Source organism: Akebia trifoliata, chromosome 13 (assembly GCF_017979445.1).
Source record: "Akebia trifoliata isolate Shusen 1 chromosome 13, ASM1797944v1, whole genome shotgun sequence".
In the NCBI taxonomy this organism is placed as follows: Eukaryota; Viridiplantae; Streptophyta; class Magnoliopsida; order Ranunculales; family Lardizabalaceae; genus Akebia; species Akebia trifoliata.
Genome location: NC_141387.1, coordinates 28713830 through 28785918, shown reverse-complemented (window position 1 = coordinate 28785918; position 72089 = coordinate 28713830). Strand labels below are relative to the sequence as shown.

The window sequence follows — 72089 nt, the reverse complement described above, 5'->3', positions numbered from 1 at the left end:
AAAAAAAACATATATTTGGCAAATACAAATTGCAAACTCAAAATTTGTGACTTTGGGTTAGCAAGAGTTGCATTCAATAATACATGTACAATAATATTTTAGATGGTATCTTTTTGTAATTTTTGAAATATGCTCTTTTTCTGATTTTAGTTTCTATTTGGCATGTCATCATAGCCTGTTTAGAATCCAGAGGATCAGAGGCAACAAATGATGATACAAGAGATTCAGATGCAACATCAAGTTACACAAGGGAAGTGAACTAGAAATGATTTAAAAAAAGAGATCATGGTGTTGTTGAAAGTAACCTGAATTAATAACAATGTTGGAATTCCAATCTTGGAGATAGGAAAGTGGGCCTTTTAGAGAATTTTTAAGAGATAAAAGAGAGATAAATTGGAGAGGAAGACTTGTAGAGGAAATAAAAGTGATTTTGCAAAAGAAGATGCGAGAAGTGGTTTTCATGGTGTCTGGTTTGTTTGGGTGAGATGGGAATGAGGTTTAGATTTAAGGCATAAAAAGTTTTAATGGGTAGAAGTACTTTTAGGGAGTGCTGGGTGCAGAGGGTGTTTCATGATGATTGCTGCCTTTGACTTATGAAGTGTGAGAGAGAAAGAGAGAGAGAGAGAGAGAAGGAATGAAAAAGAAGGTAAAATTTTCATTGTTGATTCTATAAATACCACCCTGACAAGCTTGGTCGAAACCCATAACAACCCTTGCCAAAATCAGATATTGAAGCAACAACAACAGTAGCAACGACAACAACAACTTTAGTAGCTTGGCAGTAGGCAACATCATCCTCAACAACGGACTAAACTTGAGAAGGGAGGAATGGGCAGAGGAGGAGCGAACATGATGACGATGCATCCAAATAACAATTCACAAATCTGAAATGACCAATTTTTTTTATTGCAAATTTTAAAAATGACTATCATAGGCTGTCGTTAAAAAAAAGATCTCCAACTTAAATGATGGCTATGAACAATCGTTTTTTTTTAACAGACAAAAACCATCATTTTTGCCAATGAATTTTTGTCAGTCGTTTACTATGGACATCCTATTTTTTGCATCCGCCTAACTTGGCGATCCGTTACCCAGTTATTGTGGATTCCTAATGATGAATGTAAAGAACTCGAAAGCTTGTAAGAGACTTTCTTTCAATTATCTTTATTTTCTAATTCTGCTCTCTTATTTCTTGTAAAACCCCGAATTTTTAATTCGTATCTCGAGGAAAATAAATAATAAAATTTTGATAAAATCTTAAAAATGGAACTTAGGGCTAAAATTTTAGGAGGCTTCTGACCAATTTTAAGGAAATCTAAGCTCACCATTGGATTTAAAATGATCAAAAAATATATTTTAGCCTATAAGCACGTTCAAATGAAAGTTCGAACAGAAAAGTTACAAAATTCTCGATTACCGAGTCGGACTATGCTAAAATAATAATTTTTTACTAGAGTAAGAATTTTTAAGATTTGATCATACTATTGGGTTGGTAACAAAAAATTATTGAACATGGACTATTTACTTATCATTTTTTAGGCCTAAAAAGTCGAATTATCGTTAAAAATGAAAATGACGTCAATTTTAAAGTCACATTGGGCAAAAAATGTAAATTTTTGTTAAAGATAGAATTTGTAGAAATTGACCACACCATTAGATCCGAAATAAAAAATTAAACGAAAAAGAGTATTCATTCGTTACTTTTGAAGTTCGGATGATTAAGTTATTGTCAATCGAAACAATATGCAAAATACCGATTTCGTCTCAAAATTTATATAAATAATTTTTTTATTTTATTTTTTCACTATTTATCTTCTAAACGCATTAAAAAAAACCAGCAAAAGCGTTTTTATAAAAAAAAAAAATTTCTCCGATTTTCAAACTCAAATCCATCGTGATCGGGTCGCCGTCGACTTCCGACGCAGAATGGGAAAAGGTCCACAACCTCGTTCTCTACAAAATCCACCCAAGTTCCTTCCGTTTTCTTACCTTTTTCACCCCGTATCGTAAAAAATCAGTCATATATATATATATATTGGGGTTTTACAACTTCGACCTTGAATTTTATCTATTTCAGGATCAAACTGTTCTACGTCGTAGAAGGGAGAAAAGACGACGGCGTCGAGATCTTTGAAACGACCAGGTTAGATTCGAAAATCAACTGTCTTGAAGTTCAAATTATCTTGATTTTTTCACCGATTGCCTCGATTTTCATGCATGTATTTTAATTCCGTTGCCTAGAGATTGTAAGGAACTCTCAATTTCTATTAGTAATCGTAGATTGTGAAAATTTCATTTAAGATTTTATTAAAAATTTGTGGTGAGTTTCCAAAAATATAGAATTTAATTGATTATTTCGAATTCACGCCAGAACTTGCATGTTTGATTTGTTTAATTATATTTTATAACAAAATATACGTGGGTAGGATATTTCACCGGGTTATTTCTGTCAGTTGGGTCTTGTGCACCGCTCGGACCCCGTTTTGATATAAGTTTTGTATTTTTTTATTGTTATTAAAAAAAATTCGTAATTGAAAAAGAATGATTTAATATTCAATGAACTCAAATTGAGTTGATGAATATCAGAAAGTGGATATTTTGTTTGAAAGATTGAAAATGATAAAAATTGAAAAAAAAGAAAAAATGGTATGAAACGATAAAATGTCAAAGTCACACCCAATGGGTGATGTCTGCATTTTACATTGTTGTGTTGTGTGTAAGTTAATGAACATATATCCAGGGATAATATTACTAGTTACATGTTTATTTACTTTCTGTTAGCGCGATGCGCTGTTTACTTTTTTATTATATTATTTATTTTAGGTCAGGTGGTCACACTTGCATGGTAGGAAACTGAATATCTATTCTCAACCTTATATTATTAATTTCTCTTTTCTTTTCAAATGAAAATTATATATATATAGCTATTTTGTGAGTTGTTAAAAGAGTCTGTAAATGCCTGAAGGAATAGTGTGTCATATCATCCGGAGTGGTATACTATCTTAGGATGTACGGTAGGGATTACCAAGCTTATACGTGGTATGGGACGCGTATGAGAGTGGAGTCACAATTAAAATCTAGGTTATTCTTCTCTATCTTTACCAGTGAACTTATAATGTAAATGTGGTTGTATACGAATAATTTGTATATTTGGAAATCACATGCACGCCTGATAAGCATAGATGAAAATGATTAGTTAGTGATCACTAACAATTTATAGTAGTCGAACGTTCTGACACATTGAAAAGAAACCCATTGCTTATGGTCACGTCAAACGGCCAGTCTGAACCGGGTAAATGGTCCCCACAAGTGTGGTAAATAGTGACCAGCCACAAAATCAGGAACTAATACTTATTATGCAATATCATGCCCTGACTGGGAGCGATCTAGTTGTGAATCCCAATTCTCTAATTCCACTACTCCACCATTGTGTGTTATGTATCTGTTGCCTTATTTTGATATATAAAATGAAATACATGTTTAATGTTTCCATTTGATTAATTAAATTTTATAAAAAGATAATGTTATAGTGAGTACTGCTGATCGATATAATGAGAGTTTTAAAATATTTAGTTGCTCATCCCTGGTTATATGTACTAGTTAATCGTAGTTTCTTTTGTAAAAATTTGCATATGTTAAAAATGATTTAATATGTTTAGTCTTTCATGTTAGGAAAGATTATTGATAGAAATTGTTTGCTTCCCTATTGGGTAATCTTTGTTACTCACCATTTCCTTCTTCATTTTTTAGTTTCAGATTCAGAGATTGGCGAGACAGATATAAAGCACAAGTGATGATCATCTGGTGTATCAGATAAATGACCAGAGTCCGTTACTTGATGAGTATTGGGGCTATACCCTCCTAATGGTGTCAGATTCGTCTAGAAGTATTATGGGTTTTTTAATCTAGCGTTAGGACTTTTGTTAGAGTGAGGAATAGTTGTATAATTCTGTATTTTGTTATCCTTCTGCATTCTAATCTATCGTACGTTATTAGATGTATGTAGGCTTCCGCTATTGTGATATTTTGTATGTATATATGCAGGATTGTATGTCGTTTATCAGGTGCAGGTTGAACGCTTTGGAATGCTAACATAAACAGAGGGGAGCATGCCAAAATTTTGAGGCACCACATTATGCCTCGAGATCTGACATGGGGCTTTGGCAGGGCGCTACATTTCTCCTTACCACACGACATAGAATAAAGCTCACTTAAAATCACTACATTATACACTCGATTTAGTAAGCGCCTACGCTTAAGTTCACTACACATTTCGATAACTTAGAGATCTCACTATACTAGGAAATTTGACCTTGAGACTTAGAAATAATCACGTTGGGACTGAAAGAAATCTCACGCCAAAATTCGTAAAAATTTACAAAATTCAATAAAATGACGAAAATATCCTTCATAAATTTTGGACTTTCGAAAAATCTTGAAAGTTCCTTCATAATATAATTTCGAGTCTAACGGGACTTAAATTGATGAAAACAGAGAAATTTATAAAAATTATAAAAATGACCGAAATGCCCCTCGATGTCCAACTTGTACATAGAGACCTTGATTCTTAGGAAAATCGAAATAAAAAATTCTAACTTCAATGGAACGATCAACTTTAAAATTTTAAATTAAGTCGAATTTGAAATCCAATCAATCAACCAACCAAAAATGCAATCGACCAATTGACATTTAAATTAAAATTCAATCAACTAATCAAAAAATAAAAAATGCAATCAACTAATTAACATTCAAATTAAAATTCGATCGATCAATCAAATTAAAAATAAAATCCAATTGATCAATCAACATTCAAATTAAAATTGATGGAAATTAACCAACAAATCAACCCAACCCATAGATGTAATTGATAACCGATCAGTTATCCAAAATTAAAATTCACAAATCATGAGCTAAGCAATTAATAAACTGTTCATAAAAATTGAATATTGTTGAATATCGAGCTAATCATCAAATCCAATTTAAAGATCATTAATCCATAAAAAATCATCTTTTAATCCAACAATAAACTTAAACTGAAAACCCATGTGATGTATGGGATCACTTTCCTTTAAAACTCCAAATAATTAGAAACACAATCTCTACCTCCCTAGGTTCGGTCAACAAAGTGAGAAAGAAAAATAAAAGTAGAAAAGAATAGAAAAAGAAAAAGAAAAAGAAAGTAGAAACTTTCTTTGATAAAAGGGGAACTTGACATTCTCTCAAGAGAAGAAAAAAAGAGGCTATAAAAGGGAGATACCCTCTCTGAGGAAAAGGGGGAGGGTCACATTTGAAACAACAAAAGGGAAGAACACAACAAAATCGTCAAAAAAAAAAAGATTTAATAGAAAAAGAAAAAAAAAAGAGATGAAGAAGAAGGAAATGGAAAATTGAACTCACCTCTATGCTCCTACGTTTTCTTTTCCTTCATCAATAGTTTCACCTCTTCTTGACATCAACTTCCCATTTCATCTTCTACCTCTTTCCCACATCATCTTATTCTTCTTCTTCATCCACTAAAATATCAATTACGTCTCTTTCCCTCTCCACCACCTTTCACATTCCCGTCCCTTTCAGCCTATCTCAGCCCATTCTTCTTGGCCTCCATCTCTTTCTCAACTCTTTTCTTTTGGTTCGTCCCACATAACAGAAACTTACATTCTTCTCCTTCTCAATGCCCCACAAACCAACAACACTTCCATCTCTCTTTTCTTTTCTTCATCTTCCCTAAAACCAGTACTATCGTCTTTTTTCTTCTTTCTTCTCAACGTTCCGAAATAACATCCCTCGCTTACCTATTTTTTCTCTCTACTTCTTAACATCCAAAACAATCCTCTGTTTCTCACCCTTTTATATTCACAGGCCTAGCAACTCATTCATTCTCCCAAGTTCTCGATGAACTAAACTTGAAGGAATACCCATAGCAACGATAACCTCCCTAAGGTGAATTTTTTATCATTATTTCTAATGAGTTTGTTTTATGTGTAGGTTGCTTGGAGTCATATTCTCATGATTTTTGTGTGAAATATTGGACTCGACGCTTGATGGACGTATATTTTTTGTTATTACATGAGTCAAATTGAATACATGATCTAATGACTTACATAGACAATTTCATCTTATTATATTATGATTAATGTCTTCTTCGTTTAAGTCATTAATTCATTGATAGGTTGGGGGTCGATTTGATTGTTAATAGTGTGTCACCTTGTAGTTTTTATGCGTACACATAGCGATGTATAAAATACTTTTTTAGATCATTACTGATTTTGTAGGTTATGAATGAATATCTTTCATTAAACTTGGCATGTGAGTCAACTCATTGATTTTTGTGTACATAGGAAGTTTAAAATCGATTTTTTTTCTTTATAAAATGGGCACGTGAGTCAACTCACTAATTGTTATGTACATAGGAAGTTTAAAATCGATTTTGGCATGTGAGTCAACTCATTGATTTTTGTGTACATAGGAAGTTTAAAATCGATTTTTTTCTTTATAAAATGGGCACGTGAGTCAACTCACTAATTGTTATGTACATAGGAAGTTTAAAATCGATTTTGGCATGTGAGTCTACTCATTGATTTTTGTGTACATAGGAAGTTTAAAATCGATTTTTTCTTTATAAAATTTGCACGTGAGTTGACTCATTTATTTTTGTGCACATGGAGGGATTAAAATTAATTTTATTTCTTATTAAAATAAACCCTAATCAACTCACTGATTTTTATGCACATAGTCCTTAAATTGATTTTCTTTTGGTAAAATATGTCTGAGTTGTTTCTTGATTTGTGTATATATGGATGTGTTAAAAGCAATTTTCTTTTTTTAAAAACACATGTGAGTTGACTCATTAATTTTTGTACGCATGAAAGAGTTAAAAGGATTTTTCTACTCATAAAACTTGGACAATGAATCAGCTGGTTGAGTTTTGCGTATTGGATTTCAAATTAACTCACAAATTGATTTGTTGATGTGTACCATATAGGCATAACTAAGTTAATAAAAAATCATGATTTTCCTAAATTCCTAATGTGATTTAATATTTTTTTTATATCTAAGCCATAAGATTTGTTGGCCGACTCGATATAAGTTGATGATGGTGATCTTTTGTTGACCTGGAATAAATGGATGATGATTAGATCTTTGACCCTAGGATGATTTAGCCAATTAACTCGACCTTAGTCTTTTCTCATTAACCATATGATAATTTTGGATCGTAGTAGAGACCAATCGTCTTAATTGGACGGGTTCGGTGCCTAACACCTTCCAAAACTCATAATCTGACCCTTACCCATTTCTCTTGCTCGTGGATTAACCCGATCCATTTTTGAGTTATCTATGGTTCTTAGACCTAAATTAGGTGGTGACTCCTAGTTTTCAAAAAATCCTCCATTTACCAATCGGATCCCTATGCACTATTTAGTGAAAAAAGGTCGAGGCAATTTCATTTGCCAAAAACAATTATGTCTTTAACGACGACATTTGTGACGTCAGTAGAAGTCATTTTTGTGGAAAATGATTGCCTAGAGTCGTCGTTTTGCACACATTTTGACATAGTATTTGGGATGGATCTTGGACTAGGTTGGACAAGAGGATTTGGCTAGATGTGTCAAGTATCGCTATTAAAAAGTTGGGCTTTGAGTTATTGGGTTTGGGTATTTCAGATTCTTTGGAGTACATTGTGGGCCAAAATACGTTGTGTTTTGGGGAGATGTTAGGCCCATTGATTTTCTTTGAAGAACCATAACTAAAGAAGGTTCAGTGGGTTTATCTGTAGTTTCTTTTGTTGGTGCAAAATGTGGGTTTTGTTTGGAGAGAAGAGCCTAGAAACATGACCCAAACAGGAAAGTCTCATTTTTTGTTTTCCATGGTGTTCAAAGAATTGGAGATTGAGTTGTCAAGCTCATTTGGCTTTCCACCTTTGCTTAGGCTCTTGAGGCGAGGTTTGTGTTGGTTAGGAGAGTTGGGGGAGCCTTTTCCATTAGATACATACGTTGTTCCCAGGATTGGTACTGGATTGTTTGAAGGTTTGGTTTCTACGGGTTGTGTTTCAGAGGTCAGAGATGTTGAATCTGTGGCTGAACTCTTGGAAGGTCCTCATGTCATTGAGGAGAAAGTGGATCAAGTCATCGAGGAAGCTATGGTGTGGTGGTTAATTAAGAATATCCTAAATATAATGTTAACTGTGGGTTTACTGTTAAATTAATATATGATGCATGGCGAAGAACAATCTTTCAATTAGTTCATTGATTTTCAAAACAATATCAAACAATTGGGTATAAAAAACTTGTTGATTCACATAGAATAACTAACAATTGAAAATAAAGAGAAAATTCTCTAAGAACATTTTATTAATCATAACTTTTTTTTATTGCAATTACAACACTATTTATAGAAAAAAAGTCTTATTCCTAGAAAAACACAAAAAAATGGCCAAAAAATGGAAAAAATAATAAAAACAACCTAAGCATGAAAATAAATATTACTTAACACTAGAAATAAGAGAGAATTGACGATGCATAATTCTGACCTCTATAACTTAAGTTATTAACAAAACAAAACATTCCTAAAAAATAATATCGTCTAAAAAGTAGAGTAAACAAAGGAATCAAGCCTACAATTAGAAAGATCATAGATTTCTATGGATCTTGAAGATCTTGACGTTTCCATTCAAGAATGGGTCTCCTCGAATGATTCTAACTCCAAGGCTCGTTTACGTCTGTAGGTCTACTTAGGCTTGTTGTACTGTATCATCCTCCCTAGGTTGAAAGGAACTTTTCATCGAGTTCAAAATGTCATTGTTTGAAGAATATGGTCCAATTTCCTTTAAGATCGCCTTGTTGTACTCAACAACTAGACAACTATCTGGAAGTCATATGGATAGTAGTTCTTCAGGGTACACATCGATGAACTCATCTAATAGGGTTTCAACCATAGTTGGGACATAATTGATATCTATCTCCTTTTAGTATACTAAAGTCAAATCAAGACAATGTAACAAGAAAATTGATGAACTTCGCAAGTGTAGGAAGATTGGACCCTTGCCAAATTTAAGCCCAAGGTCACCATTACCTTTCTCGAACTGAGAGAGTGTGGAAAGATGTGGATGAATTTAAGATCTTATTTATAATTTGAAAAATGTTTTATTTGACAAAACGTTCCTTAAGTTTCCATTGTCTATCACCATATCACAAACTAATTTTCTACCTATTGTGCACATTGTGATAAACATTGTTGCAAAGCCAATTATCATTAGATTTTCATTTGAATGTAAAAAAGCTTATCGTGGTGCTAGAGCCTCCTCCATATATTTGTAAACAACTTCTTCTTCCTCAATCTCATCATCGTACTCATCATAGATAAGATCGGAGTGAAAACACTCTCTGCATTGCATGATTTATTATATTAGAAGTCAGTTTTGATTGTAAAGAGCGAACCAATGGACTTCTTCGCGGTCAAACTTCTATACCATTCTTGGAGATCAACTCTAATTTCAATATCCTACTTTCATAAATCCCCCCCCCCCCCCCCAAAGACGCATTCCTTTGCTTCTTTAGTGCAATATCTTGAAAATGATTTCGAAAATAAAGTTCAATCTTGCTTACATCACTTTACTAGTATGAATCTTCTAGGGCCGTAAACCTTTGGGCCAATGCTGCAACTCCATCTTTCCTTCTTGTTTGAAAAGCTATAAGAAAATTTAAATGCCTCAAAATCAGAACTCTTGCTCTAATACCAACTGATGCAAGGCGAAAAACAATCTATCAATTAGTTCATTGATTCTCAAAAGAAGATCAAATAAAATTAGGCATAAAAAACTTGTTGATTCAAATAGAATACCAAGAAATTGGAAATAAAGATAAAATTCTCCAAGAAAATAAATTTTATTAATCAAAAGTTATTTTTGTCCGAGTTACAATATTATTTATAGAAAAAAGTCTTATTCTTAGAAAAACATGAATATAAATAAAAATAGTAAAAATAACCTAAGCATAGAACTGTATACTACTTAACCCTATAAATAAGAGATAATCAATGGTGCTTGATTTTGACTTGTATAACTTAAGTTATTAACAAAACAAAACTTTTTTAAAATAACAAAATCTTCTAAAAATAAGGTAAAACAAGGAGTCATGCTCAAAAATGGAAACTCTATAGATTTCTATGGATCTTAAAGATCTCGACGTTTCCATTCAAGAGTGGGTGTCCTCAGATGATTCGAACTTCATCAATCATCCAAGTCTGTGGGTTCACTTGAGCTTGTTCCACTGCATCAATATATATGTAGGGCTCCAACTTGGATGGGCTGGTCCAAGCTCAACCTGGTTGATGGGAGAGTCTAGCTTGAATCATGTAGAACATGAGATGAGCTTGGGTTAGAATAACTCAACCCAACCATCGGGTTGAGGGTTTTGGCAACCTAGTTAAATCTACACCCAAAACACACACTCTGTAATAATATACATATTTTTATATTAGTTATATATTTTTGCTTTATTTTTAAAGTGTTTTTAATTATTTCTTGTTTAAGTTATCAAATTTTAATTTATATTAACTGTTTTTCTTCTTTAAGATACTAAATTTCTTTTCCTAAACAGAAAAAATGAAAAATATACAATAAAATAATAGTCTTGTTCAACAAGGTTGTCACCCAACCTGCCCAAAACTACGTAACTTGGCCAGCTAACTCGGGCTCAACCCGTGTCTAGAAGCTCAAGATCGGATTGAGTTGAGCTAGGGTTTAGGGGTATTGTTAGAATTGTTAGTTTGTTAAATCTGTTAGTAGTTAGTTTGTTAATCTGCTAGTAAGTAGTTAGTTTGTTAAGTGAGTTAGTTTGTTAAGTTTGTAACTGTGTCTACTAATGACACCATGCTAGAAATATGTACTGGAGGTTATAAATAAGAGGTTATGTTGGCTCTCATTGTATTGAGGGGTCTTCTTCTTCGTCTCTCAATCGTAAACGACTATGTCACTTAACTTGAGCTTGGGTCTACCCTCCAACCAGCCCAGGTTGTAATCCTAATGAGAAATGATAATTATAAGAGGACTGACTACACATTATTAAAACAAGAGGAATTCATTCAGTATGAGGAAGCCACCCATAATTTTCGTATTGTTTTTTTCTTTTCTAATATGGAAAGGGTAAAAGAAACAGACTAAAGAATTGATCAAAGTGGTAAAATTCTATTTTCTTATTTTGATTGTTAATATTCTAAAAGTATTATATTGGGTTATGTCTTCTATTATTGTACATGGAGAGTTATTGTGAATTCAATCTGGATCTTTTGATGATCGGCTAACGACCCGCATGACCCGTTTAACCTCTTTGTAGCCCTAAGTATATAAAAGGTAAGAGATGAAACCCTAAAGGGTAGACAGAGATATATATGTGAGAAATTGAGAGAAATTGTAACCTAATTCTTCTTTAGTTAATATAGTAAAATCAACGTTTTTCGCCTATGGACGTAAGTCGATACGTTTACTGAACCACGTATATCTTGTGTCGTGTGAGATTCTTGTAATCTTATTTGATTTATACTTTGGATCATAGGGTTTAGTCTAACATATTCATTGCTTTATTTTGATAGTCGTGATAATCTAAGTTAGGTATGTGGCATACTCAATCGACTTATCTGACATAATAGGCTCGAAAATCATAGATATGCTCTCCTCGGCCTTCAAAACTGCAATTTTTTATGGGGATCCGTAATTCTGTATCTTGAGGAGAGCACATCTATAGTTCCCGAGCTTGTCATTTCAGGTAAGTTGATTGAGTTGCCACCTGCTGCCTAAGTCAGATTATCAGCATTCTTTTTTTAAAATATATTTATATATTTGTCCAATTTCTTTCTTTTAAAATTGTTGATTTTAAATCAATTTATTTATCAATATAAGTAGTAATTATATCTAAGATTGTTATGCATTTAACTTTATTTCATCATTAAGCTTTTATTTTATTTTGTTTTGTAATTGAAATGTAATTCTTTGCTAATAATACAGTATAAGATCTTCAGAGCATTTTTGTCCACCATAATCGAGTTTGCTCTTCAGAATAAGGGAAAAACTACTGTTTCTTTATTGGGTCCCGTTCAGCACCCTAAACTTTACCACACACTTTAACAAACGTATTTTGTCTTACATGGGTTAAAAGTTTTGGAATGGGCTGATTTTTTGTGAGGATGATCTCTATGGTGAGGAGATCATCCTCACCAAAAATCAGCTCATTCCAAAACTTCTAACCCCATAAAAAATGGTTTACAAAAAATGGACGGTCCACAATTTTTCAACGTGTAAACATGGGGCTAAAAATTTCGGAATGGACTGATTTTTGGGGAGGATGATCTTCTAATCATAGAGATCATCCTCACCAAAAATCAGCCCATTCAAAAATTTCTAACCCATGTAGGACAAAAAACGTTTGTTAAAGTGTGTGGTAAAACTTAGGGTGCTGAACATTTCCCTTCTTTATTTGTTCTCCTTCTCATTTTACTTTTTCCCTCCCTTTGTATCTCTATTTATGTTCTGTTTTTTATCTTCAAAAAGTTAATGCTAATCATTTTTTGTACTTCCTTTATTAATGACTAGTTTTCTATTTTAAGGGTTTTTATAAAACTTTGAAACCCAATCGTGATTACATGTAACTTACTAAATGAGTGAAAACCCAAATAATAATAAATAAATAAAAATTGAAATTTTGTTATTTAGATTTTAATTCTTGTGCTGCCACATTATCGGCAGATTTGATTTAATGAATGAGTTACCAATAGATAAACGATGGAATGATATTTTCTACACCACAACTTTTATGATTTACAACGGTGGATTTTTATGTCACTTTGGGCACTTTTTCTGCTGTTATAAGAAACATCGGCAAATAAACGACGAAAATAACATGACTCCGATGATAAACCTACTGACTAATAATGTTTTCTGTTAGAAGATATATATAGATATAGGGAAATGCTCAACACCCTACGCTTTACCATACACTTTACCTAACATGTTTTGTTTTACATGGGTTAGAAGTTTTGGAATGGGCTGATTTTTGGTGAGGATGATCTCTAGGTTAGAAAATCCTCCTCACCAAAATTGAGCCCTTTCCGAAATTTCTAGCCCCATATTTACTAGTTGAAAATTTGTAGACTATTCATTTTTTGTAAACTATTTTTGATGGGATTAGAAGTTTTGGACTGAGCTGATTTTTGGTGAGGATGATCTCCTTACCATAGAGATCATCCTCACCAAAAATCAGCCTATTCCGAAACTTCTAACCCATGTAGGACAAAACACGTAGGGTAAAGCGTAGGGTAAAGTGTAGGGTGTCGAACGGGACCCATATATATATATATATAGGAGCGGTTCAGTGGCCCTAAAGTTTGCCAAACATTTTTCAAAAATGGGTTAAAAGCGTTGGAATGAGCTGAATTGTGAGGATGATCTCTACGGTGAAGAGATCATCCTCTCCAAAAATCAGTTCATTTTGAAATTACTAACCCTAGTTTACAAATAGAAGAATCGTGGACTATCCAATTTTTGTAAATAACTTTTGATGGGGTTAGAAGTTTTGGAATAGGCTGATTTTTGGTGAGGATGATCTCCTCATCATAGAGATCATCCTCACAAAAAATCAGCCCATTCCAAAACTTCTAACCCATGTTTTAAAAAATGTTTGGCATAATATTTAGCAAACTTTAGGGCCGTTGAATCGTTCCCTATATATATATTGTGCTAACCATTTTTCAAAACATGGGTTATAAGTTTTGGAATGAACTGATTTTTTGTGAGGGTGATCTGTATGATGAAGAGATCATCCTCACCAAAAATCAGCTCATTTCGAAACTTCTAACCCCAGTTTACAAGTTGAAGAATTGTATACAATCCGATTTTTGTAAACCACTTTTGATGGATTTAAAAATTTTAAAATGGGCTAATTTTTGGTGAGGATGATCTCCTCATCATATAGATCATCCTCACTAAAAATCAGCCCATTCCGAAACTTCTAACTCATACATTGAAAAAATGTTTGGCTCTCTTTAGGGCCTTCGAACGCCACCCTATTTGTGTATGTGTATATATATAATATAATATAATATAATATAATGATAGATAATAAATTCCACCATTATAAGTAATTCTTTTCGAAAAAGAAAATAATATCTTTGGAAGGGGAAATATGCGCCTTTATATCTTTTTAAAAGATTACGTATTACTTATAAGCGTCGTGATAATAATATGACTTGTTAGGTGGCATACTCAATCGACTCCTTGACGTGACAAGTTTGGAATTGTAGATTTGTATGCCACAGGATACATGATTGCACTTCCCCATAAAAATTGTATCCTGAGGGAGTCGTGTATCCCGAGGCTTACATATATACGGTTCCCGAACTTGTCCATGTTAGGGAGTCAATTGAGTATGCCACCTGGCGAGTCATATTATCAAGACTTTGCTTATAGAGGGCAGGATCTCTGTGGTACTACTTTCCTGTAATTCCATGTAGTGATTTCTCTATAGTCTTGATTGACCAATTTTGAAAATCAATAACACCCAAATCCTCTTATTTTACTAAAATAGATCAGATGTGAAAAAAAATCTTTTCAAAACTATTATCAATCCCCAATCTTAACCACCTAAAACTACTACATGGAACTTTAGGGAAGAAATACTAGAGAGGATCCACTCCCGTACTTATAATGGCGGAATTTATTATCCACAACTCCATATTATTTTTTGTTTCCTAAATACACATATGATATTAAATTCACCTTTTTAACATATATTTGACGAAGTAAGAGGCATCTTGTTAAATATTTGAGTTGCGTTGGGGTGACACAAACGGAGACACAAAGGTGATAAAATAATGTGGTGTCGTGCACATTACCGTAGATACTTTTCCGCAAGATACGAGTAAAAAGTATCTATGGTTTTGTGCACTCCACCACATCATTTTTGTCACCATTGTATCTCCATTTGTGTCATTCCAGTATTTTTCTAAATTTATAGCCAAACTTGACTAGGGCTGCAACTTGGGCTTAGTGGGGTAAATCCAATCTCAACCCAAGTAGCAAAACCCTCAACCCGGCCATCAGGCCGAAGCTCACTAATCTGAGCTTGATCTTCTAAAATAAGATTAGCTCAAGTTGGGTAATTTTGGGTGATTTGGTCGGGTTGGGCTTGTTGAATAATTCTAATTTCATTTTTATTAGCAAATAAATTTTATTTTATTTAAAAAAATATATACAAAATCAAAACAAAACTATTAGTAAATAAAATTGCATACACCCTTCAAATCAATCTTTAAAAAAATATTTAGACAAATCATAGTATTCAAAAGTTCACATTAATATTAACAAATTGTCCACAAGTTGTATATATATAATTAACTCGTCTTCTTACATAACTTAGCCCAAACCCCATCGATTGGGTTGACAATCAACAATTGCCTACACACACACACACACACACATATATATATATATATGGATGGCGTTATTACGATCCCTATTACGACTCACATTGCGACACACTGTTTGTCTTATATGGGCAAAAATGTTTGGAATGGGCTGATTTTTTGTGAGGATGATCTCTGTGATGAGGGGATCATCCTAGCAAAAAATCATCCCATTCCAAAACTTCTAACTCCATCAAAATTGATTTACAAAAATTGGATGGTCTAAAATTTTTCTAACTTGTAAACATGGGGCTAGAAGTTTCATAATGAGTTGATTTTTGGCAAGGATGATCTCCTCACCATAGAGATCATCCTCACAAAAAATCAGCCAATTCCAAACATTTTTACCCATATAAGACAAAACGGTGTGTCACAATGTGAGTCGTAATGTGACCCGACCCTATATATATATATATAATTAACTCATCTTCTTACATAACTTAGCCCAAACTCGCCCATCGGTTGGGTTGACAATCAACAATTGCCCACGTACCTTACCAAATAGGATATATGTATCGCCAATGGAGAGGAAAAAACAAAACTCTTCCAGTAAATCTAGTATAGCCCACCAATGTTTTCAAAGCATAAAATCAGACATATCCCCGAACACGTACACCACAAATATGCAACTCATTCATTTCGAAATACCCAACAATGTGCTCTGCCATGTAGCCTTATGAAACGTTAATGGAATTAATAGGTAAGTTCTAGTATTAGTAACCGTAAGCTATCCAAAATGCCCTTTAAGGAAATAATTAACAGGAAGAACGAATGTCAGTGAGGGATTGTTGTATATATAACAGTAATGTTCTCGTCGTCATGGATGATTATGGACTTGAGTTCTAATAGAGCTGAAAAAAGAACATTATGCTTCACCCACAAAAACATGACTAGATTAATCTCAGAGTTTTGCTTAAAAATAATAGCTTATGTCATCAAAAGCTTGTTTTAATTTTTTATTTGTTAGTCTTTATTAAATCAAACTTAACCGATCACATGGCATTGTTGGTTTTTAACTTGGAACAAAAAAATTAGTAAATGAGTTTGTCCAAAATCTAAGTACACTCCAAAAAATTACAAATATCAGGAATCTAGATCATTCTAGTAATATGGTACATGACATACCAATCAATTAAGATAGTTGTCCTCTTTAGAAATAGCTCTAACCATGAAACAGATTTGATGAAACATTTAATTGTAGTTCATGAATAACAAAAGAAGGCAGCATTTCAGATAAGGTTTTACCACATCATACTTCATTTGGTGGAAGAAAGTTCAAAGTTGAAGACAACAAGTGCTAAAGCAGCTTGTTAGTTCCACCATTTTCGGATGACTCATCTTATAGTGACTGCACAGGACACTGCATTAAACACTGACGTGGAGGTATAGTTGGAACCATAGATACTTTTAATTGAATCTCTAGGAAAAGCAACTATGGTTCCATACACACCTCCATGTCAGATTAGTGTCCTGCACTGTCACTTTAGCATTTTCCTTTTTGGATAACACCGTATAGTTTTTAGGGACAATGAATGTAAAGATCTGTTTTTTGAAAATATGTACTAAAAAGTCCCTTCTAAAAAAATATGGACTCTTTAATACTCACTTTATCAAATATTAGTCCATAAAGGATTTTCGAGATTTAAAGAAACGTGTTTATTTGAGAATATTTGAGGTGCTCCTATATTTTAAAATTTTGTGATATGCATCTTGTCCATGGTCATCTCTTATATCTGAATGGAAAAATAAAGATTTAAATGAAAAAAAAAAAAAAAAAATCCTTGTTTTCTCTTCCTAAAATTAGATTTGAATGTTTGTCGAATTGATTCAAGTCTAGTCAAATAAAATTATACTAAATTTATGACTATCTTTTAATAAAGGGTTGGGATCCGTTGACTCCTAAGAATGATTCATTAAAAAAGCACATGATCCGAACCTTTTAAACACCATATCCAATGGTTGAGATTTATGAGTATCTTGGTAACACAAATCTCGGAGATACTTATCCCGAGGATAAATCTCAATCATTGGATTTTGTGTTTAAAGGGTTCGGTTCATGTGTTTTTTTATGAGTCATACTTAGGAGTCAAGGGATCTTGACCCTTAAATAAATTTTTTTTTTTCACATAAATATTAATAACCAAATAAATTGATCAAGTTTTTTATTTGAGTCGGTATATTTTTAAATAAAAACTACTTCGTAAAGTTGTTAAAAGGGTATTTCAGGTGTTTTTTCTTAAAAAAATCTGCTAAAGACCCATAATAGATTAATACTTTATTAAGTGGAACTTAAATGGTCCAAATTATTTACTAGAGGACTATTCGGTATATATTCTCTGTAAAGACTTCTTTACTGTCATTGTCCCTAGTTTTAAAATCGGTAGAGTTGACTCAAAACTCAGTCAAGTTGAGTTGAATTGGTCAAATTTTTTGTTGACTCATCTTCAACAACTCATTGATGCAACTCGAAATTGCATCAAGTCAAGTTCGAAACTAAGTCAAGTATATATACTTACTGGGGAAATATTAAAAAAAATCAATCTAAATATTTAAGACTTAAACATTCAAGTTTTCGGTACTTTTAACAATTCCATTAGAATCAATTCTCTTCCAAAGATCCATCTGAAGCCCTCTCTTCAAATATTAGAAGAAAATGAATGTTTACAAAATACCTTTTCCTTGGTGCATAGAATGGATCACATATTATTTGAAATCTGAGTGATCCAAAATCAAATTTTAACTGGTTTGGACCCTTAGAGTAAATCCAGATAAAAGAATGTGTATAATATTAATATGGCTTGATGTCCCTTGATCCAAGTCAGATTCGGGTCAGACACTGATCCATCACTTTATCCGATCTGTAGAGCCAAATAATATATTGTTTTGAAAATTATATTTTTAGGTTTTAAAAATATCCTTTTCTCTCACTTTAATACAACATGAATTCTTATAAATAAATAAAAATATAATTTGTTAAAATAGGATATTATAACAATTAGCAAAGAAGTATAGTAGAAAAAATGCTAAACAGTACGGGTCGAGTTTGATTTGATTTAAGTGCAAATGAAATGATTCAGATATGATTTTATCAAGTAGGATATGAGTGGGATTCCGATCCTATACTCAGATCTGGCCAAGGTTTTGACCCATTTTAAGCCATACATTTCCCCGTGTAGTCATGCCAAATATTGCTCTGCCCCTCTATTTTGACCCACTGACCCAGGAGCTGTTGGCTCAAGTTTTGTGGATCTTCACTCGCACACGGTCATCTATTTGTTAGATTCAAATGGTTAACATAATCCAATCTCCAATGGGTAGTTTATTAGATGGATGATAAGCCTCCGGATGACATGAGAAAATTGCACCAATTACGTTGAGAAATGACAATGACATGAGGACACATGCTTATAACATTTAAAGTCAATCTCGTATGAGCAAGACACCCACAATTTTTGTATTTTTTTTCTTTTATAAATATGCAAAGGAGAATAGTAACATACCAAAAGAATTGAAGTATTTTCTATTTTTTATTTATTATAGTTTCAGTCTTAAATATTCATTACTTTACTTTAAATATTTTGTTAAAAGAAAAAAGTTGAGATATTGGAGGAAATTGAAAATCTACGAAAGTTCTGATAGCCTGTGAAGTAAACAAAGAATGAAGAATTAAATTTTAGTTATTATTTATGATAACCCAATTTTTCTAAATGATAAATACCTCTTTGACTATGTTGGCATTTACACATCTCTTTCAATTTTTTTTTGTCTCCTTCTCAATCTTTTGGCCGATTTAGAAACACCTCTAAACATTCAAATATGTTTCATATACCTTTACTCCCGAACCCCTAAATTTTTTTCCTCTTCTCAATCTCAATCTTTTGACTGATTTAGAAACCCCTCAAACATTTCAATCATGTTTCTCGTACACACCCGTAGATTTTTTTTCCTCTTCTTGGGAACATCAACAAGAACTCATGAGTTCTTGGGAACATGAACAAGAACTCATGAAAAACACAAGCAAGAACTCATGAAGAACTGATATGAACCCCTTTAGTTGATCTTCATGGATATGAATCCCTCTAGACAACCTTCATTAGGAACCCTTGAATTCGTTGGCTTCGGAATGTTCTAGATTGCTTAGGAACAAATTAATATTGATCGGCTTAGAACCTTAAGGAAGTTAAGTCCTTAAAATCCCAATCTTGAGATGTCACAAAGGTTAATCACTCCTTTGATAAGTCGAAGATTTATGCACTCAAACAAGAACACATGAAAACAAAACAAACTTCTTGAATAAACTTAAAAAATACTTAGAATATCAATTGTGTTTAAAATATAACATGTGGCCTGTTTTTATAGCAAATTAGATGAGGTTTGAGCCTAATTAGTCCTTAGAAAATAAAAGACTAAAACTAAAGACAATTAGAGCATAAAATTTCCAACTAACCCTTGCATCCAACTTGATCTTCCAAATCAATCCCTCGCATAAAAAGATAGTTGACTATCCTAGGTGAAGCTTTAATATCTTCAAATTTAGGCTTAGATCTTCTAGAGCAACCTCTTTGTATTGTACTTCCACAATCAAGCCTTGTAATGTCTCTTTCATCAGCTTTGTCCTTGTTCTAGTCATTGGACTGCCAATTCTTTGCAATGATTCTTGAGAAGACTTGGGAACATCAACCTGAGTTATGCGGTCAGCAACTCAATCTCCATTATTCTCCCCTTCTTCGAAAAGATTCGTCCTCGAATCACCTACATCAAACAAAGATAAATCAGCAACATTAAAAGTTGCACTAACATTACCATAGTCGCTTGGCAAATCTAGTTTGTAGGCATTATCATTGATTCGCTTTAAGACTTCAAATGAGTCATCTCCTTTAGACTGCAATTTTGATTTTCTTTATGTAGAAAACCTCTCCTTACACAAGTGAACCCAAACCCAAACCCAATCTCCGGATTGGAAGATAACTTTCAAACCCCCCTTATTGGCTTGCTTAGCATATTGCTTATTCTTCCTGTCAATGTTAGCCCGAACTCTGGTATGTAAATCTTTCACAAAATCTGCCTTTTTCTTACCATCAATATTAGCATGCTCATTAGTAGGCAAAGGTAAAATATGTGCAGGTGTTAAAGGATTAAAATCATAAACAATTTCAAAGGGAGAAAATGAAGTAGTAGAATAAACAATCATATTATATGCAAACTCAATATGTGGCAAACACTTATCCCACTGTTTAAGTTATTTTAAATGACAGCATGTAGCAAAGTAGTGAGTGTCCGATTAACTACTTCAGTTTGACTATCTATTTGAGGATGCGAAACAATAGAAAATAGAAGTTTAGTTCCTAATTTATTCCATAAAGTGCGCCAAAAGTAACTTAGGAACTTAACATCTCTGTCACTAACAATTGACTTAGGCAACCCATGCAATCGAATTACTTCTTTAAAGAACAAATCAGTAATATGTGTTGTGTCATTGGTTTTAGTACATGTAATAAAATGGGTCATTTTACTAAACCTATCAACAACAACAAATATACTATCCTTACCACTTTGAGTCCTTGGTAATCCTAAAATAAAATCTAGGCACAAGCAAAGGGGTATACAAGCCATGCGGTCTAACTTTAGACTTTGCTTTCCTACATGTAATACATTTGTTACAGACAGATTGCACATCATGCTTTATATGAGGTCAATAAAAATGTTCACGTAATATATCTAAAGTTTTTAGGACACCAAAGTGACCCATTAAACCTCCCCTCATGACTTTCCTTAACAAGCAACTCATGAATAGAAAAAATAGGTACACATAATTTATCTTTCTTGAATAGAAACCCTTCATGCCTATAAAAGTCAGCAAACGCACACTTATCACATGCATTCCATACTTGGCTGAAATCAGAATCATTTGCATACAAATCCTTAAGCAGTTCAAAACCGAGTAGTTTAGTTTGCAATGAAGTAAGTAATATATACCTCCTAGAAAATGTATCGGTCACAACGTTTTCCTTCCCAAGCTTGTATTTGATTACATAAGGAAACATTTCTATGAACTCCAACTACTTAGCAGTCTTTTATTTAGCTTACCTTGGGTCTTCAGGAACTTCAAGCTCTCATGATCAGAATGAATGATAAATTCTCTCGGTCATAAATAATGTTGTCATGTTCGAAGAGTCCTCACTAATACATAAAGCTCTTTGTCGTAAGTTGGATAGTTCAATGCTACCCCACTTAGTATTTCACTAAAATAAGCTATTTGTTTGGAATCCTACATCAAAGCAGCTCCTATTCCAATCCCTGATGCATCACATTCTATCTCAAAAGCTTATCAAAGTTAGGCAAACATAACAAAGGTGCATTGGTTAGCTTATCTTTCAAAATTTGGAAAGCTCGGTCATGCACATCAACCCAATTAAAAATAACATTCTTTTTAACAAGTTTATTCAAAGGTGCAACAATAGAATTAAAATCCTTAACAAACCTTCAATAAAAACTTGCTAAACCATGAAAACTTCTTACCTCATTTGCATTCTTAGGTGTAGGCCTATCCCTTATTACCTTTACCTTTTTCTTATTAACACTAATACTCTGCGACTAACAACAAACCCAAGAAACACAATAGATTCCATATAAAACGTGCATTTCTTAAGATTAACATATAGTTTGTGCTCTCTCAACACACTAAACACAGCAAGCAAATGCTTCACATGTTCATCAACTTTTTTGCTATAAACTAAAATATCATCAAAGTAAACTACCACGAATTTTCCCATACAAGAATGCAAGACATGGTTCATTAACCTCATGAATTTATTAGGTGCATTAGTTAAACCGAAAGGCATTACTAACCATTCATACAATCCATATTTAGTTTTAAATGTAGTTTTTCATTCATCTCTCTCTTTCATGCGAATCTGATAATGCCCATTTTTTAAATCAATTTTAGAAAACAAATGAGAGCCATGCAATTCATCAAACATATCATCTAACCAGGGAATAAGATGTCGATACTTTACCGTTATCTTGTTAATAGCTTGACAATCCACACACATGTACCATGTTTCATCTTTCTTTGGTACTAAGAAGACAGGAATCGAATATGGATTGAGACCCTCCCTTACAATCCCTTTTGCAACAGCTCGTCTACTTGTCTTTGTATCTTCTTCGTTTCCTCGGGATTAGCTCTATAAGCTGATTGATTTGGTAGAACCAGGTATGAAGTCTATTTGGTGCTCAATTCCTCTTAAAGGAGGTAATCCAAGAGGGATCTCTTCGGGAAATAGATCCTCAAAGTCCTGCAATAAAGACACAACAACACTAGGTAAAGAGGAGTTAAGGTCATTAGTAGAAAAATAAACATCATTATACATAAGTACTAATACTTGTTGCCTTGCCATCATTACACTCTTAACCTCATGTTTTTCAGCAAGTACACTCATTATTTTATTCTCCTCTTCATGTGGCTCACTTTTCTCTCCTTTTTGCTCACACCTTTGTTTCGCTCTCATTTTGCACTCTCTTGCTATTCTAACCTGGTCCTCATAAGCTTGCAAAGGTTTGAGAGGGACCAATGCAACTTTTCGGTTGTTCATTACAAAATAATATTGATTTTTGTACCCATCATGCGAAATTCTCCTGTCAAACTGCCACGGTCGACCAAGCAATATATGACCAGTATGCATCGATACCACATCACAAAAAATCTCATCTTCATACTTTCCAATTGAAAAGGGCACCTGAACTTGTTTGTTTACTTTCACTTCTCCACAGTCATTCAACCATTGTAACTTGTATGGTTTAGGATGTTTTTTCCACTTCAAATTCAACTTCTCCACCAACAAAGTACTAGCAACATTAGTACAACTCCTACTACCAATGATCAACATACATCCTTCACGTGGCACCTTGTGTGAAATATATGCTCACGTTGCTCCTCATCTCCTTCATCCTTAGGCTATATACTAAGGGCTCTCCTGGTAACAAGTAAATCACCATGCACAGGTTCTTCCACTTCATCATCAGAACAATTTTCTAATGGTGGCATCTCATTGTCACTTGAGCTAGCACTTTCAATTTCTCCATTTGCAAGTACAACCATAACCCTTTTGATTGGGCATTTAGAAGCAATATGTCCGAATCCTTGGCACCGAAAATACTTAATTTCACGTGACTTAGTAAAAGACTTGGTCTTGGATTTTCTTTAGGAACAAAAATCGAATTCTTCGACTTTGCTTCTTCTTTTGTTTTGAAAGTAGATTTGTTATCCTTCCAATTTGGTCTCCACGGATTACTAGAAGACGAATCATATCTGAACCTTTTAGACTTAATTTGTTTTTCCACTTTAATGGCCTTATGCAGCAATTCTTCCATCTCTACGTAATGTTGCAAGTCAACCATATTAGCAGTCTCCTTGTTCAATCCGGCAATAAATCTAGCCATGGTTGCTTCTCTATCTTCCTCTATGTTTTCTCTAATCATGATGATTTCCATCTTCTTATAATAATCCTCTACACTTATGAAATCTTGAACCAGCCCTTACAATTTAATATACAAATCTCGATAGTAATGGCTAGGCATAAATCTCTTGCGTATCACCAACTTCATATCTTCCCATGACCGTATAGGCCTCTTAGCATTCCTGCACCTATTGATCACCAATTGATCCCAACATATACTTGCATAATTTGTAAATTCCACGGCAGCTAGCTTTACTTTCTTATCCTCGGAATAATTATGACAATCAAAGACGTGCTCAACTTTTCTTTCCCGTTCTAAATATATTTCAGGATCATTATTTCCTTGAAAAGTCGGAACCGTCATCTTTATGCTATCTAAATTTTTATCTCCTTTGAAGTCAACCTTCTTGTCCCGTCTATAACTTGTTCTCTCCACTTCAGAATTAGCTTCTTCTTCTTCGTTGAACTCATGTCTTTTATATGATTTAGATTCATAAGAGGATTCCATATTATCCAACCTTGAATTCAGCAATTTGAGTTTATCATGAACGGCCTTGATGAATAATCTCATATCAACCTCTTGTGGGTCTCCTCCTTCCTTACTCATGTTTTCAAAGCTATGCTGTTTTTTTTTTGTTGATGATGATCTCTCTTCCCTTCTACCTCTCAAAGCTAATAATCTGACCCCCTTTATGGTACTTAACAGAAACTAGATTTCATTAATCTCAAAATTTATCATTATTTTATTATTATTTAAAGAAAAAAAATAAAGATAAAAACAAAAGAACAACTTGTTAAAAAGATTTTGTTTTAAAATCAGAAATAACTTGTCTTTTTTTTTTTTTTTCCAGACAAGAATATACGGGGTGGCTGAAATTTCAGCAAAAGAAAACATACATTCAGCAAAAAGAAAAAAATTGATTTTGAGAACTCAGCAACAAATCGTTTGTGGACCAACTTGGTTTGTTCTTGAGTTATTTATTATTATTATTATTATTTTCCTGTTGTTGGTATTTGTTTATATGATATCCAAACAACCTCAATATACAATAAATTCATATGGTTTGCTCTTGAATCCCATCAGATGGTTTGGTCTTGACATGTAAGATCGAAAATTCAGAAAATTCAAGAAAATGGATTTGAAAGGGACCATTAAAGAACATTAAAGATCATGAAAGAACAACAAATTCAAAATGTTCAATAAATGTATTGTTGTTGAAAATTCAAAATATTCAATGGAAGACTATTAAAGAACGCTAAAAATCATTAAAGAACAGTAATAAACGTTTGTTTTTTGAAAGGTGTTTTTTTATTGAAAACATGTAGATTTTGAACAACACAACAAAACTCAAATATCAACACAAAAAGAATAGCAACAAGGAATGTTTTGAGATCTATAACTTGATTTTTTTTTCCAACAACACTTGATTTTTGAATGGGTGTGAATTTATGTTGGGGAGCAAGAACCTACCCGTTTGACTTCAATTTGAATGTCACGCTATCCAAATCTTCGATGAATTCTCTCAAAGATGATATGTTTTCCAGCAACCTTTTAGCTCTGATACCAAATGATATGAACCCCTTTAGTTGATCTTCATGGATATGAATCCCTCTAGACAACCTCCATTAGGAACCCTTGAATTCGTTGGTTTCGGAATGTTCTAGATTGCTTATGAACAAATTGATGTTGATCGGATTAGAACCTTAATGAAGCTAAGTCCTTAAAATCCCAATCTTGGGACGCCACAAAGGTTGATCACTCCTTTAATAAGTCAAAGATTCATGCACTCAAATAAGAACTCATGAAGAAACAATCAAGAACTCAAATAAGAACACATGAAAACAAAACAAACTTCTTGAATAAACTTAAAAAATGCTTAGAATATCAATTGTGTCTAAAATATAACATGTGGGCTATTTTTATGGGCAAATTAGATGAAGCTTGGGCCTAATTAGTCCTTAGAAAATAAAAGACTAAAACTAAGGATAATTAGAACATAAATTTTTTAATTAACCCTTGCATCCAACTTGATCTTCCAAATCGATCCCTCGCATAAAAAGATAGTTGACCATCCTAGGTGAAGCTTTGCTATCTTCAAATTTAATTTAGATTTTCTTGAGCAACCTATTTGTATTGTACTTCCATGATCAAACCCTGTAATGCCTCTTTTATTCGCTTTGTTCTTGTCCTAGTCATTGGACCGCCAATTCCTTGCAATGGTTCTTGAGAAGACTTGGGAACATTAACTTGAGTTATGTGGTCAGCTTCTTTGTGACAGAGATGTTAAGTTCCTAAGTTATTTTTGACGCACTTTATGGAATAAATTAGGAACTAAACTTCTATTTTCTACTGTTACACATCTTCAAAAGGATGGTCAAACTGAAGTAGTTAATAGAACACTCACTACTTTGTTGCGTGCTATCATTCAAAAAAATTTAAAACAATGGGAGAAGTGTTTACCACATATCGAGTTTGCATATAATCGGACTGTTCATTCTACTACTTCATTTTTGTTCCTTTTAAAATTGTTTGTGGTTTTGAACAATAACTCATGATCTTTTGACTGATTTAGAAACCCCTCAAACATTTCAATCATGTTTCTTATACCCTTACTCCTGAATTCGTAAATGAAGCATAATGAAATTGGTAAATATCTAAGATACCCTATGTTTTCAAATGGGTATCATGGCTAGTCTAAATTTGTTATTGTTTTCTAAATTAATAACAAATAATAAAAAAACTAAGTAACTTAATTATTTTAAATTAAAACAAAAACATTTTTCTATCCATAAATTATATCATCTTCTACTTTAAATGAAGGCTAGAGTAGATTAATCGGAAGGTTCAAAACTAGAGTAAATTTTATTCATTAAAGATTACTTGTTATAAGAAGAAGAATCAAATAGGTTCTTGTTTCAAGATGAAGACGAGGGTAATGAGGTCATTTACATTAGTCTATTAGTCTATTGGAGAAGACTGAGGTCAAGGGGCTTGTGAACCTTATTAAGGTTTTTTCTTTTACACTAATATGAAATGAAAAAAATGACCATTTTTAATCTACTAACCATATCAAGGTTTTTTCTTGTACACTAATATGAAATGACAAAAATGCCCATTTTATCTACTAACCATACCAACCTTAAGCCATGTTCCGCCCTTCTTGATACTCGATTTGAACCTCTCAACTGTATTCCCTAAATCCATAAAAAAATAATGCATCTTGACGAATTTGCTCAAAGTACTTGTTGTGTAACCAACTTGAAGCACTTCTAGGAGTCTAGGAAAATAGTATAGAAAAAATCTCACATGTAATTCGCCAACCCCTTATTAATGTGTGTTCTATACAAGGTCAAACCAACTTCAAGCCCCCCTAGAAACCATAGGAAACCTCAACTTACTAGTGATGATGATGTATGCTAGGTATCATAAAATCAGACAATTGCTTATCAAAACGGGAATTCGGTTGAATGTAAATCAAATCAGAGTTTGTTATCGATGTTAGCTACAACGAGCTTGAGTTGGTACTCGAGAGTCTCTACTTTGTTAAAAATCTTGTGAAGATGAGCATAAGCTATATCCTTGATAGTCAGAAGAGTTGTATATGTCTAATAATCAGATATGGTTCTCTTCCACTCTTTTCGAAGGCTATAATATTTACATGTGCTTTGTGCAGAAGAAAATCATCCGGAATATCAAGAATACGAACAGGATGCACAAGTAAATAAATTTTCTTCTTGAAGTTAATTCCATTTCTTTGATGAGATCGATCATTCTTAATAGTGTTATTGATCTGTTATTCAGTAAATGACTAAATACATAGTTACCATGAGGGAAGATAGCCACAATCAAGTAGGAGATGTAATGACTTATTGAAGAATAATTAAACAAAGAGGCAATCACATACACCAACATAGAGGCTTACGTGGACACTCAAGATTGAGATACGTTCACGGATCCACATTGATTCCACTATGGGTCGGGTTCTATTCACTCAAGAAATAACACAAGATTTTGGCCATGTAAACACAAAATTCTATAGTTGAGAACCATCAAATCTCTTACGCCTACCTAGATTTACTTATAATAGTGAATTCAAAGGTTCTGTATCTTGTTTAATTAGTAGTAGAGATGATTGCATCCTAACATCTTTTTTCTACATGAAAACAATCTCAGAAACCCAAAATATGTTCTAAATAAATAGTTAAAAGGATCAAAAATCAAATAGTTCTTGTGACTAGTTAAAAGGATCAATTTCGGGAATTAACAAGTTTGTCCTACAATTTTTGGACTCTTACAGGTAGTAATTTCCATGACACCATGGGGACACAACTTATCTTGTAGGAGTTAGAACTTGCTCCGGACCCAATAGTAACAATAGGAACACTAACTGTGATGTTGAAGCTATAGTTGAGATATTTTAGAGGGAAATGTTCAGCACCCTAAGTTTTACCACACACTTTAACAAACGTTTTTTGTCCTACATGGGTTAGAAGTTTTGGAATGGGCTGATTTTTGGTGAGGATGATCTCTATGATTAGAAGATCATCCTCCCCCAAAAATCAGCCCATTCGGAAATGTTTAGCCCCATGTTTACAAGTTGAAAAATCGTGGACCGTCCATTTTTTGTAAATCATTTTTGATGGGGTTAGAAGTTTTGGAATGAGCTGATTTTTGGTGAGGATGATCTCCTCACCATAGAGATCATCCTCATCAAAAATAAGCCCATTCCGAAACTTCTAACCCATGTAGGACAAAACGCGTTTGTTAAAGTGTGTGGTAAAAGTTAGGGTGCCGAACGGGACCCTATTTTAGAATGTGTCAGATCGGGCTCGATCTTAGTATATCCATATTCAAATCGGGATTTTTTATTTGGATCCAAATCCAATGCAGATCCTACTAAATAAAACAATACCCAAATCATTTTGATTTCACTTAATCTGGATTCGACCTAAATTGTTTGATTCAGGTTGGGTTGGGTTGGATCGGATTATTCTGAACCGTTTTAATTTCTTCAATACTTCTTCGTTAATTGTTATATTATTCTATTTTATTATTATAATCCTTTTATTTTATAAAAATTCATGTTGTATTAAAGTACAGCTATTGGCACCCGAACTTTTACTTGTTACATCCAATTAAAATAAAAGTAAACAAATTAATAGTTGAGTCTTACTAAAACTTGAGCTGCCAATACAAATTCTCTTTTTTTTTTCTCTTTAGATTTTTTATATTTACTTGATTTAGAATTTTATGAGCCTAATACTTTTTGTAAACAACTGCTTAAGTTGTTTGAATGTGTTATAATTGTTTGTAATGTTGAGGTAATAACTTCAACCAAATTTTTGTAGTGATTGAATGGTTCGATTTAATCTTTATTTAGGTGTGACAAATAATTTAAGAAAATGAGGTGTAATAAGTAAAAGTTGGGGGTGCCAATAGCAACTCTCATAAAGTAGTAAAAGATGATATTTTGAAAAATCTAGAAATATAATTTTAAATTAATTTATCATTCAGATTTAGGCTTATTCCATATCCATCCTAAAGCCAACTCAGACACATTCAACCCATTTTTATTTTATTTTATTTAGATCACTCAAATTTCAGATAATATCCGGCCCATTCTAAACCCTAACAAAAAGGTTCAAATAGAACGTCCAAACAACAAATACCCACTTTGGTAAAGAAAGAGAAACCAAAACAGGTATACAACTCTTTTGATAAATAATTCAAAAGCATTGCGTCTGTTGTATACCTGGACGGATACCCTTTTGATTAAAAAAACACATCATTTATGTAGAATATTAAATATCACATGAAGTAGTCTAAAACGCAAGGATCAAGATCAAAATGATAGCCCAATAGCCCATTCTCCGTTTAAAAAAAACAAAAAGAATAAAGAATAAAAAAAATTTGTTTTTAGTATACGAATGCTCATCGCCATTTTATCGATGTCCCATTTGTCTCCCAAGCTTATAAGGCGAAGCCATCCATTCAAACCACCATGACGGTTATTCCGACATAAAGAGAATGACCAGACCACACGATGATATCCACAAATGATTTCTCTCTGGTAATTTTTTTTTTTTCTGGAAATTTCAATCACCATCTTTATGAAAACCAACCAACATTGAAAATCCCCAACAATTGTTGATCAAGGGATTCAAATCTAGTATGGGTTTTGCTTACTTGAGGGCCAATTGAAGATCTCACAACCTGAACAGGAATGGTTCTTAGGAGCATTTATTCAAAAAGAAAAATGCTTAAGTGACCTCAGGCTGGTGGAACCTCATATTGCACTTCTTGACGTGAAAGTGTATGGGAACCATTGATGCTTTTTATCGAGATACAAGTGAAAAAGCATCTATGGTTCTTATCCACTTTCACGTCAAGAAGTGCAATATGAGGTTCCAGCTTTAAAATTTTTACCTCTAACAACACTACACTCCAAGAATGGTAATCTATTCTTATAGCTAGATTTTGCACTTCAATACAAATTGTCACATCTTGGCTTGTGATATATGCATTCAGAGTCACAAGGACTTACAAAATAAAGGAAAATAGATAAACAAGCCATATTTATAGATAATATTAACATATATTATTTCATACAATTTAGATAGCTTTTATCTTCAAGTGGTCAATACTTATTCAAATCCCATTTGCATCCCCATAACATGAGCTCGCCATTCAAACAAAATCCATGAAATAAAAACATGGAGGGGATATGATATTAAGATCTAAATAGATAGAAACACGCCTTAGAGAGCGGGATCAAGAGCGAGAACTCCAGGTAATGGCTTTCCCTCTAGCAGCTCCAAGCTGGCACCACCTCCAGTCGAGATGTGGCTCATTTTGTCGGCAAGCCCTACTTTCTCCACAGCTGCAACCGAGTCACCACCTCCTATGATTGTTGTCACCCCCTTTCCACTAAGATCTGCCAACTTCTTAGCAATTGCCTGCAATAGAAAAACAAAAAGCGAATTAACATACACAAACAAATCATTTTAAGCTCTAGGGTAAACCATCTGACAACACAATTGATTTGTGAGCCTATTGATATAAAACATTCATATCAGTCAGTCCAAAAGTGGACTAATTGGTCGATCCTTTATTGTAAGCTCAATAAAAAGTTTGGATGATCAAAATACCATTATTGACCTGTGGAATTGATCTGGATCACCATTCTTTTTTTCAAAGAATGGCGATTAAATCACCATTTTTATCATTGTAGATTCAATCACCATGGTTTTTACAAAAACTGCGATTTTTTGAAAATAAAATCCGACTTTTCAAAAAATCACTATTAATCTTGATTTAATCAATGCTTTTTGGAAAAAATAACAGAATTGTTTTTTTAGCATTTTAAGTGTAATTTTAACATTTAATATATGAAATACATATTTTTTTATACTCCAAAAAATTATTTTATTTTTTAATTTATCCTATGTTTTCCCGACATAATCACTTTTTGTCGTAGGTCCCACAAGTGGGAGTACAGATAGTAGTAAGTCTAGAGCAACTCTCATTGCTGCACAAAATCACAAGAAAATTCTCTCAAAGAGAAAAATTTCCCTGAAAAAAATTCAAATCCCTTCACAAAAAGCAATGAATCATTGACAATTCATCTATCAAAACACGGAGACAAATAAGTTATGTATGACTCAAGAAATAGCACAAGATCTTGACCGTGTAAATACAAAATCCGATGGTTGAAATTTATTGTGGAGAAAAGTATCCTGGGGATGTGTATTATCGAGATCTTAAAAAACACAACCATTGGATGTGCTTGCATGGTTGGGATAGTGTTATTTCTCCAGTCAACGGATCATCCTCAAAAAAATCAGCTCATCCTAAGACTTTTTGCCCCATCAAAATTAATTTACAAACGGTAAAAATTGACGGTCCATGATTCTCCAATTTACATTTGATTGGGTTGGAAGGTTCAAAATGGGCTACTTTTTTTGTTTGGATAATCTCCTTGCCATATATTTAAGTTAATTTTGCAAATATGTAGAGAACACCTAAAATTGATTTTATATGTCAAGTCTGGCACCAAAGCATTGCCAGGCAACCACGTTAGTATTACTGCCTGCCTAGATCTTGGTTTAGGCACAAAAGTATGGAAAAGTGAAGCACTAGGCCTAGCATAGACATGTGGAATTCTCACAATTTGTTCAATTCTAAGTTACATACCTCTGTTCCAGCCGCAAACTTCTCAAACTCAAACACCCCCATAGGTCCATTCCAAATGACAGTCTTGGTAGTATCCAAAGATTCACTGAAAGTCTTGATGGAATCAGGTCCAATGTCCAATCCCATCCAACCATCTGGGATACTAGATGCTGGCACAATCTGCAATAATATCAAACCATAATTTTAACCTCATTGCAGAAATTCCCACAGTACTGATCATTGAAAAGGATAGTTTATTGTTTATTATCCATATTTTGAAGCAGAGCTAAACTGTCATTTTTTTAGTCCACAAGTAGTTCTTTCTGTATCTCCATGAATTAGGGCTTAAAATATGTTGAGATCTGAGTAAATCCTTATCCAGATCCGAAATTTGTATCCGGATCCATATCCAAATCCGACTTGGATCATATTATAGCTAAAACCATATCTGAACCATTTTGCTTTCACTAAATTCGGATCTGACCCGACCAACCGGACCGAATTACTTAATTCGTGTTGGTCAAGTCGGATAATTTTGGGCCGTGCATTTTTTGCAATGTTTATTTTCTAATTGCTATATTATTCTGTCTTACTATTATAATTCTTTTATTTGATAAGAATTCATCTTATATTAAAGTAGTAGCAAAAAGATATTTTGAAAAACATAAAAAATATAATTTTTAAAGTTATATATCATTTGGATCTAGGTGGATATAGGGATGGATCTAGATCCAACCCGCATCCGACTCGGATTAAGGGACATCAACCCAAATTCGTCCCTTTTTTTTCGGGTCTACCCCAAGGTTCATACCTGTTAAATTCAGATTCGGGTCACTTAGATTTTGGATAAAATCTGGCCCATTTTATGCCCTACCATGCATGCATCTGTAAAAACAGACGCACATGCAGAGACATACTTTCGTACATGTCAACATACATATACATAGTAAAAAAAAATCATTCCATTCAAGTAGTTCTGCTGAATTGAAAGCTCAAATAGTTATCCATAGATCGATTCAATTAGAAAAATTCTTTCAATCTGTTTTCTTAATTTTCAGGGTATAGAATTATAAAGCAAAAGAATGCACCTTGCAGTTAGCATCAGCAGCAAATTTGTCAGCGATGACTACATCGGTAGGCAACAAAAGAGACACCCCTTTGGACTTGGCTTTCTCCATAAGAGATGTAGCAAGATCGAGCTTGTCTTCCTCCACAAGGGAAGATCCAACTGAGAAACCTTGGGCCTTGTAAAATGTGAAGATCATTCCTCCCCCCAACAGAAGAATGTCAACCTTCTCCAACAATGACTCTATTACCCCGATCTTTGATGAGACCTTTGCGCCACCTACAATGGCAGCAAATGGCTTCTTGGGATTTGATACAGCTCCCTCAAGATAGTCAAGTTCCTAAATGTAGAACATAAGACAAAAAATGGCCTTAAATTCATGAAGAAATGATATACACTACAAACTAAGTTACAAAGTTGACATATAATATGATCCTCAACCGTCCATGACAGAATAAAATTACATGGAATAGAAAATCAATGTAAAGAAAATTGCAGATGTATAAAATTGTAAGGACTTTTCTAGCCTCAATCCACACTTGACGATGGTTAGGATAAATCGTAAAGCACGGGCTTTGAAGAGATACGCGAACGCCTTCACATAACTCATCCCATAATGATGAGGTTTTGCAGAAATGAAAAAACAATTTACATGGAGATAACCATATGAACAATACAAACATTGTTTTAAACTGAAGTGCACAAACTAAATATTATTTCTAATAAACAAAATCATGAAAGTTGATATGGGAAATTATCCATTTCCTTGGCCGCATATCATAGTCAAGCTAAGCAACTTTTTATCTCTCATCAGTGACCACAATTATTAACTTCAAACTGCCTGGATTCGACATGCGTTTTTTGCAATTCAGTTAGGTATGTCATAGTAAAACCTACCAATTTTCTTCTCTGTAGTGCCTTTGGTTCAGAAAAATATAAGAACAAACATACGGGTTATCATTTTCAAAACGTAAGCCTTTTTTATTCAAATCGTAAAAATTTAAGCTTTAAATTGTGAAGCATACTCAAATCATAAGATACACAAATAAGATTCAAAATATTTGGGTCAGAATTTGATTTGGTAATAAGATTCAAATTGTGAATTGTAGGATTTTAATAACATTGGAGCAAGTCCAGGCACGTTGGGTTGCTTTCACATCGCGCAAGTCTTTTACAACCAAAACTATATGCATAACTATGCATGGAGTTGTGGCTTTAAGTAAGTGATAAATCTACCTTGTTAAACATGTTACTCAGTTAATATTTCGTTCACACATTCTAGATATCAAATTTTGATGAATAACGTGTAGATAAACCCAGTCCAGTCCTGCTCTTTCAGTTAAAATTTAGTTTTCAGAAAGAGATTGGTACCAAAGTCAGGTATATACATCTTGATTTTGTAACGAGTATTGGTAAACTTCATTTAAAATGAAGGAGGGTTTTAGGCCTTTTAGTAGTCCTAACTAAGGCTTCTTGATGTAGAACGATGAGGGGAGATAAGAAAATGTGAGGTTTATGGAATTTGGTTTAGGATTTGGGCAACAATAGCAAAACGTTTCCAGTTAAAACATTTCGAAATTACAAGGTTGAGGGTATTAGGATTAGGGGAAGGTTTAAGGTCTTTGGGTATAGGGTAGATTAAGGATTTGAGATCGGGATTAAGATTAGGGTTAGGATAAGGTAAACGCAAAAGGTAACCCAAATCGTAGGATAGAGAAAAGGGTAAAGATTTGGAAAAGAGATTAATGAAATAAGGATTAATGAAAATGATAAAAGATTAAAGGTAGAAAAAATGGGTTAAAGAATGGTTAATGGTTAAGAGAAAGGATTAAAGGTTAAAAATTTATAGGGTAATGATTAAGGGTTGAGGTTTTTAGATTTCAAGAATCAAGAATTAAAAAAATCAAGAACGAGGAACTAAAAGAAAATCAAGAAAACAAAAAATATAAAAGAAAAATAATGATTAGAAGAATAAAGAACGAGTTTTCTTTCATGGAGTGAAGTGAGTTCTCCACCATTCTTCGTATAATTCCAAGAAACCCTTGGTGTGATTCCAAGATTCTATCTTTCTATCCCTTCCTCTCTTTTTTCTTCTAATATTTATTTTTCTTTTATACTCTTTTGTTTATTTGATTTTCTTTTAGTTCCTTGTTCTTGATTTTCGTGATTCTTGATTCTTGAAACCTAGAAATCTCAACCCTTAATCATTACCCAATAAATCTTTAACCCTTAATTATTTATCTAACCTTTAACCCATGTTATTCTACCCTTAGTCTTTTCCCATTTTCTTTAATCATTTTTTCATTAATCTCTTTTCCAAATCGTAACCCTTTTCTCTATCCTACAATAATTAAAATAAAATTTTCATTTTACCTTTTGTGTTTACCCTATCCTAATCCAAATACCCTCAATTTCAAAATGTTTTAATTGGAAACGTTTTGCAATTATCGCCCAAATCCTAAACCAAATTCCCTAAACCCCACATTTTCTTATCTCCCCTCATCGTCTTGCATTAGATTTTGGTATCAGAACTAAACCTATAATAGATAGAGATGGTATTGGAAGTCAAAACCAGATAAGTTTTACTTTCCAAGAAGTCATTTAGGGTATTGTATAATGATGAATATGAGAAAAACTTGATTTCCACCAATATTATTAAGAAGATTTTACAGAATGTTGAAAATAAGACTTATTGTGGTTATCATGATTATGGCTATGTTGTTCAGTTTCGTTAGGAAAATTTTATCCATGATGTTGAGTGAAAGGTGATTCCTCTAAAAGATTGTGATATTGTATTGGATCGATGTTGGATCTCACACATACAAGCTACGTTTGATGCAGAGTGAAATATTTTAAGTGTTAGTTTAGATAAACAACATTTACTCAAGGTACGTCCATAAAAATCAATTCCTATGATACCATCAGTCCAAGAGCAGATTGAAGCAAAGATAGATCAAACATCAGTTTTAGAAGATAGTGTGCCTAAAACTCTAAAATCAACACGAGAACAAGATCATGAAGTGGAAAATACGTCAAAAGAGCCTAAGGAAGATCTTTTGGAGATATCTACAGTTTTGTTCATGATACAGTTGTTCCATCACTACCTAAAACTGACCTAATCATTTCAAACGGGTACAATGGAGACTTTGCCAAGATAAAAGATTGTAATTTAAAGTTAATGGTTCAACACAACATCAAGAAATGAAGACTAATCTTCACCAAAAAGAATGAACCACAAATTGTCATGATCATTCTCAAGTACATTAAAACTCGAGGACGAGTTTCTCCAACCAAAAAAGAATAATGCATGTTAGATGCACCTATAATGATATTCAATTTTTTGAAACAGAATTGCCAAAAAATTGGTTAATTGACGGTATTCAGATAAAGATCCTATTTCCTTTCTGTCGCAGAACGCAACCGATAATGAGAATTACTACAATTTTATTTCTCCAATGGTGAAATCTTCTCAGTTAAAGAGAATTGATGGAGACATCAAAACTTAAAGAGTAGATTTTAATTTTTATTTAGATTTTTGTTTTAAGACTTTATTTTAATATTTTTTGGACTTATTTTGATGTTTTATTTGTCCATGATCTTAATATAATATTTAGGGGCAGTTTAGTAACTTTACTTTGTCTTTTATTTAAGTTTATTAGAATTTGAAAATTAGGAGAGAGAAATATATGAAAATTAGGTTTCTTCATTTGGTATTTTAGTTTAACTGGAATTCTTGATTTATTTTCTTTATATAGATTGTATTAGGGTTTTTTTTTTTTTAAATGAAGGAAGATTTGATGAATAAAGAACGAGTTTTCTTTCATGGAGTGAAGTGAGTTTTCCACCATTCTTTGTGTGATTTCAAGGTTCTATCTTTCTATCCCTTTCTCTTTTTTTTTTTTTTTAGCTCAAGTTTTTTTTTATTCATCATTGTTTAATAAAGAAAATAAATCAAAAATCCTAGTCAAACTAAAATACCAAATAAATAAACTTAATTTTCGTAACTTTCTCTCTTAATTTTCAAATCCTAATAAACTTAAATAAAAGACAAAGTAAAGTTAATAAACTGTTCGTAAATATTATACTAATATCATAGACCAATAAAACTTCAAAATAAACCCAAAAAATATGAAAATAAAGCCCTAAAACAAAAAATCTAAATAAAAACTAAAATCTATTTTTTAAGATTTAATGTCCCCATCACTTCTCCTATGTCATAATCAATCAAATGGCCCATTTTGACCAAGGAGATCTATTGGGTGTGCCTCGAGCAGTGGTTTCAACCATATACGTGCACTACACATGTATGGACAGTGGTCTCCCTCGGTCCTAATATCACGCGAGCACTACACTACTCATCAACCCAGTCGCACAAACAAACTGAAGTTTTGATCGCCAACTCTACCAAGGGCTGCATCCCAAGAATCACATTATGCAACAACACAAATAATGAACTTTGTGGAGATCATTGTGCGCTGGTTATTGAGCCTCTAAAGCGACCAAAAAGTTGTTCATGATCATCCGTTTGACGTGATTTTTGGGCTAAGACTAGCCCATATGAATTCTAATAGATGCTCCATTCTAAGGATTATATATAGGGTCAGGTTCCAATAACTCGTGAAGAATGGCTAATGGAAAGAACACATAATATTAAGTATCAACCATGTAAATACAAAATCCAATGATCAAGATTATCTTCGGGATGAGTATCTCTGAGATGTGTGGTATAATGATATGCATAAATCCTAGCTGTTGGATTTTGTGTTTGTACAGTCATTCTTCATGCGTTTTCACATGAATCATTCTTCATATATATATATATATATATATATATATGGGTCTCGTGCGGCACCCTACGCTTTACCTTACGTGTTTTGTCCTACATCGGCTGGAAGTTTTGGAATAGGCTCATTTTTGGTGAGGATGATCTCTATGGTGAGGAGATCATCCTCACCAAAAATCAGCCCATTCCAAAACTTCTAACCCCATCAAAAATGATTTTCAAAAAATGGACGATCCACGATTTTTCAACTTGTAAAATGGGGCTCGAAATTTCAGAATGGGCTGATTTTTGGTGAGGAGAATCTTCTAATCATAGAGATCATCCCCACCAAAAATCAGCCCATTCCAAAACTTCTAACCCATGTAGGACAAAACACGTAGGGTAAAGTGTAGGGTAAAGCGTAGGGTGCCGAACATTTCCCTATATATATATATATATATATATATATATATATATATAAAATAAAACACAACTAAGTTGCGACAGTTTTGTGTTTTTAAAGTTGGGGATTAATGTCCCATCAAAACTATAGTTTTGTGGTTGGATGAATGTCACATCGACCTACACCACACTTTTTTTTCTTTCTTTTTTACTCCCTCTAACTTTATTATATATCCTCTTTAACCCATTTTATTGTTTTTTTATTTTTTACCTCCTAACCTCAATTTGTTTTTGATAAGTAGATCGATTGTATTAATAAAGAAACTAACCAACCAAAGTACAACAAGAGCATACATTGCAAAATTAAAGTAAGCACTAAAGTTAACAACTAATTACTAACTATAATTTTTTTTAATAACAGTAGGGCCCACAAGCTATAGTTTTGTGAGGCCCACTTTATTTCCTTTACTCTTCACTCCTAATTTTACTATATTTCCTCTTTTACCCCTTTAACCTACTATATTGTTTTTCATCTTTTACACACTTTAACCTCAAAATTCTTTTAACAATATCCTTCCAACTTTATTTTTTCACGTTTACCCCTTTAACCCTCCTATCAACTATAATTTTGTGGGACACACTTTATTTCCTTTACATTTCACCCCTTATAATTTTTCTATATTTCCTCTTTCACTCATTTAACCCACTTTATTGTTTTCCATCCTTTACCCCTAAATTTTTTCAATAATACCCCCCCCCCCAACTTTATTTTTTACACTTTTACTCCCTTAACCCGAGAGAGGATCATATGCCTTAATGTTGATGTATGTGGCTCATATTGAGTGGAACACGTATATAAAGAATACAGGCAGATGCCGGCGTGAAGCCGAGGTGGAGAGTGGAGAGTGGAGAGTTTTGCGTTCTGAGCTTCGAACCCTCCCCTTGACTCCTAAGAATGACTCATGAAAAAAACACATGATCCCAACCCTTTAAAAGCAAAACCAATGGCTGAGATTTATCCACGGGATAAGTATCTCTAAGATTTGCGTTATCAAGGTACTAATAAATCTCAATACTTGGATTTTGTGTTTAAGGGTTCGGATCATGTGTTTTTTTCATGAATATATATATATATATATATATATGAGTTTGAAGTTTAAATTTTCGAAATGGGTTGATTTTTGTGAGGGTGATCTCCTCAACATAGAGATCATCCTCACAAAAAATCAGCCCATTCTGAAACTTCTAGCCCCATAAAATTAGTTACGGGTTAACGGTAAAAATTGACGACCCATAATTCTTTAATTTGTAAACCACTTTTGATGGTGTTAGAAGTTATAGAATGGGTTGATGTTTTGTGCGGATGATCTTTATGATATAAAGATCATACTCACAAAAAATCAGTCCATTCTAAATTTCCAACCCCTATAGAACAAAGTGATGCAGGACAGTGAGGGAAAAATAAGAAAATGAGGTTTAGGAAATTTGGCTTAGGATTGGATAAACCCAAAAGGTAAAATATATTTTTTATTTCAATGATTGTAGGTATGACCACAATCTAAATGAAAATGGCTAAAGGTTTGTAAGGTAAGGAAAGGATTAAGGGTTAAAGATTTGAAAAAGAGATTAATGAAATAAGGGTTAAAAGGGTTGAGGTTTGAAGGTTTCAAGATTCAAAAATCAAGAATCAAGAAAGGGGTTTCAAGAATAAAAAAAAACAAAAGAATAAAAAATGAAAAATAAATATTAGAAGAAAAGAATGTTACATTGGACTTACTTCAAAATGGCCTCACACCACAGCATTAATGGGAATATCAAATTCAAACTTTCTTTTTATTCATCATTCTTCATTTTAAAAAAAGAAACCCTAATACAATCTATACAAAGAAAATAAATCAAGAATCCTACTTAAACTAAAATACCAAATAAATAACCTTATTTTCGTAACTTACTCTCCTAATTTTCAAATCCTAATAAACTTAAATATAAGACAAACTAAAGTTACTAAATTGTCCATAAATATTATACTAAGACCATGAGCCAATAAAACATTAAAATAAATCCAAACAATATAAAATTAAAACCCTAAAATAGAAATATAAATAAAAACTAAAATCTACTCTACAATATTTGATGTCCCAATCAAAAAAGTCGTCCCCTGATCCCAACCCATCTATATAATGAAACACAATTGTAGGGCCCACTTTTGTGAGGAACAAACTTCCATCAAACTAGGATAAGCATCCCATCCAACTACAATTTTTGTGGGGCCCACTTTTTTGCCTTTCCTCTTCACCCCTCTAACTTTACTATATTTCCCCTTTTGCTCATTTAACCCACTTATTGTTTTTCATCTTTTACCTCTTAACCTCAATTTTTTTAATAATACCCGCCAACTTTATATTTTATCCACTTTTACCCCCTTAATCCCAAAGAGGATATCTGTGTCATAAGCACGAGTGAACTCTAGTATATCTATATAATAAAACACAATCGTAGAGCCTACTTGTGGGGGATAAACGTCTTATCTAGCTACACTGGAGCCTTTATTACCCATTTTTCAATAATACCACCTCTAACTTTACTATCTTTTGTCTTTCACCCCTTTAACCTCAAAGTGGACCCCGCACCTATGTCCCCTTTTTCAATAATAGCCTTCCAAATTTATTGTTTTTCCTCTTTCACCTCCTAAACCCAAAGAGGATGCCCGTGCCTGTAGTGTATATATATACACACACACTAATGAATAGCTGTAACTACTTTTAAAGGAATGTGAGTAGGAACACGCAAACCACCATACCTTCTGCATAAGGAAACCAGCAACAGCAGGTTTCAAGAACTTGGCGACACCCTCTGTGGAAGCATGAGCTCTGTGAGCAGTTCCAAATGCATCATTAACATAGATGTCTGCCAGAGAAGCTAGCTTCTTTGCAAATTCAGGGTCGTTCTTCTCTTCCTCCTTGTAGAACCTTACATTCTCAAGAAGTAGAACACCTCCTTCTGGGATCGCAGCCAGCTTTTGCTCAACTTCCCCACCAATACAATCATCTGCCATCTCAACCTATTCAAGGTAATTAATGGAATAAATAAAGGACATTTATCCAGTAGGAATGCTGAAGAGTGAAAATTGAGCTCAATTTGAGGGTAAAGGAAACGCACCTTGACTCCAAGGAGCTCTGATAGCCTAGGTACAAGAGGTTTCAAACTGTACTTGGGTGTGACACCTTTTGGGCGACCCTGGAAAGCAGAATCAAATAAAAATAATTATGTAAGCTCTCGAGTGTAATAGACATTAAAACCACGGAGAAACCATGTGATAGTGGAGAAACAAAATACAAGTACACATGGGAAAATTTAGCTTCAAACGTCGTGTAGCACATCACATGCTCACTGCAAGCAATCCGGCTACTATATTTCCTAATTTTATGATACCAATTTTTATTCATTGTCTCATAAAAAGAGGAAAGGTAACCAAATCCACTACCATGGTTTTTCCTTTTCTTTTTTTTTTTTCCTTATCAGGACATTACAATAGTAGCAAGCATGATTTTAAAATCATACATCATGATCAATAATAATGGATCCTTAGTTGTATTTCTTATATTACATATGAAAATTTAAACCCCTGCAAAAAGAGCCGTTAACAGTTATCCCAGTTATAACGTTACTATCGTGTTAATATCATTCTTATATCTGACCTTCTATGAAAGCTTAAGGAACATTTCTCTAATATATTTCCTTATACAGGAAAAATTTTGACGTTTTGGAATTTTCAAAGAATTTTACTAAAGGGTATAAATTATTTTTACTAAGGGGAAACTTATCTAAGCTTCCATGCATGGCCTTATCTTATTAATTTTCTAGGATAAAGTATGCAGTAAATCAGATTTTATTATATTTTTTCACAATATAGTAAAATATTACGAAAAGTACAGCGTCATAACAGCTGTGATAACCCTTACTGTTTTCTTTTCCGTATTTTAGACCTTGACTACAAAAGACAACAAATACTAACCTCATTTTAGTCATACAAAATGTGCTAACCATAACTACCAGAAACTACCAAGATATAAGGTCCCATACAAAACGCAAGATTTAAGGCCTAGAACTTAACATAACTTAAAGAACAGAAACTAACAAAGAAGAGAAACAATACGTTATCTATTGAAATACACCAATACTTACAGTAATAGAGGGAAGCAACAAATTGTAAACCACAATCTTTAAGGTGATCCCAAACACTCAAGAAAAGATTACATACATAGCTCTTTCATTCGATGCCTATACATACAACTAAAATCTTTATAAGAATTTGACAAGTGGACTTGAGCCTTGATTAAATCCAAGGACTTGAAGAATGATTGACTTTGACAAGAGCTGAGGAAAAATAATACGGACTTGAAATCTTTTGGAACAAACCAAAAAAGCAAATCAAACAATAAAATCACAGAAAAAATCAGTTACAAACTATGTTATTTCAATACTTAATGGTTCATATCTGCAACAGCCCCAAGTACAAGCAAAATGCTTTCTAAACAAGATACAATAAACAATACAAGCAGAGACAGAGAGAGGGAAAAGCAGTCATGCTAATATGAGTGCCAGTGAAATATATGAATGTGCCCACAACAAAATGGAAGCCAAAGATCATAATTAAATGACCATAAAAAAATAACTAACTCATAAACTTGGTACGAAACAACTATAGATATCATTCATATATAGATACTCCCAAGTTATATTCCAGCTTACAAGGACCATATGTATAGCAGTTTGGATCCAACCATGTAGTGAATCATGCTCAATATGATATTTATTTTGACAAAAAAAGAAAAAAACAACAACAACCCATTCTAAACATAACTATCTATATTTTACTCAAATTTATGGTTTAAATAAACAATCCAAATTTTCGAATACAATTTAACTTTATATGGTTGAATGCATATTGGGTCCCTCAGGCTGACATGGACCGAGACAGATACGAAATATTGACCCTGAAACACTGAATGTTTCGGAATGTAGAGAGTATCATATTTCTCTGGACCAAAATATTCTATCATATCAAAGGAAACAATAAAAATCAGAACTTTTTCAATCTATCTGATCTGATGATGAAAAAAATATAACATTTTCAACCCATCTGATGTCAGATCAATCAAACATAAGTACTCGATTAAAGAAAAAAAAGAACTCAAAATCAATTACGGATCTGTTTGGATGGACATTTATGTAACAATCAAAAGAGACCTAAAACGCTTCTGTAATCAAAGAGATAATAATAAATATAGATAATGCTTACGAGATGGCTTGAAAGGATAACTTTGGCTCCACGATCCATCAAATACTTGATCGTGGGAACTGCAGCTCTAACCCTAGTATCATCCGTGATGTTCAAGTTTTCATCCAAAGGAACGTTGAGATCAACCCTAACCAAAACCCTCTTTACCTTCAGATCAGCCTCCTTCAGATCACCAACACTCTTCTTCGTCGCCATTAATGGACTTTTTTAGATCGAAATCTCAAGAACAGAAAATCAACAAACGAGAGATCAATCGAAAATCAAGAACAGATTAATGATCGATTGAACTTTCACAGTAAAAAAACGAGATCTGAGAAGCCGGAGAGGAGATGTAAATGGAAGGAGATTTGCGGTAAGATTTAGCTGCTAAAGTACGCACATCGTGTGACTCGGATTTATCCGTTAGACGCTCAAGTCACGTGTGACACTGCTTTAGTGTACGCCTTGTGCGCAGGTTACCGTGGGCGAGCTAATGAATAAGTTTACGTGGTAAAACTTAAGGGATGCGCTACTGGCACCTATCATTTTTTCTTTATGCACCCGTTCATTCAAAGAAGGGCTTAAAATGGGTCGGATTTTATTTGGAATCCGTGTGATTCGAATCCAAATCTAGTGAGTTTGGTTCTTTCAAGTATATCCAAATTAAAAAAAATAGGTTGGATATGAGTTGATGTCCCTTGACCTGAGTCGCATACGGGTCCATCCCTATATCTGTTTAGATCTAAATGATATATGACTTTGTAGGTTATATTTTATATTTTTCAAGGTATTTTTTATAACTAATAAATGTTGGGCATAGTGGCTAAGGCCTCCTTCAAAAAAGAAAGAGGTCTTCATTTTCAATCACACATTTTGTTATTTTTATTGAAATAACCTTGAACAATTAAAAATTATCTTACCCGAATCAATTAATTCAGTCGAGTCAGATCCATATATGGATTTAGTTAAAATAAAATAGTTCGGATATGATTTTAGTTAGTAGGATCCAAATAAAAAATTCGGATATGGATATGGATATGGATATACTCTTATCTGGCTCGAACCCGACTCATTTTAAGCCTTAATTCAAAGTTAAAACGATGGGAAAATTACTTAATAGTCCATGGTGCTAAATTTTCTTTGAATTTAGTCCTTGACTTTTGAGGGTTATCAAAATAGTTCATTTAATAAATCCATCTTTTCAAAACTGTCCATGAACCCCCATTCTAGACATTTCTCAAGATTGAAATGTCGAAAATGCCCTAACCATTCAAATTAAAAAAAAAAAATTTCTAAAAAAATTGGATTTCTGACATCTCGATCAAGTTTTGTAGACTCCATTCCGATGAAAAAGATTTGAAAAGGAAGAAGAAACCATTTGCAATGATTTTTTAAAGTATTTTAAAGATGTATGTAAAAATTAAGATTTTTTCAATTGTTTTGCTTCTTTTTTGGATGAAAATCGATTAAAGGTAGTTCTTTTGGTTTGAAATCATCTACACAAGTCATTATATCAAGTTTTAAATCGATCTTTCCATGTATTTTAATTAGGAAAACTCGAAAAAATAAAATTTACAGCGTTGAGGCCAACGATTTTTATTTTTTAATTCAATATTATTATTGTCGATGTCGACATTTAAAAAAAATGTATTGTTGAGGTCACCAATTTTTTTATTGACGAGGTCGATAGTGTTTTTTTTTTTATTTTTTTTTATTGGTGAGGACGACAATAATTAAAAAATAGGTGACCTCAACAATAATCTTTAAAAAAAATTATTGACCTCGAACTGTAAAGCCCATCCGATTTCATTTTTTCAAGTTTTTCTGACTAAAATACATGAAAAGATCAACTTAAAACTTGACTTAACAACTTGTATAGATGATTTCAAACCAAAAGAACCATTCTAGATCGATTTTCATCTATAAAGGAAGCAAAACAATTTAAAAACTCTAGCTTTTACATACATCTTCAAAATACTTTAAAAAATGAAAAAAAAAAAAAATACCCCTTGAAAATGCCTTCTTCTTCCTTCTCAAATCTTTTTTCATCGAAACGGAGTCTCCAAAACTTGACCGAGATGTTGGAAATCCAATTTTTTTAGATGAAAAATGGTGAATTTGAATGGTTAGGGCAATATTGACATTTCAATCATGAGAAATGCTAAATTGTGATTCAAGGATTGTTTTGAAAAGAATGATTTACTAAATGGACTATTTTGATAATCTGCAAAATTCAAGGACTAAATTAAAAGAAAAGTTAACTCTAGGGACTATTAAGTAATTTTTCCTAAAAAGATCAATGAAACGATCAAATTGACCTTAATTTAAAAAAGGCAAAATTACTTAAAGGTCCTTGGCAAAGGGTTTTCTTTTGTAATAGTCCTTGAATTTTGGACTGTAGTTTGATAGTCCATTTAGTAAACCATTTTTTACCTTAATGGTCCCTCGTTATTTCCGAGCTCACCATTTTATTGTTGAGCTCTCTACTTTTTATTTATTGTCGAGGTCAACATTTTTATTGTAAAGCTCACCACTTTTTATTTATTGTCGAGGTCACCACTTTTTATTGTTAGGATAACTTTTTTAAATAAAAAGAAAACAAGTTCAAAAATGACCCTTACATCCCTAGGTCACTATAAATACTAAAATTAGAAAATTTTACATATTTTTATTTCTTCTCCAAGAACAAACCCTAAATAAAAACCCTAGCCTCTTCTCCACCTTTTACCTTAGTTATCATCTACGTAAAGCTTATGTTAGGTTTTGGCGTAGAAGAAAGAATTAGTCGGTTTGGTCATAAGCTTCAACAGGAACCGAAAAAGCAGAGCTTTCGACCACATTCGAGAGTAAAACATCCAACTAAATTCGATTTTTTTTCTTTCTTTGTAAACTTTTTAACTTGGATCTAAGGTAGAGAACTTCTAGATCTTCTTAATAGTCATAGTTTTCAATGCATATTAGTTTTCAATTTAAAACTCTATATTTTATTATAAATTAGGAAAAAACTATACATTTTACAAAATTCATGTTTATAAATAGTTGTTTGGTGTGTTTCTTTTTGGATCTTGTTTTGAAATAAAATTTTGGAGAATTGGGTGAATTTGGGGTAAAAATCGCAAAAGAAGGTAACAAAACCTTTCCGCTGGGTCAACCCACAAATATTCGATTGATCAATCAACAAAACTCGATTGACCCACCCATTGCCCTATGAAGAAGTACAAAATGTACTCCTCTTGGGTTCGAACGACCTAAGGAAAACTCGATAGACCTACCTCCCACCTTAGTCGACCGACCAGTTGTCCCATGAAGAAGTAGAAAGTGAACAATTCTCGGGTTAGGTTGATCCAACAAGCTCGATTGACCCACCTCCCACCTCAGTCGACCCATGTACAAAGTGAGAATTCAACACTTCTCAAGTTTGGTCGCTTGACTTTGTGCAAATTGACCAGGGTCTAAAAAGTGATTTTTAGAGCCCTAATTATATAGATTTTATCAGTAAATTATACACTAAACCCTCTAATTAGATATAATTCATTGTTAGTCCATATTTATTATTGATTTCCATTACATTATGTATTTCAGACCTAATTGCGATTATTTATGTGTAATAGGAGAAATTCTCAAAGTTTTGAGGCGAATCAGAAAAATGCGAAGATACCATTGCGATCCAAGATCTGAAACAAATCCAAGGACCAAAATTCAGGTCAATTGGGTCCAGTTAGACCACGGTGCCTTGGACAACATGGGCGGTGTAGTTGTGTCAGTTAGTCAAACCTTGAGATTTGTGCAAAAGCTTAGCAACTTAATTCTCTTCGTATTGAAGTAGGGTTTTGTAGTTTTTGTAATTACAAAAGGATTCCAAATCTTAGAAATCCTAATCTGGTCTTTATAAATAGGGAACCAGACCAGGACTTAAAGGATATCTGAAAAATAAGGAGTTATGTAAATGTATATATCTAGATTTGAAAATAATAGTAGTTTTATTTCCTATTTTTTGTTTTTGCTTTTATTTTAGAAAGAGTTGTAATTAAAGAACCTTTGTCGATTTTAGAATTCAAGGACCAATAAAGAAGATTCACCTTTCTCTCATCTCTAATATCTCTTTTTGATGTCATCTTTATTTTACTTTATTGTTTTTGCAATGATTATTAGCTAAACTCTCCGTCAGATCGGTTGACGAAATCAAAGAAAGTTTTTATCAATCTTTTTACTGTTCTCATGATAATGCTTGATCGTTTTATTGTGATAGTTTTAAGCAAATATTATCAAATTTAATATTGATTGTTTCTCAATTTTGATGGTTTATTTTTTGATAAGTTCAAGATAAATCATGCTTCATAGAGAACACTTAATATTTATCTCATAATCTTGCATTAATATGTTAATCATATACTTTGAATTTCTTTTTTAACATAACTGCTAAATTTTTCGATCCATAAATATTAGCTTTGTTTAGTAGATCGAGATAAATAGAGGACTGTAAAATCATTAATAGAGCTTGTGATGGTAGATCCAATTGATCTAAACTTCTCCATAGTATTTTTAATCATTTTTTTTAGTATTTTGCTTTAGATAAATTATTCTCACAACTGTTTTTAAATTGGTTACGTAAATTTGAATTGGATTTAAAGTGAAAAGATTATCGGATTAATGTTGTCTTTGTGGATCGATCCTTGCTTGTCAATGTTGTTTTATTCTTTTATTTTATCATAATCTACAGCTTGAACACGAATCGCTTTAGAAGCTCATTTTTTTTTAATCATTTTGGGTCATTCTTCTAAAAAAAAAAAATTAATATTTAAAATTGATTGCAAGTTTTTTTTTTTTTTTTTTTCGAAAGTTTATAATCTTGTTCGAATTTGAAAAAAAAGGATTTGAGTGTTAAAGTTTCAAAGAATCATGTTGTAAGTAGGATTACTTAGAATTTATAACTGAGAGTGTAGACTCTTTTTAGATGCGTGTGTTGACGAGTGGATATCCAGAGTTAATATTTACTTCATGTTATCACGAGGCGATGTTGCATGCTTATTTACTTTTTTGTATGAGTAATGAGAACATGATCGTTTTTTATATTTGTCGTGTTAGGTGGTTGTATGGTAAGAAACTGGATATCTATTCCACACACTTATAATATTAATTTATATATATATATATATATATATATATATAAAAACTATTTTGGGATCTATTTAAGAATTTGTAAATGTCTGAAAGGATAATCTATCATGTCATTTCCGAAATGACATATCATCCTAGGATGTACAGTTGGGATGGTAAACTCCTATGTAGTATGGGATGCGTATGAAGGTAAAATCACAAATAACATCCTGGAGGTTCAATTCTATCTTTGCCAATGAACTATGCAATGTAAATATAGTTTTTAAACGAGCAAATATGTCTTACGAGAATCATATGTTCGCTTGATAGACTTAAATGAAGATGACTAGTCAATAATTATTAATAGTTTAGATTAGTCGAACGTATTGATACTTCGTTAAAGGACCTGTACCTTATGATCATAGATAATGAAAAATGTGGTACATGCAGCGATCAGCCACAAAATTATGAGTTAGTTTTAAGCTTTCACACTAGTGAAGTTATTCGTCTATTCGACATGTAAAGATGTCTCTAAAAAGAACAAGTATAAATATAAAATTAAAAATCAACTTTGGAGTGACAAGTAGGGTTGTTCCATTGAGGATTATTATAGGACTAATATTCTAAGTTTTAAAAAATCAAAGGAAAAAATGAGTGATTTTGGAGAAAAATAAAATTTTATAAAAATAGTTAAAACTGAGAAAAACTTGCAATTTAGGAAAATCTAAGGAGAATGAATCCATTAAAATAACTTATTAAATTTAATCATAATATTCAAATTCTTGTCAGATAACTCAAATCAAGAATCCAACTAAAGATCTTGACTCAGAATATTTTTCATTAAAAACCCTTATGAAATAAATCTAATTAATAAATCAAAATTTCCTTCCCTTAAAATATTTTATTACCCAATGATCCTCCATTACGACGGGCATTCAATATAATGGATTTTATTTTAATAGTAATATATCTGGATCATGTTGAGTATAACGGATAAAGAGAAATAATTGAAGAATACTTATTCTCCAAGGTTGTTGAAAAGAAATTTATTAAATATCTTTAAAAACACATGTAGATACAAAAAATATTAGAATTAAACCTAACTAGTTTAATATGACTTAATGTATCTCCCTAGAATGCAAGATTAGCTAAGTATGATTATGGAGACACAATAACAAAAATTAACAAAATACTTATTTTTATTATTGATGAAATTCATCTATGAAAAATGAAACAATCCTTTTCCGAATAATAAAAAAAGATATCCACTTAAATCCTCATAAGAAATTCAAATTTGAAATATTCCTTTAACCAACTTGCCACCATGTTAGATTTTACCATGAAATTGAAGAGGATATTATGCATTGCTATCACTCCACATTAAAATTGATTTGGAACTTCAAGGATTCTAAGGAATATTATGACTAGTGTAGAAATTTTTTTTTTTATTGAACCAACATTCACATATGCATCACGAAAAAAGCTAATATGTTTTTTAAAACATGACAATTAATGGATTTAATGATTTCTCCTATCAAATCTCTTATTCTATTGACTTTTCAATAACAATGACATTCACTTAATCTCCATTATTGTATTCCAACACCTTTGATTTTACAATTATTTCTACAATTAATCTTATCCTTTTCAGTTGGTGTGCAAGCTCTCCATTTATCTCGTCATCTCAATTTATATCCCCGTGAATATAGTTTTTCTTACCTTGCATGAATCATTTCCCTTAGTCTAATCCATCTTCTTCAAATGATTACTCCTAAACTATCTTAGGTATCTCGCCATCCTTATTTTTTTCTTCTAGGAAATTCTAATTTTTTTTCTATCATTTAAAAATTGCATTTTACCTCAACAACCTCTACCTTACACAATTTCTTTAGGATATTATTTTTATATTTTTATTGGAACATCGATATACTATTTAATATTTTCAAGCTAAGACTATGCTATCATAACTTAGGTATTAACTAATTTTTCCTTAATGTGATAAGGTATATAAGATATTGATGTTCTTGTATTTATTTTCCATTTTGATTTTATTACTTTTCAATTTGAGAAATGCTATTAAAAACATTCTAGTTTTTCACAATATTAGTATTGTTTATTTATAAAAAAAAAAAAAATTAAATTCTCTTTTAGAAAAATCTTATTTATCAAATATTTAGTTTGATATAAATTTTTTTCAAATTTTAACCACAAATTTGTTGTCTTCTTCTTCCAAAATAAATATTTTACAAACTCATATCACGAAACATAAATAAATTATAAATGGAGCTTTTTAGTTAAAATCTTCTAATATTTCATCCTTCATCAATACCTATTTCCTCCAATGCCTTAGGTTGGCCTAATTGCACAAGCATGCATTGAATCTTTAATTTCGACAACTCTAATCATCCCTTAAACTTTCACTTAAATTTAAAATCTAAAATTTCTATTTTATTTTATAAAATAAAACTTATCTAAAACTTTAAAATAATCACACACCTAGAGAAAGATAAATTGACAAGAAAAAAAAATCTCTAATATCTTAAGAATAAATTAAAACACAAAGGTGCAAAAACATGATTTATTCAGTTCATTCACAAATGCACTACTTCCACAAACAACCTAATAACTTAATAAATTTATCATTCAAGAACAAAGATTTTAAAAATACTATAAACATATATACCTAAACCAAATGATATCCACCAAATTTGTGATTAGATTCATTAGTGGTAAAACGATTACTCTATTAGACCCTCTGGGAAACTCATAACTCTCTCATATATTGGAAATATAAATCCTAGAAAATAAAAGTTACTTCATTATAAATGATTTTTGTTATTAAATCTAGAAACCAATCAATCACAGTCATTGGATCTTCTTAAAAGATCTTAATTAGCCTTCCAATTTCATGAGTCATAAAAATTTCCCCTATATTAATAAAATTCTAGAAATATAGGTTATCACCTAGTTTAATTTTTAAAAGAAACCGCATACAACATATTAAACTTTTAATTAAATCTCTATTTAGATTTGAGAATTGATATTCTATCTACACATTCAAGTTGAATCATGCAAATTTTACATTTCGATATAATTTAACACAAACCATCAATTACTTACAAAAAATGGTAAAAATGAATTTTAGGTTAATTTTTTTGGAAGTTAATCAAAGGTTTAATTGAGCACCAACCAACAAAATAAGAAGAAATTATTAGTTCTTGATATAGGCACGACCGCTAGCATCCTCACTAACAATGAAAAGTCCATTGGTTGAATTTCAACCACCTCCTCAACATAGAACAAAGATGCAAGATAATCAACCAGTCTATTAGTTATTGACATTGCTTATAGTAGTATCAGCATAGTGGTCTGTTCAAGTTGTAAATGATGATAAAATAAATAACAAAAGATAACCTTGGCAAGTAAGGGGGTCAAACCATAGAGACAACGTTAATCCAAAGTATTTTTACTTCCAATCCAATTCAAGTTTATGTAAATGATTAAAAATAATTTTTGAGAGAATTTTTTTAAAATAAAATACTAAAATAAAAATTGTTTAAAATACTATAAAGAAGTGTAGATTAGTTGGATCCACCTTTACAAGCTTCATCAATGATTTATAGTTATCTATTTATCTCGATCCACTAAACAAAGTTAATATTTGTGGATCAAAAAATCTAACAATTTTAATAGAAACGAGATAAAAAGTATGTGATAAATTAAGCCAAGATTATTAGATAAGTATTAATTATTCTCTATGAAGCATGGTTTATCTTGAACTAATCAAATAATGAACTATCAAAACTTTGATAAACATTCAATGTTTAACGTAATAATAATTACCTAACAACTATCACAATAAACTATGAAGCAATTGCGAGAACAATGAAACATTGATAAAATCTTGCTCCAACTTTCTCAACCTATCTAACAAGAGTTTAACCAATAATCATGGCATAATAAATAAAATAAACATAAAACAAAAAATAATAGAAATGAGATAAAATAATTCTTTTTTATTGTTCTTAATTCTGAAACTAGCAGAGTTTTCCTACAAACTTCAAACTAATAAAGAAAAAATATAAAAATCTAAAACTAAAAGATTAGAAGAAGAGAAGTTGATCTCCAAGGAGATGAGAGGAGATACCCTTTAGTCTGGTCTCCTATTTATAAAGAGACCAGATTAGGATTTCTTGTGGGAATTAAAGTTTTAGAAACATTTCAAAATTATAATAACTCAAAAACCCTACTTCAATACGAATGGTATTCTACCGTCAAGCTCCTGCAAAAATCTCGAGGTTAGATTCATTGACTTGATTGCATCGTCGTTGTTGACCCAGACACCGAGGTCCAAGTGGGCCCAAATGTCTTGAATTTTGGTCATTGGTCTTATTTTGGATCTTAGATCACAATGATAACTTCGGATTTTTTTAATTCGCCTTGAAACTTTACGAATATTTCTTGTTACAAATAAATAATAATAATTAATTCTAAAATACATTATTTTATGAAAATCAATGATAAATATGAACTAACCATGCATTATGTCTAATGAGGAGATTTAATGTGTAATTTATTCGTAAAGTTTATGTAATAAGGGTTCTATAAACGATTTTCTAGATCTTGATCATACTTCCAAACCTAAATTTTGCTAGTCCCGAGCAAAAATAAAATAAAAATTAAAATATAAATCACTTTTGTAGGTTACACAACTGCATTTAGCGAATGCAACAAACCCTTAAACCCCTAAGTTACCCCTAATATACAAGTTTGATTCGTGAGGGTTTACAGTGAATATACCCACAAAATTCTAACACTTTATAAAAATATCAAATTCAAAGTCAAAGTATGCAAGGCGAACACAACAATATTTCACAAGTCAATCAAAGGTCCTTTATGTTTAAGCAAAGTTCTAGTTTCCATTCCTCGCTTTAAAAAATTTCAAGAGTAATTTGAATGCTCATGCAATTTTTTTGATTTTTCTTTTAAAAATAACATCTTTTTAGGAACAAGATTTTACCTCTTAACTGTTAAGAATGGTCGATTCTACCTAAATTTTAATTCGAAATTAAGTATCATATTTGACATTGTGAAAAGTGAGGATATTCATTTTAATACCTCTATGAGACTTTCTTTGTGATGTTCCAGCTTACTCACATTTTTACCATTGATGATTTTTACCCTATTGACTATTTTGGTCTCATTGGATTCTTTTTTTGTATTTTTTCAATTTTAACCTTTTTGCTTTATTTTGATCTTTTTCACATCTTTCTACCTTTTATTTTTCAACTTTTTCACACATTACCATTTTTTGGTGTTCTTTTTCAAAAAGCAGGTAGCCATTTTCAAGATACCCAGTCTAATCCTATGATTTCTTTCCAAATCACACTAACTCCAGTTCTATTTTTCTTCTAACCAGCCAACCAAAGGACAAGGAAGTCATAATTCACTAGACTCAATTTTCCTAACATTCTACATAGAAAAGAGGGTCGACTCTTGTTTCATAAAATCTTATTTTTATAGTAACTTAATCAGAAGTGTCGTGAGATTTTCAAAGTATTCTTTTAATTTTTTTAATGAGAAATAACCAAAAAGAACATATGATAAAAAAAATTAGGACATGAGCCTAAGATTTAAAATTCATATGTAAACAATACATACAAAGATTTTGAAGAAAATATTTTAGAAGTGTTAACTACTTTTTTTTGAAATTATGAAACTAAATTAGCAATGAAATGCAATGCAATTGTGAGCTAATCTAATACCCCCAAACCTAAATGTCATATTGTTCTTAATATGCAAACAGTAAGGAAAGAGAAAAAAATATTAGATCACTCCTGAAACAGATTGATATTAATTTGCAAACTCTTGTTATAACTAATCTGAAAAGAATGAGAGTTATAATAATGATAATTTTTGAAACAGGTTTACATAAAAGAAATCCTACCTAAAAATTAAAAAATAATCTAATTAAGAAATTAAAAACATTCTAATTTAAGGAAAAAAAATCCTAATCTAAGAAAGATATCCTAATCTAAATCAGAACTTTCGGCGGCTTGTGCACTAGCATATGTTTCTTTTTCTCAATGTAGGCCATTATTTATCTCTACTACTCAATCAAAATTTTTTGACCAGTCTGCAATCTTAATAGCATTGATTGATTGGTTTGGTTTAACTGGCTTGGAAAAAAAGAGAAAGAAATGAAGATTAAAGTTTATGTGAAAGTTTAAAATTATAAGAAAAGAAATCCTAACTACATTATTCAAAAATAAAAACACATGGGTTTCCTCCCAAGCAGCGCTAAGTTTAACGTCTTTAGTCAGACCTATCAAAAGGTCTGATTTCTAAGAATTCTCTTAGCATCTAATTTGATAGACATGGAGATCGACTTCTTACCCCAAATGGTAGGCAGATAGATTTAAATCATCGTTAGGATACGAAAATGATTTTGTAAAATGATCAACATTTCTTGTTTGTCCTCTATTCTTAGTATCATTACCTTTTCAAAATAATTTTCAATCATCGTACTCCCAAAGAGAATAGAAGTTGCAAGACAGGAAGGGCCTTTACAATCTTATGAAATAATAGGTTGGATGGGGAATGAAATTTGATCGATAATGATCGAAATTGGTGTGATTAACAAATTAGAGTTGATTCTTGTTTCCTCTTGGACAATAGTCTCATATGACGGTGAATCAATTTTCTTAACCAAATTTATACAATCAACTTGCTCATTGGGAATTTGAGACACAACTTGACTCTCGGGGATTATCTCATTTGAAATCTGATTATTTTTCTTTCTTCTAAAGGCATAGTGAATGAACCTAGTTGGACTTCCATCATTGCTTCGATTGGAAATGTAACCTCATTGATCTATGCTTGAACTTCAATTGAGAAGGAATTATCAATTATTGATAAACAATCATCGAAATCTTCAAAAGAGTAGAACTGGTCACTAAAGTTATTTTGAAAGAATAACGGATTTTTTAAGATTGAGATATCCTAAATTTCAAATTAATCAATTTACCCTTCTTCTAAAGGTAGTTCAGGATGACTCAACTGAGTCTCAATTTTGACTAAGGCTTGACCAATGTCTTGAAGCTATTGTTATTGTTGATTGAGCAATTGTTGTTGAATTAGGAACTCAGTCATCATGGACTCTAATGACGAAGATTGAGGAGAAGACAAATATGAATGAGTAGATGTTGACTTAGGCTTTGCAGCTTTATAATCGAAGAATTGTTAAAAATCATAAGATTGTTGGGGAATTATGGTTGGATCTATCATTGAGGTGTCGTACATATAGAAATTCTCATGGTTAACAAAGTGACTACCTTGAGTGAACTCGTTTTGACTAGGTATGATATTTGAGGAAAATCAATTATCTACGTGGTATGGTCGATTGAATGAACTAGGTGTCAACATCCAATAAGAATTTTGATAATTACACCTATTGGCCAGCCTAGCACAGACCATGAGCAGACTTAGACAGCACACGAGAAAATGGTCATAATTATCACATAAAATGCATAGGGCCCATGATTCTTTCCTAAACTCTATGATGATGTAAATTTGCTTAAGAAGGATCTACTTTCACTTTTTTTTTCAACATACACTACTAACTAGCACAGAAAGTAGGGAGGAATTTACATTTGCTTTATAAGTTCCTATTAGACTAGACAGCTCTTAACTGTTTCAAAGGGATAACTTGAGCCTCCAACCTAGTTATCTAAAATTAAAATCAACTAGTTTAATCCCTAGATGAGAGGTAGCGCACAATGCTGAGCAAGAGCAACCTTTTAGTCTAGAATAGACATAGTCTATCCCCCTAGTATAATAAGGTACAACGGGACAGGATCTCGCTTAGGCACTGACTCTAATCAAGAAGTGCAATTAGTGCAACTCAGGCTAGCTTTGCCTATTGAGCTTGATAGGACCTATGGTAAAGTCTAACTAAATTTTAATTAATTTTGGGCTAACATAAATTTATTTCCTAATAGGGCAAGAGATCGGTGATGAAATCCGATCCTTATCTTGTTCGTGTCATCCTCGTAAAGGTGCCCTTTTTACTAATGTACAGTTAACTTACTCAAATTTAATATAGAAATCCACTAATAAGAATTGCGTAGGGATTTTGAGTTTTACCTCCTGTTATAGACGGGCGTTGATTGAGTTAAGTCGACTCGAATCACCGATACCAAACTTGGTGTACGAACCTGAGGAGCCGAGACAATTATGTCCTACTGTCGTCTTCCCTTAATTCTATTACAATCCGAGTCCTTTCAGATTAATTAAAATTAAATTTTAAAAATAAATTAAAACTTCCAAAAGAAAATCTTACTATAGTTCTATTATAAACAGAAACTAAAAGAAAAAAAAAGTTCTTGTTCCTTCCTCAAATAATCGAATTCGGGTGGTGGAATAAAATTTTCCAATCACGTTGCTTTTCGTTGAATCCTTCGGCTGAAAACATAAGAAAAATCAAAATTAGAATTTCAGAAAATTTATATACTCATTAAAATCTAGAAGTCCGAAGAAAGATTCTGCAAAAATTTGATGTGCGAATCTCGAGATTTGATTGTGGTGCCCTAGTTGACTCAAGCATCGTGAAAAATATTCTAATGAAATTGACTCAAATTTTAAGGTTTTGTTCATACTAACTTCAGAAATCTAGTGGTACTTTTTTGAAATAAAAATTTTGCTTGACAGAAAATCAAATGAGATTTTTGGATAAAAGATGTTGGATTACACCGTTATCCCTGGTAGCGGTGTCAATTTATTCAAGCTATAGATGATAATAAAATAAAGAACAAAAGAAAACCTTGGCAAACAAGGGGTCAAATTACATAAACAACGTTAATCCAAAGTATTTTTACTTCCAATCCAATTCAAGTTTGTGTAAACGATTAAAAATAGTTTTTGAGAGAAATTTTCTAAACAAAGTACTAAAATAAAAATGTTTAAAATACTATGAAGAAGTGTAGATTAGTTGGATCCACCTTCACAAGCTTTATTAATGATTTATAATTCTCTATTTATCTCGATCCACTAAATAAAACTAATGTTTGTGAATCAAAAAAATCAAACAAGTACAATAGAAATGAGATCAAAAGTATGCGATAAATTAAGTCAAAATTATTAGATAAGCATTAATTGTTCTCTGTGAAGAATGATTCATCTTGAAATAATCAAAGAATGAACTATTAAAACTTTGAGAAGCATTCAATGTTTAACCTAATAATAATTACTTGACATCTATCACAATAAACTATGAAGCAATTACGAGAATAATGAAACATTGATAAAATCTTGCTCCGACTTCCTCAACAGATGTAACGGAGAGTTTAGCTAATAATCATCGTAAGAACAATAAATAAAATAAACATAAAAGAAAAAAAAAGAGATGAGAGAAAAGAATTCTTCTTTATTGCTCTTGATTCTAAAATCGATAAATTCTCCTTACAAACTTCAAACTAAGAAAGAAAAAATATAAAATATAAAAATCTAAAACTAAAAGAATAGAAGAGGAGAAGTTGATCTTAAGGAAGATGAGATGAGATACCCTTTAGTCTGATCTCTTATTTATAGAAAGACCAGATTAGGATTTCTTATGGGAATTAGGATTTCGAAAATATTTCAAAATTACAATAATTCAAAAACCTTACTTCAATACGAATGGTATGTAATTGCCAAGCTTCTACACAAATCTCGAGGTTGGACTTATTGACTTGACCCTACCACCGTCTTAACCTGGGCGTCGTGGTCCAAGTGGGCCCAAATGTCTTGAATTTTGGTCATTGATCTTGTTTTGGATCTTGGATCATAGTGGTAACTTTAGATTTTTTTGATTCGTCTCGAAACTTTACGAATATTTTTTGTTACACGTAAATAATAGTAATTAATTCTAAAATACATTATTTAATGAAAAGCAATGATAAATATGAACTAACCATGCATTATGTCTAATTTGGGGATTTAGTATGCAATTTATCCGTAAAGTTCATGTAATAAGGGTAATAGAAATGACTTTTTAGACCGTGATCATGGTCCAAGTCCTATGGTGCATTTTGGAAGTGAGCTCCATCTTATCGAACACATTTTGAATTATGAGCCTATATAAATTGAAATTTCTTTCTTGAATGGGCAAAGATTTAGATTATTCAACTAATTAAGAATATTCATAATTACATACGTCCAAATACTAGAATTTTATTTTATGTGAAAAATCTAACAAAAACAAATTGCTTGATAATATATGCAAGTATGTACTATGAGAATTAATGAAATTATAAGTGTTATCTATATTGAACTAAATTATCTAGCTAATTTAATGTACCACTGATAGCTTCTTATTAATTTTTCAGCCTCTTAATCCTTCATGCTTCGGAATCTAGGAATCACTTTTCTACACATCAATCTGCAATCTAATGAATTTAAGACTCGTACACTGAGTTGTTGCGCGAAAAAAGAAGGTTGCTTGAAGGATTACATTTGATGGATTTGTAAAGCAAATGAGAACCATTATTTAATTACTTATTCAATTGAAGTTAATTGGAGATGTTAAGGTTGGAAAGAATACTATTACTCAGTCAAGTAAATGTTAATTGGAGATTTTAAAATTGAAAATAATATTGCCACTTAATATTTTAACTCAAAAATATTCAAAGATCTATTTTGTTTCAATGCATGATATCTATCAAATTGTTATGAGATATCTAATATTCTTATTGGGCTTGGAGTTCCAAAGGTAAAGACTATATCAAAAGACACATTTTTGGAAGCAGAGTGGGCTTAACGAAATTTTTGAATATATATATATATACATATGTATTTTTGGGTAGGTTTATTTTATTTTATATTTTTTTCGTTGTGAGGTTATTTGCAGTAGAGGATATAGAGTCTATAATCTTTATCGTTGATAGTAGATTTTTCTCCTAGTCATCTGTAGATGTAGGCAATTTTTTGAACCACAAACATTTTACGTTCGTTTTTCTTCTTTAGTTTTACTTGTGTTATATTTCCGCACAACATAATAATCATAAATATATTTAAAACTATTGTTAAATCTTGGAATTTCTCAGTCGATATTTAATTTTGATAAGATGCCAAGGTTATAGATAAGGGTATTTATATTTTTATATTAGAAATTAAGCTAGTGACTATACTATACATCACATATTAAAAATTGAGATTATTTTAATTTTTCATTATGGATCTCACTTAAAGTCTTGGTAAGTTACCAAAAAGATTTAGAATGAGACATTGGAAAACAAATATATTAAACTATTCTTAGTGTTTAATTAATTTGCACTCTAAAAAAAAAAAGTTTAAGAAGTTATAGTACATTCTAATAAATAAAGTTCATAAACATCTTGTCAATGTATTTTTGTATTTATAAATAATATTTTGTTAATTTACAAGAAAAGAACAAAGAACTAGCTTGTTAAGTTTTTATTATTTGTGAATGTTGATATTATAACCTGAGGTAAAAAACTTGTTTTCACCTCTAATTATTGATTGCTAATATTGCTTCTTGCTTGCATCTAAAATATGAATTTACATTGGGAGTTGCACAAACTTTTTAGTTATCTTTATTTTCTTGTCCCAAATTTACATGAATATCTTCAGAAAGTAGAGTACTACACTTTCAAGAAATAAATTCTAGAGTAGAAATTTAAGCAATGTCATTTTATTCTTCAATCATTGGAAACATTTGATCTACTACATCCCAATCCAGTTGAGTTACGAAAGTCAAAGACAAGTACAAATAAAATGATATAATCAACCAATTACACTCCTGAACAAATGGGAGGAATCATAGTGTTCAAAGATAAACTTGAATTTAGTTTATTGTATTTCACGTTTAGGTAAATCTCCATAGATCCAATAACAATAGTCCTTCAATGTTTCGTATATTTGAGGAGCTTTCCATCATATTGAATGCTCCTATAACAAAAAAAAAAAAAAATGCATTTCATAAATATCTATTATTTAGAAGAAAAATAGCAAAAAAGAAAAAAAAATTGAACAATTTCAATTTTATAAACGTATTGATCTAATGATGAAAGTCATATTTGATGTTCATTTCATTTCTTTATTTTTATTTTTTATTTGCATTATTACATGTATTATGAATTTTTTATTACAAAAAAAAATATAATATAAACTATAAAATGTTTAGAAGCATTTTTGACAACACAAAATGACATGTCTAATAATATTCAATCATAAAATTCATTAGAAATATAGAATATGAGGTTCAATATCCTATAGAAAGTATATTGTACTATGTATCTATTTAAATGAATGTTAAAATAATCATAGCCCAGTTGATTTGACATATTTTAAAGCAACTTCGAAGTCGTGGATTTAAGTTAAGTTTACCCATAAAAAAATGACTATAAATAGGTGATGTGATATTTTTTTTCCTCTTAATTCTTTTTATGAAATAATAACTTTATTATAAGTATATAATTAATGTCTTTAGCTATTAACTCAACATATGATGAGAACAAACCATTTAATGCCATTAAAGTTCTCATTTTTAAAACTAATCTTTGATATTAATATTTATTAAAACAATATGATATAATTTAGGATGAGTAGATCCTCTATACTACTCAATAGCATTCTTTCCATATTGAAGGTTGTATGATGACAAAAAATAAAATAAAATAACTAGCCGACTCATGTAAGGATCATAAATTATATCAAAATTTTGAAATAGAATTTTTTAAGCTTAATCAAAGCCTTTGAAAATAAATGGTTACTGAATTGTAAATTTTTAATGAAGTGTTTTTGTATCCTCTACAATGTGGCACTCTTTCTATCATTAAAATATATTTAAAGGGACTATAAAAAAATTACTGTAGAGGATCTACTCCCTAGTCGAATGTCTTCGATTTTTTCATTTCTAACTTAGAAAATTATCATGTTATTATTTTTATTTAGATTTAATAAAAACTACATATATTTTTGGACTTCTATAGTTTTTTTTTTTTATTTTTAAAAATAAATTTTCTAAATTTTATTTTCTAAAGAGAATATACAATACATAGACTTAAAAAATAAAATATTTTAGAAAGGAGTATAGAAATTGTAAAGTGTATGTTAGATGTATCTCATTAGAATATCATATTTAATATTTAAGAAGTTTAAAAGATATAAGACATGCGCACAAGTTCATATTAATTCTACCATTATAAATAAAACAATAAATTTATATTATTGTAAGATTTCTCTTTTTAAATTTGTGTTAATTTTTTATTTGTTTTTATGTGTTTACTTGTTCATTTATTTGACGAGGCATAAGTTAAAGAGTGGGTATAGAATAGGAGAAGACAATAGAACCAATAATATAATTATTTTTCTCATAATCACGCATGAAAGATTTATATAAGAAATTTGATGTACACAAGAGCTCCAAGTATATGATTACATTCACCTCCCAACTGGAATAGGTTGAGACCGTCATGTAATGCACTCACTCAACATCATTATTTGATAATACTCTAAAGTAAGAGTTGCAAACTTTTGTTATCCTACCAATATAATTTCTAAATATAAAATCTCTTCTAATTAGATGAACTGCCCATGCTAGCCCCAACCATATCAAGTTTAACCTATTCCAGACTTGAATTTCCTATTGAATATTTTTAATGCATGAATTTTATAGGAGTCTAGGTTGAATATTTCTAATAACCGGAGCTCTTCCACTCCTAAACTTGATTTAGGGATGTTAATAGAATAAATAATCTTTTTTTTTTTTTTTTTTTTTTTTTTTTTTCTGTTGTCTTATAAATTCAAAATGGGGATCACTCAAACAATGCCTTATTCATTTTATGATAAATAAAATGAATTTGCACACTAGACTAATTAGGTTTGAGCTCCTTTGAAAGCACCACTAAAGCATAACATTGCAATAATATGAATGAAACACCCTTTTTCCAAGCATCACACCAAGATACTCCTCTGAGCCAGTACATGCTACACCTAGATGTTGATTGGGAGTCTCATTTCTTCTAAATTTCATCCACCATTCAAGATCTCTGCAAAACATTCCAGCCATAGAACTTTATAACTGTTGGAATCTTAGTATGTCAATTCATTTTTCATTTTCAATGAACAACACTTAAACTTTAGTAGACTCCCATGATAATTTAATTAAGAAGGGCCTAAACTTCGATGCTCTCCTTACAATTTTATCTTCAATGCCTGGATGAATGTCATGAAGAACTACCAAATAAGCAACCACCTCCTCAATCTCCTTTTGAATTTTGCACAAATCCTAGGTCCCATTAGTCCACAAATTAGCCACCCTAACATATGTTCCAGCAATTCTCCAACAATGGATGACCTCCATCCATTTATTCATCATAAGATAGGATCCCATACCTATAAAAGTAATCTATTTTGATATCTTGATTATGTATGTTTCATTATATAAGACATTGCTCACTCTCCAAAAAATGTCATAAGAACCTATTTCTTCAATAAAAATAAAAATAACAAGTAATCTTTAGATTGTAAAGTGACTTAATTACATCTAGCTTGTAAATTTATTCTAATATTCAAATGTCTAGATCTTCTTTCTAAACTGACTTAGTCGACTTTGCCAATGAATGCAATGTGTTTTTTTTCCAAAGTCACCCCTACCAAAGAAAGTAGAGAAAAGTCTTTGTCGATTGATAACAAGATAATTATATTTGAAATAAGATAGATCGACATTGAAGCTAAAACATGCTTAAACAACGTAAGTTACCACCCTTAGAAAACATCTTTGCTTTCCAACCTCTATATATTTGTTATATTCTCCACTAGAGTCACACACACACACACATCTATGTCTTCATCTCAATTTATATCCATCTGAATGTTGTTTTCCTTATCTTGCTTGAATCATTTTTCTTAGTCTGATCCATCTTATTCAAATGATTATTCTTAAACTTTTCTCTCCTATTTTTTTTCTAGAGGACCCCAAAAATGATTTTTTTTTTTTATATTTCATTTAAAAATCTCCTTTTACCAAAACAACCTCTTGCTCACACAAATTCTTTAGAATATTATTTTGATTTTTTTATTTAAACATCATTATACTAGTTAATAGTTTCAAGCTAAGACTATCCTCTTTGGTAGAACTTAAATTGTAACTAATTTTTTTGAAGTGGTTAGGTATACAATACATTGATGTCCTTTTCTTTATCTTCCATTGTCACATAATTACTTTTCAATTTGAGAAATGTTCCTAAAACCATTAAGGTTTTTCACGATATTAGTACCATTTATTTTATTATTTAAAAATCAAATTCTCTTTTAGAAAAATCTTATTTATCAAATATTCAGTTTGATATAAACTTTTCAAATTTTAACACAAATTTGTCTTCTTCCTCTTCTAAAATTAATATTTTACAAACCCATATTCACTAAACATAAAAAATTATAAATGAAACTTTTTTTTATATCAAAGATCTTGGAACACTTCATCCTTCATTGATACCTATTTTCTCCAATGCCTTAAGTTGGCCTTATTTTACAAACATGCATTGAATATTTAATTTTGACAACTCTAATCATTCATAAAAAATTCCATTTTAAATTAAAAATCTAAATTTTCCTATTTTATTTTATAAAATAAAATTTGTCTAATATTATAACTGTGATACTATAAATTAATCACATACTAAGAAAAGATATATTGACAAGAAACAAATCTCTAGATTTATTATGGTAAATTTATTATTTAGTTCATTCACAAATGCACTACTTTTACAAACAACCTAATAACAAAATCAATTTACCATTTAAGAATGAAAATTTTAAAAATACTATGAACATTCTGATGACCAAATGATATCTACCAAGACTTATATAGCCAATTTGGCGAAGTTGAGATTTGTTTCATGATTGATTCAAAATAAATACAAATAAGATGAAAATTTTGTAGAAAATGGGAATATATTGATGAATGGATATGAAAAATAATTTAGGACAATATACCTCAACGTAAAGCAGCTCAAATTTGTGGTTAGATTCATCAGTGCTAAATTGATTACTCCATCAAGCCCTTTAGGGCAACTTAAAACTCTCTCACACATTGGAAATATAAAGTTTAGAAAATAAGCATTACTTCTTTATAAATGGGTTTTATAACAAAACCCACAAACCCTAATCAATCTCAATCATTAGATCTTCTTAAAAGATCTCAACCACCCAATTTCATAAATCATAAAATTGCCCTATGTTAATAAAATTTTACAAATGGATGACATCACATAGTTGATTTTTTGTCTTCCAACATTAGGCTATGTGACAACAAATATCCCCAACAACGTATTAAGTAGAGAATTGATTTAAATCTCTATATAGATTTGAGAATTGCTTCTATCCACACTTTCAAGTTGAATTATGTTAATCTTACATTTCTCTAAAATTTAATCTAAACCATCAATTAATTACCAAAAATGGTGAAAATCAATTTTAAGCTTCTAAAGGTAATCATGAATTTAAGCGGATCCCAAACCAACAAAATAAGAAGAAAATTGTTACATCTTAATATAAGCACAGTCATTTGCATCTTAAACTCACACCTTCACAAGATTGGTAATGATAGTCAGAATAATTACAGTTGAAGAGCAACAAGCTCAAATTGCAGACGCAATCACTAGGATGACAAAGATGATTGACAAAAAGGACATCCAAATTTTCACCTTAGTCAGCCATTTGGAGTAGCAAAAAATGTTAGATAGCCGAGTCTAGCACTGAAACTTCACATCCTCTTGGGTTCATTTCTGAAATATATTTGCCTCCGCTTCAAGAGGAAAAAAAAAGAGTTCATTTTAACTTATGACATGGTATGCGAGATGTACTACAAGGGTTTGTTATCTCTCTCTACCAAACATTTGCAAAATATGATCATTAAAACTATTTGTACTTAGGATGGGAGTATGCCTTAGTCCTTATTAGTTTATTCCAACCATACACTAACGCATCAAGAAAATGCACCTTCCGATGGAATATCATATGCTAAAATTCAAAGAGTTCGAAGGAAAGGACAATCTGATGTAGCATATTGCCAACTTCATAGAAAGTAACAACAACACTGATACATATGATGATTACATGGTGAAATAGTTCTTTCACTTTCTTGGGGCAATGCCTTCGATTGGTCACTACAAGAAATTTGACATTTAGCAACAATAATTTTTGTCAATATATGTCTAAAAGTTGCCACTAAAAGTTTTATTGGCAGCAATTTTATTGCCATTGAAGCGCGACTAAAAGTGTTGTGGCTAAATGTCTTAGCCACACTTTTTCTAAATTGCCACTAAAAAGATACATTTTTATCTACGACTATAAAGTCGTCACTAAAAGTATGACATTTAGCTACAAGAGTTGTTGCCACTAATTAAAAAAATTATTGTCACTAAACAGATTAAGTCACCACTAAAAGTTGGTCATTTAATAAGTAAAATTGGATTTTTAGTGGCGACTTGAGCTTGTTGCTAAAAATGGGCTTTTAATCACAATCATAATTTGCTACTAAAAGTCTCTTAAAAATATTTAAGACAGATAATTGACTACTTATTGTCGTGGCTAAAAATTAATACAAAATTTATTGATTTCTTTTCTCTTTATACACTCGCTTTTCATAACCTTTTTAAATATAAAATGGGAATATAAATCTTCATCACCAATTAATTTTGAAACAAATGTTCAAATTTAATTTATTTAAGCATAAGTCAAATAGACCTCTCCATGTGGTCATTATGTTGGTTCCAAATGTTAAATATATACATAAATTCTCGAGAAGTCATATATTTTCTATTCTGATACTTAGAGCTTCAGGTATACCATGTTTAGTGTAAAAACTACTTCTTTAGATAAACAACAACGCCTGCAAGAGCTTCAGCTATACTTTTTAATATGACATCAGTAAAAGGGGTTGCATCTCCCTCCTTCCCCATGTCAGCTTAAACCTTCTCCATTATGCACTCAATAAGCTGACCAATTGTCATTCGAGAATGAATGGCATGCTGGTTCATGATAATTTCTGGGTAATTCCTTCCATAGTCTATGGCATGTCTTCTTGAGCATATGTCATGCCAACAATTCCTTTTTTACCACATTTGCTACTAACTTTGTCTCCAATTTGTGATATCCGAACATTTTTTGTCAATAAAACTTGCAAAGGAAGAAAAATTGTTGAGCCAATGAAGGGATATGAAGGACCAATGATAGAGGCTAGATGATTGGAGAAGTAGTTATTTTAATTGATATGGAGATCTATCAGCCTCCACGAAATACGGCTGAGCATAAAGTTGAATGGTGAAGTAGGATAGAGATGACAAGTTTTACAATGTAAGAATTGCAACATGGGGTTTGTTCAGACTTGAAGGATGATAGTTGAAGTGATGAATCTAAATGTGTATTCTCCAATGCATGGATGCCTTATGATTGCCACTTCCTTGAAGGCTTGAGTATTCTGATCTGTAATAATAGTTAAGCAGGACATTAGCAATGTCAAACAGAAGGTATTTGATACGAACATGATGAGAGTTCTGATAAAGTATACCGAGTCATATGGCAGCACTAATTTTCTTGGATGTATTATAGATATGGCGAACAAATGACATCTGTTTGATAAACCACTCTTCGAGGCTCAGAACAGAGGTCCCCAACCATGATGACATGAATATTCCAACCTTGAATATGAATGTTATGGAAGTTATGAACCCAAGACCTATTTAAGACGAAAGAGAAAGTCAAAATATTCAAAAGACAAGGCAAAATGGGGAAATCATTCATTTGGATACCAACAAAAAAGGTGCAAAAGAATCCACATAATTGTTGGGTAAGCAAACAGGAAATGTAATGAGATATTACGAAATTACTAAGCCATCCATATTAAGCACTGATGCAAATTGTCAAACACCACTTAACATGTTTGTCCCCCCTTCCAAAATTGGGCTATGGCGTAAAAGATGATAATGAGCATTCAAAAAAAAAAAAAATAATCTAGTCCTACTTCAGCAAGAGAATCTACATGTGTTTCTTTATAGGTAAATCCACAGGAATTATATATTTTTTCGACCTGAGCCACCATCCCACACTCATTGTGGTGTAAGCTTATGCTATGATCACGTCATGTGTATTGTGAAGCTTGTCCTTGGGATTCGTCCTGAGTAATAGGAGTGGTCTTTCCAATAATGACATCCCCACTTGAGACCCTTGTGCCCTAAATTACAAGAATACTTTTATTTAGATGAGATGAATAGTTTTGAAAGAATGAACATGAAAATAATAGGTTCTCATATAGACTCACAAGAGTTGCCAAACCATCATCATCCAATTTATCATATGATTCATGTCACATTCCTTGCAAAACAATCGTCAGGTTTGATACAAAATTCCCAAAAGCAACAAAAAACCAAGAGTCTAACCAAGGTTCAACACTTACCATAGTATTTTTCTTGTTTGGGTGCCCAACTGTGCCCATCATCTTCTCTTCATCCCTACGAAAGGAATGTTCTTAATGGTACAACTATCCTTAAGAAAAGTATATTTCAAGAATAGTGGAATAGAATAGTTTAGTACAAATTCATTTACCTGTATGAATGGAAGAACTCACAATCTATTGATAATTGGTTCATGATAACAGAATCTTCCTGGTTAGAATCATAGCCTAGGTGAGAAGAAACAAATATGAAGTACACAAAATCAAGAACTCGCAATGCCAGCTGGTGCTGCCTAAAGTGCAAGTGTTCCATGGCACGAGTTGTAACAAGAGGTTTCTGGGGATAGTACATAACATAGGCCAATTTATCTAACTTACTAACAACTCTCATCTGTTCTACAGTTTATTTATATGATTCACTGATGAATCATAGAAGGCACAGATGATGCAGAAAGCAAAATGCACACACAACACACACACACACACACTAGCGTACACACACAAAAATAAACAAAAATTAAGGGATAGTACAGAACATAGGCCAATGTATGCATGATCCGTAACTGGTAGTTAGTGACATAAATCCCCATTGCTGACTAATATGTATTACGAGGGGATTGCATTGTATCACCAGAAGAAAATAAGAAAGGGAAGGAGTGAATAATGCCCATTGATCATATAGGGAATCACTAGCATGCAAAGACTCAAAAGTATGAGAGACCTACCTAGTTATGGTCAGGGAATGGAATGATAGAAGCACAGCTACCCACTATCAATGAGGGATGGATCTCACAATGGTTGTAAGTTCCTGATATTTTTCTCTTTTACTCCGTAACCCTTACGGCAGGGGCAAACTCTAGTTACTAAAATGATTTACCTCTTGTTTAGAACTGATGATGGAAGAAAAATAAAAGGAAACAATACAATCAACACAAAAATTTCATTACAAATAATCATATCTTCATGTTTTACAACAGATAGATTATCAAACCAAAATTTAGGTAATTCAAGAGCCAGAGAAAACTCTATTCAAAACGATTATAGACATGAAAGATAATGAGTATCTCAAACAGCCCCTCCCCTGTGCCATGCACATGAGTTTCAAGCCTATAACGAAAAGCTGCCCAAATTCAATTGTTGGTAATTACCAATCAAAATGACATTTGGTGTGTAAAGCAGTCAAATGGGGGGTAAAGCATTCATGTGTCAATGATCACAAGACTGTGTCATGTGATTCATGAAGGATGAGTTGGAAATCTACCATGGCACCTGACCACACTCTTATTTTAGGAGAGAAACTTGGATACAAATGTCCCCAAGATCCCACAGACACTCCTTCGAACCTATTGGCCAAACAAATTTTATGCCCAACTTTTGGTTTTGTCTACAGACAAGTGAATTGGTCCCAACACTATCTGAGCTCAGAGCTAGGCAATCCAACCGTTTCTATAACTTGAGTTGGGTTGTATTTGAGAATAAAAATGGATAGAAGAGAAGTTGCAAAAATAAATACCTTCACCACAGTATCTTGCCAATGAGGAAACAATAGTATGGTAACCAGTTTAATTATTATAAGCAGGTTGGTCCGTAAAGCCTTTCTTCATGTAAATGCATACAAAAGTAACAAAACAAAATAATCAAATGGAAAAACATTAACAATGGTAATTGATCAATGGTAAAAAAAAAATAATAATAATAAATTAATTAATTTTAATTGCAAAGAATAGTGAGTTGAGCTGATTATTGCTACTAAATCTCAGAAAAAGAGCAACTGTTTCAATCCATGATTCTGCAACATTATGCCTTTTCAGCATACATGTATGATGTATCGCAATTAAAAGATGCTTAATTCCAAAAGAACATTGTTATTACATATAAGCATGCAAGCAACATACATGAAAGCCTTGCAGCATGGGCAATACCATATACTTAAAGGACAAGAATTGTTGAAACTTGAGCATGGCTAAACAAATCAAATTGAAACATGTCAATCTACATAAAACATATCCAGCATTGGCTCATACCTTCCTTTTACTAGTAACAGTTATAGATATGAAGATGATAAACAAAAAAGATGTAAAATATGAAAGAATCCACAAAACTCGATGAAAATCTTGCAGTGTGTTTCATTTGGACTGGTTTGAACTACAATAGTTTTCATAAACTAATTGTGTGTGTGTGGGTGGGTGGGTGTGCATTTGCTAGGCAAGCAAGATTAGTGGTCGGTAATTAGTTAGTGAAGTTGGTTTGTGAACCTAGGTCGTGGTATCAACACAAACAAACTTTAACCAACTTAGCAAGCTGACACATGTATAAAAGAAAATAACGTTAATTTTATTTTGAATAGTAGAAAAAAATACATGCATAAGTAACATCAAACTAAAAGTTAGCATTCTAAACACCAAATTTACTACAGAAAGGAAATGACCATTAATTGTTAGACTTTCTATGGTTTTAGCAATCCATCAATTAATTTATTAAGTAATTAATCCATCTAAACTATAATCTTTTCTTAAGCAAAATTGAAATGATGAATACCTCATTTGTAAAAGTAAATTATCCAAGAAGAAAACTGAAGTGGTGACTACTCTATGTGCCAAGTTAATTGAATGGTTAGAGGATTAAGAAAACTAAAGTAGTGATACAATGACATAGCTCTTTCTTGGCTTACACTTTGAAAATACCTAAAAAATGTACTCGAAGTCTCTGTAAATTAGTGTGAAAGAAGAACCAAAATACTTGGGATTCATTTTATCTGCAACTAAGTCTAACATGATCAAGAGAAGAAGTCAAACCAGAAAAATCTCTCTATTCCTTCTCCTCACTAAGCTCTACGAGTTTCTGGGTTTCTATTGAAGACCCTAGGGTCTAAGGCATGGAAGCATTGTGACTGCTCTAGTAGCGTCGACATGACGGGTATTTGGGCTCTCCGATCTTTGATGACCGGCAAATGTGACACGACTCAAGGTTGTATCTCTGCTACGTTTAACAGGTGCTGGGATAACATTTTACATTGAGGGAGAATCGGTCAACTCGCACGAGCATGGTTAATGGTCCCCCCATCGATTGCTTTGAACATCTTCAGTTGTCAAATTGACAACATCAAAGAGTCCTTAGTGATGGATGGTGCAGGAATTTTTATTTTTCTGATCCATATGAAAGAAAGGGATCATGTAATTATTCGAATGATGTGAGATACTTAGTAGTGAGTTCATATTTGCTTTTACTATCCTATTCACGTCCTTCTTTTAGGACACTCAACTTGAATTATTGAAGTTTTAAAACTTCGGCAAAGAACTTTATCGGAATAATCCCAAATGTTAGTAAAGAAGTTATTGTGCATACTCCTCTCTTATTCTATTTATTTAGGGTAGCATACACAGCTATATGGGATCATGAAGACTGGACCAATGAAGACATATGCTAAGATTCAATGGCTTAAAAATAGGGGGAAAAAATTGTCCAGAAGCCATCGATCAAGTTGATTTCATGTGTTTGAATCCTAAACCAAATATCTAGAAATCACCAATCAATCATTTGTAACTTTTTGAGTTTTACTTTGTGGTTCTACTTATCCAAAAATCATTTCCTTCCTTAGATCTAAGGGATTATTGGGCCTAAGTGATCATTGTTCATGTACAACCCCAAAACATGATCAAGTTCCACATGAATAAAGCACAAAATAAGTACTAAAAAAGCTAAAGAAAACCAAAAAAAAAAAAAAACATTGATTTTCTTTCACGATTGCTCAACCAACCCATTTCAAGTTTAAGAGTTGAATGAACTTCCATTTTTGGAACCTTGGACCAAGCTGAAAAGGAAAAAAAGAAGAAAAAAAAAAGCATTTTTTTGAGTTATTCTCTTTCGATGGGTTAAAGCTGGACTTGAACCCACGAACTCAAGTTGCTTTTCAATGTTTCAAACCAACGGGTATAAGCCCATAGCTCAT

General features: G+C 31.9%; 2 protein-coding genes across 2 annotated transcripts; both read right to left on the bottom strand.

Moving 5' to 3' along the window:
- Positions 1-22634: 22634 nt before the first annotated feature.
- Positions 22635-23336, bottom strand: LOC147388214 (uncharacterized). The gene is made up of 2 exons (XM_086420300.1): positions 22833-23336; positions 22635-22745 (listed from the first exon to the last, which is right to left on the bottom strand). The coding sequence occupies exons 1-2, from the start codon at positions 23334-23336 to the stop codon at positions 22635-22637; spliced, it is 615 nt and encodes a 204-aa protein (XP_086276426.1).
- Positions 23337-30465: 7129 nt separating this feature from the next.
- Positions 30466-44029, bottom strand: LOC147388213 (phosphoglycerate kinase, cytosolic). The gene is made up of 6 exons (XM_086420203.1): positions 43612-44029; positions 41469-41546; positions 41110-41370; positions 33168-33485; positions 32101-32259; positions 30466-30863 (listed from the first exon to the last, which is right to left on the bottom strand). The coding sequence occupies exons 1-6, from the start codon at positions 43804-43806 to the stop codon at positions 30666-30668; spliced, it is 1209 nt and encodes a 402-aa protein (XP_086276329.1). The 5' UTR covers positions 43807-44029; the 3' UTR covers positions 30466-30665.
- Between the last annotated feature and the right edge of the window lie 28060 nt (positions 44030-72089).

Bases quoted from the DNA above. Each gene is read 5' to 3' on its own strand.
- LOC147388214 (XM_086420300.1), bottom strand. From the start codon at position 23,336: ATGTTGATCATTGGTAGTAGGAGTTGTACTAATGTTGCTAGTACTTTG. The intron at 22,746-22,832 runs GTATTAGTACTT...TCTTTATTGCAG, and splicing joins TAATGATGGCAAGGCAACAA to GACTTTGAGGATCTATTTCC.
- LOC147388213 (XM_086420203.1), bottom strand. From the start codon at position 43,806: ATGGCGACGAAGAAGAGTGTTGGTGATCTGAAGGAGGCTGATCTGAAG. The intron at 41,547-43,611 runs GTAAGCATTATC...TCTGCTTTCCAG, and splicing joins TTATCCTTTCAAGCCATCTC to GGTCGCCCAAAAGGTGTCAC. The intron at 33,486-41,109 runs GTATGGTGGTTT...TTCTACATTTAG, and splicing joins CTGGTTTCCTTATGCAGAAG to GAACTTGACTATCTTGAGGG.